General features: G+C 51.4%; 1 long non-coding RNA gene across 1 annotated transcript; it reads right to left on the reverse strand.

Annotated features, from left to right (window-relative positions):
- On the reverse strand, nt 12,126–48,165 carry LOC102172600. The gene is made up of 3 exons (XR_311179.3): nt 47,895–48,165; nt 26,366–26,495; nt 12,126–14,122 (listed from the first exon to the last, which is right to left on the reverse strand). It is a non-coding gene; the product is annotated as an uncharacterized LOC102172600 (long non-coding RNA).

Raw genomic sequence — 71,633 nt, forward strand, 5'->3', positions numbered from 1 at the left:
TTGTATGTATGTACCACAGCTTCTTTATCCATTCATCTGGCAGTGGACAGCTAGGTTGATTCCATGGCCAGCTATTGTAAATAGCGCTGCAGTGGGTCCTCTTGCACTGTGGTGGGAATGCAAACTGCTATGGGCACTATGGAGAGCAGTATGGAGATTCCTTAAACACTAGAAATAAAACCACCATATGACCCAGAAATCCCACTACTGGGCATACATCCTGAGAAAACCAAAACTGAAAAAGACACACGTACCTTCTTATCTCTCTAAATGTCACTTTCTCCAGGAGACCTTCTCCGTTACCCACAAGCTGTTAGGTGCTCTGGTCCGGGTCCCCCACCCTCTGTCTTGGCACCGTCCTGCTCCATTATAGTTTTCTGTTTGCACCTGTCATCCCAGCCTGTGTGCACCCCAGAGACAGATGTTTTTCCTGTCCTCATTGCTGTTGCATCTCCAGGGCCCCAGCATGTGCTCAGTACACAGTAGGCATTCAGTAAATGCTGCAGGAAGGGACAGAGGAGCAAAATATCCTTTGCTTTGTCCTCCCCTCCATGGTCTTACAGAGAGTGAAGCTGGAGGCAATCTGATCTTCCCTTCCTATGATGCAACCCCTCCTGGGTAAGGGTCCACCTTGAGCCCACGTGTCTCGTTCCTTCTCTGCAACCTTCATTCCCTCCCCAGATATCCCCTGCCCCCAGCACTTTCTGTGATGTCTGAGTGTCCCCAGCTTGGTTATCTGTGCTGTAGGTTACATTTCCCAGAAGCTATGCCCAGGGGTAGGGAGGACAGACCAACCCCAGGCCTGGGAGACCCCTAACCTGGGAAAGCAGGCTCCAGCTAATTCTGTGATTCCTGAGTCGCTGCCACCCAGTGACAGTGCTGCAGTTGCTTACTTTGATAACCTGGACTCTTGGCAGAGACAGCTGGAGCCTCTTTAAGAACTATGCAGGGAAAGGAAGGCAGAGTCTCTGGGTACTGGGGACCGGGAGGCTGGAGAAGACAGCTTGCACCCCCTCCTGGATCTACAGACCTGCCAAAGGGGATGATGAGAACTGGGGAGGTAAGAGGCCACTGTGTTCTGATGGCACACTGGGGCACATGATTTGGCCCAGGGTCAGAGTCGTGGCTTGGAATCTCCCTCAAGGTGTGATCAGGACTGAGTCACATAACTGCATCTCTTTGGTATGTACTTCAAGGGCCTCAACCCTCTGGCCAGAAATTCTCTTTCCACAACTATTATTACTTTCTTAGGCAATCTCAGACAACCAAATTCCCCAATGTGCTTTGCAGTTAATTACTTGCCTTTGGGACTTCGCCCATTGCAGCGTCCTCTGTTGAAATATCTCCCCCGCCTTCCCGATTCAAAAGGTGAAAATTCTCTCTGTTGTTTGAGCCTAAGGGCAAACACCACTTCCTCCAGGGAGCCATCTCTGATTGTCCTGATTGCTGTAATCTCCTCCTCCACTGAGCTCTCAGAAGCTCCTCCCTGTGGCTTATGTAGGGCTCTGCCCGTACTCTGGTCTTACAAAGAGGCACGCATGGCTGGGAAGATTGTAGCTGGACTCTAGGCGGTCCCTTTCACATTGCAGCTTATGTAGGCGGCATTCCCAGGAGCTGTGCAGTGTCTAATCTGTGACTGTACATGGCAGGCCTCCTGGGTCCAGCCTCTAAGAACCGTGCCAAGAATCCCATGGGATTCTGAGCCCAGGCTCAGAAGGACAGATGAAGGCGCTCCTTTTCTTCTGCTCAACCTGTTTTCCTTCTCCAGCTACTCGCTCACCCAGGCGTTCGCTCAGGCCCATGTCTTAAAATACCATTTCTAAGCTGGCTCTCAAATTGATGTCTGCAGCCCTTACCTCAGCCCCAAGCCCCGGATCATAGCTTCACGCGTCTGTGCGGCCTACACTTAGACGTGTCACAGGCATTGCAAATTTAATCCAGTGGAGCTGACCGCTTAACTCCTGCCACATACCTGTCCTCTCGTTCTCCTCAATTTCAGCAAACCATCAGTCCTCAAGCTGAAATTCTGAGACTCATCCTTGATTCCGCCATTTCTTTCACCCTCTACAGATAGTCCGTCAGTTTGTTCTGTCACCCAGCTTACAAAATACGTCCTGGATCCGTCTCCAAATCTCTATCACCTCTGCCATCACCTACTCCAAGCCACCATCCTGTCTCCCCGGTCTTACATGGCGTTCCCTCAAGAGCAGAGAAGGATTTGAGTATAAGCAGGCCATACATTTAGGAGCTGAGACAGGAAAGAGGAAAAGCCAATCCAGGGTGTCTTGATACTGCTGCTGCAAAGCCCTGTGGCCAGCCCTACCCTTGGAAAAGTCCCTCCTAAGGACAGCAGCCTGAAATATTTGATCATTGACTTTTGTCCCGTTGATAGACAGTTGCCTCCCGAGTCCTGAATTCCCTGCTCCCTCCTCTCAGGCTGTCTTGTGCAGGTCGCGTGAGCTCTTCACAGGCAAAAAGCAGAGAGGAGCTGCAGGCATTTGGAGGGTTTGTCCTCAGTTCATCAGCTGCAGCTGGAATCACCAGTGGGCAGCGGGGGTGGTGAGGGGCAACAGAATCATCTGTTACAGCTTCCATAGCCACTGCCACACTTGCCCATCTGTATAGGACCACCAGAGCAATCTTGTAAAAGTACAAGTGGATTCTACCTCTTCATTGCCTAAGACCTTTCAAAGGTCTCCATTGTCTTGAGAATAAAACCTTGGCTGTGACTGATCAGGTCACCCTCAGCCTCCCTGCTTCCCTGCCCTCATCCCCAATCTTTCACTAAACTCCAAGCGTTCTGGTCTTTTAGGGCCTTAAGCCCTCGTCCCAAGCTTATTCCAGCCTTAGGGCCTGTGCACTCACCTGCCCTCTCTGTGGACCCCCTTTCCCCACAGTATGCACACAGCTGGCTCCAGGTCCTTCCAGTCCACACTCACAGGTCACCTCCTTAGGGAGAGCTCTTCCCCAGCTCCATAGTACCCCACCCCCAAGATCTCTAGAACATCACTCTTTTCCTTTCCTCAGATCACTCACATCTAATTCAGTTACTTATTTATCTACCTGTTTCTTCTTTCTCCCACTGGAAGCTAATCAGTCATGGTCACGTATTTATCTCCAGGTCCTAGCCCAGTGCCCGGCATGTAGGAGATGTTCAGTAAATGAATGAATGAACTGAATGGGTCAGCTTCTCCCAGAAGCCAGCAGAGCCTGAGTTGGGGATTCTTGTGTATCTGCTGGAATAGAGTGTTCTCTAGTGAGCCCTGTCACAGAGTTAGGGAAGCAGATTTGGGCAGGAAGAAAATCGAGGCAACGGTGTGGGTGCAGTTGGAGTCTAGCCTCAGACGTCCCCCACCAGGGCTCTGGCACCACCTTTAGGCAGACAAGGGTGACTCTTTTGTACCCTGTGTCAGTCTTGGCTGAGCGCTGCCCCAGGAGGAAACGTGGGGTCAGGAGGACGCTATTAGCAGCTGACTCTTGCAGCACCTGAGGGAGGGCTGCACGGACCTGATGAGGAGTCAGGGTGGGGCACCAACAACATTCGTGTTCTGGAAGGGACTGCTCTCCTGCCGCTCACAGATCCCATGGCTAAAGGGGCCGCTCATCTCAGGCTAGGGTGTGATAGCAGGGGAATGGACCAGATGACCTCTGTAAGCCTCTTTTAGCGCAAGAAGACTATGATTCCTACAGTGTCAGGAGAATAGATGCCTACTGGTCTAAGTGGAGGCACCTCAGCCAGGACGTCTCAGAGAGAAGAAATCCCCCATGAGTACCAAATAAGGCTCCTATTGGCCCACCCCCTCTCCAGTTGCCTCCTTGTAACTAACCTACATCCCGCTTGCTGCCTCCTGAGCCAATTTTCTCTTTGTGCTTTCTCACTGGCTGTGAGAACAGGGGAGCTTCCCAGGTGGCTTCCTGAACACTCCTGCCAATGCAGGAGACATAAGAGACATGGGATCAGTCCCTATGTTGGGAAGATCCCCTGGAGGAGGGCGTGGCAACCTGTTCCAGCATTCTTGCCTGGAGAATCCCATGGACAGAGGAGCCTGATGGGCTACTCATGGGGTCAGAAAGAGTTGGACACGAGAGAAGCGACTTAGCACACACACACGCATGAGAACAGTGGGTCGGGATTTTCCCTGAAGCAACCCCCAGAGTTCTCCCCACGGGCAGGTCTCGGAACTGTTTGATCATAACAGTGGGTGGCCATCCCACTGACCCATCACCAACTATAGTTAGTTTCTCACTGCAGCACCAGTTCAATCCTGCTTATTTCCTAAAAAATTAAGGCCCAGGAGACGGCGTTCCCACAGCCAAAAAGTCTTAAGGATGCTTAGGGAAGATGCACGGCCTCCTGGTCCCTTTCCTGGGTGTGTCTAGGTGATGCAGAGAGCAGGCCAGGCGGGCACAACTTAGCATTGACAAATGTCCCAGCCTCCCCCCAGCCCTGCAATTTCCCTTGCCCTGATAGCTATTGACAGCTGGGGCACTTGAGTTTTTCTCTTTTCTCTGTTGGCTCTTTTAATTGAAAAATATAAAGAAAACGCCTATTGATTCCATGTAACTGATAAGCTGTTCACTCTCTGGCCTTTTTAATCAGGAGCCAAACCTGGCTTAGAGCCCAGGGGAAGAGAAGGGCTGGGAAAGGAGGAGCATGATTCACACTTTGAAGGGCTCTCCACCCCTCCCAAAAATCTCATGCAGAGCCCCCTGTACTGGGGATAAAGGAACAATTTAGGAACCTTTTCCTTCCTAAGGATGTTTGCTGCTTCTAATTTTTGAAGCATATAATTATCCCTAACATTTACACAACACTTTGCATTTACAAAGCAATTTCCATTTGTAAAGCCCTTCCAGTCTATTGTCTTCTTTGATCAGTCTGTTGACTGCAGGGGACAACTGGTCCAGGAGTACCCCCTCCACTTGCCAAGCTGTGCATCCGAGCCGTGGAAGCCCCACTCCCCACAGTCCCGGGAAGCAGTCTGAGCAAAGCTTCCCGTTCCATTTTTCAGATGAGGTCATTGCAGTTCAGAGATATTGTGATTGCCCAAGGTCGCACAGCAAGTAAGCAGTCAGAAATGGGTCAGGGTGAGAACATTGAGCCCCTCCAGGTGCTCTGCTCCTTAGATTAGAAATGAGCAGTTACCTGGTCAAGATATGGGAGTCATCTGTCAGACTCTTGCTCACTGTGGATCTCAGTTAGACTTGAAGAACTTCCTTAAAAAAAGGGTGGTTAATCATTATAATATGCTAACCAGAAGATTTCTTCTTCCTCAGAGAATGCTCATCTCAGGTTAGGGCCCAACAAAAGAGGAATGGACCAGATGACCTCTGTAAGCCCCTTTTTAGCACAAGGAGGCTATGACTCCCAGAGTGCCGGGAGGATGGATGCCCATCAGCCTAAATGGAGGCACCTCAGCCTCCTTGTCTTCTTTTTGGCACACATCAAGACATGAGTCATAGAAGGTGCAGGGAAAATTTATTGCATTATCAATATTTAATATCTCCGGGGAGGTGACATCAGCAAAATTGCCTGGCCTGGCAGAGCCATGTAGGTGGACAGTGGGACAGGCCCTTCATCTCCTGGACACCCCATCCTTCCCACATGGGGAACAGGTGAAATTTATGAGGTCCTGGAAGAGGCATGTATACGGCCAAGGGTAACGCAGTCCTCTAGCACCTGTGTGCTGACCTGGGGGACCTTCCTCCCTGTGATTCTTCACTTGGTCCAGGGTCTGGCAGGGCTGGGAGCCAGTGATTATTCCTTGGGCCTGGGACTCAGGGTCGTCAGCTGTCCTGAAATGCCAGATTGAGTGTGGTCTGATTGACAATGCTGTGTGACAGGCTGGGGTCCCAGACCTACATGGCAGTTTGTCACTTGCCAGGCAGATAATCTCAAGACTCAGGTGCCACCAAAGTTAGCCTGAGCCCAAGAGAAACCTGACAGGTGGTGGGAAGACATAAACTAGTCAGGGGATTGATGTTCTGTGTCCACCCTGCCTGGCCACATTGCTTCCTTCTCTTTATTAGCCATGTGCATGAGCTTCTCTGGGCCTCAGTTTCCTTCTCTGAAAAATGACGGCTATGTCTCTACCTCACAGATTTGTTGTAAAGATTGCAAAGGAATTCCATTTGATGTGTGCCTGGCCCCCAGCTGGCCCAGGAGGGCCTCAGTCCACCTTGGGTTCCAGCCTCTCCCCTCTGCCCTGGGTGGAGGGGACCCAAGACCTGCTGGGAGCAGATGGGAGTGCAGGGCTACTGTACAAGAAAGGGATGTGGGTTGACCTGGAGGTTTCTGGTTCTCTGGGTGCCTCATTTAATCCCCATCATTGATAGCTGGTTCCGCATATGGCTTGGCAGTAATGGCTGGGACTGAGGATCGGATCTTTGCTAAGCCTGTGGGGCCCACTTGTAGCAGGTAGATTGCCTGTCTGTGTGGCTTCTGATGAGTGTAGCAGAATCTGAGCAATGGGCCAAGTGTGCCAGAGAAGTATGAAATTCTACATGCAGAACAGGGTGGTGAGAGGCAAAAACAGCATCCAGGCGCTCTTGTTCTAATCCTGCCCTCATCTGCTTCCCTGTATGACCCTGGGGAAGTGGCTTTCCCTCTCAGAGACCGATGAGACCCAAGGGCTGGGCCTGGCTGACCTCTGCAGATTCTTACAAGTGAGGAAATTTGTATTCTAAATCTGATGCTCCCCAGGATAAAGGAGTCAACCCCAGGGATGCTGGGGAAGCCCCTGAGGCCAACCCTAGGAGATGGGTTCCACTCACTTTAGACAAAGCTGGCCACTTAGCCCCTGACATGGGTAGAAATTCCTCCTGCCCCCACCCCACTGCATGACACCCAGCCAAGGTCGTTGTTTCATATTTAGAGAGAAATCAGGGTGTCCGCTGGGGCTGTGATGCAGATGTGAGAGGAGGGGGTGGGCATGAAAGGCAGTCACCGGGATGGAAATTGCGCTTCTCTTAGCAACCTGGCTCTGCAGCTCCTGGGCTGGGGCATCCCCAGTCAGCACAACTTTATACCTGACTCGGCTTGCATACACCGAAGGCAGAGCAAGGAGCCACAGGACAGTTCAGGCACTCTGTGACACCCAGCATTCATGTCCACCCGGGAGGCTAGTCCAGTCTCCACCTTGAGGCACGCCCTACTGTGCTGCTGGCCACCACTGGGGTCTGTGGGTAGCCAGCAGGGCAGGGCCAATTGGTCAGACTACCAAAGCCAGAAGCCCCTTGATTCTATCAGTATTAATATATAGACACGCATGCATGCATGCACACACGCGCATGCCTGAGTACAGGGTCACGTGCAACACCACATGTTTACAATGTACAGATACGCCCCCATCTACCCACATTCTCAGGTGTCTACTCTAATATGTGGATATGCACCAAGTCCCAGGCCCGTTCCCAGATCAATGCAGGCACAGCTGAATATGACCCCAAGTACATGCCCAGGAGATGAGGCTCTCACTGCTCTATATTCTGCTAGGACATGGAGCTTGGCTGTGATCCCTCTGTGCTCAGGAAAGGTATGCAGATTGTTTCTTGGCCCTTCCCTGCTTCTCACCCTGCATAAGGCACACCACTTGGACCCAACATGCCCTCATTACCACTGTGGTACTCAAACAAGCAACCCTGAGATAAGAATTTGAGGACAGGTTGTTTATTTGGAAAGTGATCCCAGGAAAATTGGCGAGGAAGTGAGGGGTGAGGCAGGGAGGGAGGAAAGGGTATGAGGGACATGTTCATGATGGGTTTGTGCTGAGAGCTCGATCCCACCCAGATTCTTCTGGAAGACCGAATAGTACACACTGTGTAACTGCTCCGCTCCTCAAGGAGCAAGGGTGTCCAGGCATTTATCCATTAGTTCCCGCCCCTCTTTGCCTGAGGATGGTCAACTCCACCACTGTCTGTCCTGCTTCCCTCAAGGGCCAAGCATGCTCCTTAACCAAGGAGCCTCTCCTGGAAGAGACGCTGCGCATGTGCAACCCTGCCAGGGCGGGAGTGGCCACTGGGGAGGACTGAGGGGCATCCCGCAGCCACCTGCCCCATCCCGCCCTGGCATATGTGATTATCCACGTGTAAGCTATGCCCACACACACACACTCACTCTCCCACACACTCATGCACACACCCTAGCCAGTCTCCCTCCTCTCCCCACTGCGGTCCTCTCTGCTCCAGGCTGCTTGGAGAAGTAGGGAACCCATCACCTAGGCTGCCCCCATCCTCCTGACTCTGGGAACCCCCATCCCCCTGACTCTGGGAACCCCCATCCCCAAAGCCCCTCTCCACTACTGTTCCTCCACCAGGCTCTCGGGTTTCAGCACCTGGCATCAGCCCAATCTATCTGCTGCAATCTGGGCTTTGAAGTGGGAGACTCCCCAGACAGACAAAGGGGTGACTGCAAGGGGTGAGGGGAACTGGGGTGCCATCCCAGGTGTGTGGCGATTATCTTGGGGGCCCAATCAAGGTGCCTTGTCCTCAGCTCAGCTGGTGAATGACGGCTGCCTGAGCCCCTCCCACCACTCCCCTCTCTGGCTGCCAGGACATCGGCAGACACCTGCTAGGCCCCAGACCCCTCCCCTCCCCGGCCCAGCTTCCTTTTGTATCAGCACAAAGTGGGACAAAGCCAGGCCCCACCTGGAGAGGGGGAGACCCCAGGGCTCCCACTTCTCAGCTGTGGCCATCTCTGCCTGTGAATGCCAGAATTTTGCATTGAGCAGGGGGGCGTCCACAGGGAGATTGACAGGCAGATGGCAGCCCAGGATGAGAAGCAGGCCAGGAGAAGAGCCATCCTGGACAGCTACCCAGATGAGGTACCCCCAGCGGCGCAGGTGTGCAAGACAAAGATGCAGAGCTGGGTGCAGCTCCACCCTCCCCAGGGACCCTGTTAAGATCTCCTTTGTCCCCAGAGCCCATTTGGGGAGCAGAACCAGCTCCATTTTTTACAGGAGTTGAAGAGAAAGAAAGCTCAGAGAAGTTGAGGGAGTAATCACACTGCATCAGCCCAGTACCTGGCTGGGAAACTACCCTCCCAACCCCCACCCCCACCCCCGTCCTTGGACACCTGTCTTGGTGTTTAAGCAGGCTGCCCTCTGCGGGGCATGTACATGGATGTGATGGGGAGTAGGCATGTTTAGCAGGAACCAGAGCAGACCAGCCCAAGCAGACCTCAAACTGCCTCCTGTCTCCTGGCCAGTCTCCTTCCCTCAAGGGTCCGGGCAGTCAGTCCATCACCTCGCTTCCCTTTCTTCTTCCCTCTTCCTAACTGTTTCTGAACCCGCTACATGGCAGGACTGTGGCGCCCACATATAATGTGTACACTTCAAAGCCCACATGGTGGCCCTCAGTTTCTCCTTGGAGGCTGAAGTGTAAAGCAGGTGCAGAGAGAGATAGAGATCGTCGTGGCCCCAGAGCCCTTCTGGAGAAGAGTTAGAGGAACATGAGTGGGACTGAAACAGAGAGAAACCCAAGGAGAAAGTGACAAATCCTGGAGAGAGACTAGCCTGCTAGGCTTCTCAGCATCCAGGCCATTAAGATGAGCCATAGGCTTCCCTGGGACCATCCTTCAGAGTTGAGGGCTGGGGGGCTACGATGGGAGGGAATACATTATTCACAGCTAAAGAAAGACTCATTACTTTGCACCAACCTTTGGCTGATATTGAATATACCATCGCTCCCCTCTTAACAAATGGCTTCTTGAGGGTTTAATTAACTTAGTACCCTCAGGCAGGCAGCCTGGCCGCCACCATTGGGTGAAGCCTGAGTCAGCCACATCGAGAGCCAGTGAAGCCTTCAGGAGAGGCAGCTCCTGCCAAAGTGGAGGGGATGGTGGGGGGGGTGGGGGGGGCAGGGGGGGCGGCGGGGGCAGTTCCCTGCTTGACCCGCAAGCCTGTCCATGTTCCAGATGGGAAGACTGAGGCCTTAAGGGGAGAAGGCAACTGCTCAAGTTTACATAGTAAAATGTAGGCATAACCAGGCCTAGCATTCATGCCTTGAGCAAATAGGAGGATACTTACCTCTAGAAACTTAACCATGCCTCCTCCTCACAGGGTGATTAGCTTCAGTGAATACACAGCACAGGGGCTTCCCAGGAGGCTCAGTGGTAAAGAATCTGCCTGCCAAAGCAGGAGACACGGGTTCTTTCCCTGGGTCAGTATGATCTCCTGGAGAAGGAAATGGCATCCTTGTATTCTTGCCTGGGAAATCCCATGGACAGAGGAGGCTGGAGGGCTATAGTCCATGGGGTTGCAAAAGAGTCAGACACAACTTAGCGACTGAACAACACCGTACTTAGCACAGAGTGATTCTGTAATTACTGGTTTAACTTGATCAAACCTCAAGACAAGTCGGTCTGAGACTAAGTCCTTTTAACTTATCACTCTCAACTTTGTAAACAATGATCAAGCCCTTGTGATGTGTCAGATACTGTATTAAGCCTTTTCATGTATTATCTCATTTAATTTTTACAATTCCTAAGGAATTTGCAACAATTCCTAAGGAATAAGGAAACTGAGGCTCAGAAAGTTAATACCGAAAAGTCACCTTGTCTGAACCTCTAGGCTATATCGGCTCTCTAGAGAAGAACCCTTGTCACTGGATGCAATCTTTCTATTGAAGGGGAAGCTGAGGACCTGCCCAGGGTCACTCAGGTCAGAAGTGAACGCACGTCTTCTGAGTCTGAGCCCCGCGAAGTTGTCTGCAAGCATGTCATGGGGCCCATCATTTCCGCTTCATTCCACGCTTCCCCTGCACTTAGCCTCCCTTCCCTCTGGAGGGCCTGGGCCCCCAGCTTCATGAGCCACACTAAGAAGCCCCAGTGAGCAAAGGGCGAGCCTGGCTTGGGAGCCAGACCCAAGGCTGAAATCCTGCTCTGCATGTCTGTGCTGTGGTCCTTGAGCAAGTCACTCCCTCTTAGCAGAGCCTCGGTTTCTTCACCTGGCAAATTAAATTGTATGTCGCATGACATTTGTAAGAATTAAATATGTGCTTAAGGCAGTTACACCAGTGTCTGACACATCACAGCATGCACTCACGGCAGAATTATTGCGATAAGAGGATCCCCACCTCCCTCTGGCACTCAGAAACTGCACCCTCACCCCCACAACTGTCACTAGCCAAACCCCTCCATTAGAACTGGGGCAGAGAAGCCCTGGAGGACACTAGATGCCAGAACAGCCCTCCCTGCCCAGGGAGAGCAGGAAGACCGCCTCTTGGGCTATGGGCTAATTAATTGTACTGGGCTGACAGCAGAGAGGGGCCGAGCATTTTGCCGAGGAGTCCAGAGCAATGATGGAATAATGGGCTCTAATGCACTGGTCTTCTCCAGGGACCTGTCTTTCATCCCCAACAAAACTAATTAATGACAGCAATAAATAAACCAATCCAGCCCTCACTGCCCAGAGCAGCCAGGGCTCTTTGAGAAAAGCCTGTTGCTGGCCAGCCCAGGAAGTGCTGAGGCCCGGATTCCTCTGTGTAGGTGGGGTGAGCGCCTTATGATGTCATGCGGGGTAGGGCAAGAGGGATCAGGACCAAGAGATCCATTCCATCCCAGGCTAAAAATCAGGCAGTTGTGAGTTCTAATCTCAGACTAGCTGCCATGTCACCATGTGACCTTGTCAGGCTGTTCTACTTCTCTGAGGCTGGGGCAGTAGCCCCATTTGGGTAAAATGTGTGTAGCCTATAAGCCAGGGTCACATTTCCTTTTATTTAGAAAGTGAAATAAGGCCAGATGTCACAGAAAGGATGTCCCACCCATAGGCCTCAAATTAGTTAACGTTGTAATACAAAAAACACTAATGTCAGTGATTTTAAACTTGCATTGGAATAATCCGCTGCAAGAACACAGAGAACAGACTGTGGACACAGTGGGGGAAGGAAAGGCCGGGATGAATGGAGAAAGCACTGAGACGTAAATATTACCATGTGTAAAGCAGACAGCCAGTGGGAATTTGCTGTATGATGCAGAGAGCTCACCCCAGTGCTCTGTGAGTTCACCCCGTCCCACAGCCTAGAGGGGTTGGACGGGGTGGGAGGTGGGAGGGATGTTCAAGAGTGAGGGGACGTATGTATACCTGTGGCTGATTCATGTTGATGTATGGCAGAAACCATCACAACACTGTAAAGCAATTATCCTCCAATTAAAAATAAACAAGTTAAATGCTAAATCCCCTGTAACGCTTAATGAAACCCAGACTATGGCTCACTCCCAGGGTTCTGGAGTCAGTGAGGCCTAAGAATTTGTCTTTTCAACAAGGGGATGCTGAGGGTGCTGATCAGGGACCCCACAATGTGAACTCATACTCTAGACTGAATGCCAAAGGCTTGGTGTCTCACCCTGCCTCCACTTCTGTCTAGCTTGGGATCCTTCACTTCCCCTCTCAGGGCCTCAGTTTCTCCATCTGTGCACATGAGTGTATGTGTGTAGGGAGACAGACTCCTTACGACCCTGGGGTCTCTGCCCTGCCTTTGGAGACAGCTCAGGACCTTCCACGTGGCCTGTGACATCAGAGCCACCCTCTGTGCACGTCTTAACCCTCTTGGGCTGAACTGACTCAAAGCAGAGAAAGATCATGAAAGAACCTGCATCATTTCAGAAACCCCCATTTATAGTGAACCACATGTCCCAGGAGATGGCAGCACCCCCTAGTCAGTGTAGGGGTCCTTGCTTCTCTGCACATACTCACCTAGTGGTCCCTACCTCTTCTTGCACACCTCCACTAACAGGGAGCTCACTCTCTCCCATGGCAGGGCACTCTATCCTAAGGTCATAAGAAAGTTTTTTGTTTGTTTCTAGTACAAGTTCAAATATGCTTCCCCATGATGGATTCTCTTGACCACCCCCTCCTGGGTCTCAGTTTCCCCAAAGGTCCCTTTCATCTTTGCTATTATAATACCTGCCCTGGAAGTCTCTACCACTCATTGTTGGGGGACCTTAGGAAAGCCAGTGTAAGCTCTGAGCCAGTGTTTCCCCCTCTGTAGAATGAGCAAAAATGAGATAAAGAGGTGAGAATCTAGAGTTCAGCATAATGTAAAATGCTCTAATTACTATCGTTGGCCATGTGGCTCTGCCTGGAGTTTGACTGGGAATCCCATTTCTGGGTGAGTTGACTTTTGCTGAAGCCTTTTTGTCTGCAAGTGAGAATGACCAGCCCCCTTCCTGATTATGGGGCATTTTAAATCAGAAGCACCCTCCTCTCTGTTGGGACTTGCACCTGACTCCCTTGGAGTCTGTGGCCAGTGCTTTGGAGCAGCCCCCCATCAGGTCTTCTTCCAGGAGTGCTAGAGGCCAAGACCTGGGGTGTCCGCTGATGGGAGGTTGCACACAGTGACGTGAGTGGTGGCTCCACTTCCCTGAGCAGCAGGTTAGTACCTTGGGCCTGGCCCAGGACCTTACCAGTGTCTCAGCCCGGCAGCAGGTCCAACAGAAACTCCACCTTCCTCTAGGTACTGTCAGGATCCTACCTACAGGCAGCAGAGATACACACTGACTGAGCAGAAATAGGATCTACTGAATGGACACTGGCATCACAGAATCTCTGGGAAGGACTAGAAAACACAGACTATAGGCCAAGCCACCATGCCACCAAACCCGTCTGGGGAGCGCATTGCCACAGAGCACAAGAGGTCACCCAGCGCTCTGCCCCCAGGCCAGAGAACTGTGTGTCCTTGCCTACTGCCCGCACCACCCTAGACACTCATGTAACTGCCCTGTGGCCCCTGCCCACCACCAGAATGGTGTTCCTGGAGTCTTGCTAATGTGCCTCTGGCCCACCTCAAAGGCAGACCTCAGCTCATGGGTCTGTGTCTGAGCTGCAAGGGAGGATAGGAAAGTGACAAGCTGGGGTTTTTAGCTTCTGTAATAGTGGACAGGCTCTGCCTTCCACCAAGAGTGGGAAGTCTTCCAAATACAGAAAGAGGGTTCAGATCTGGGTCAGGGAAAACATGCTAGTGGCCACTCCCATTCCGTGCAACCCATCTTTGGCAAGCATTCATGGGCAGCAAGGTCACAGGCAGGAGGCAGATAAAAATAACAGCTCATCCTGAGCATGTGCTGTCTGCCAGTTGTTCTTCGGAGGGCTTGTCGTGGAGCATCTCATCAAGGCCTCTCAGTATCCTAAAAGAAAAATACTTATTATTATTATAACATTTCCCCCATGTCACCAGCAGAACAGAACCAGAGAGGTTGCCCAGCTAGTGAAAAGCAGATTCCAAGCATAAGCTCCGATGTTTAGCTCCTGGGCTTGTGGGGCAGGCGTTCAATGCTCTTCCCCTCAGTCTCACACATGGGAGACTCAGCCAGCATCCTCAGGGAACAGGAAAAGCACATCGCTGAATACAGGCAATGGACAGGAACCGCTGAACAGCCAGGGACTTAAGTAGGGAGAGTGTTGGGTTGCTGTGCAGATTTAATACCGCGGGGGATGTACAATGACTAGTGCAGGTCACGGCACACAGAAAGTCTTTTTACAAGCGCCAACTGCTATCATCATCAGCAGCAGCATCTTCCTCATCACTGCCACCATCATAGCCCTCACCATCACCGCCACCACTGATGCCTTTGTTTATTCTGGCCCTTCCTCCTGGATAGCTCTTTGCTTCTTTCTCGTTTACAAAGGGGAGTAAGTGAGCATGAGTCCTGCTTGCCCTCCACGGCCTGGCTCGGATGCAACCTCCTCCACATAGTCTCCCGGGCACCCACGGTCAAGGACTGCAGGAAGCCTCCAGTGCCCCTACCTGGCGTGTATGTGTGTGTCCTCTTCTCTCTTGCACCAAACTACAAAACTCTCCATTTCACCAGCCCTTGCTTCCCTCTCACACTGTCTTTACTCCCCTTCATCTACCCCCAACTCCTGTGAGCCGCTTTCTGGGTAACCTGGCCTATAGCACAAATGATCAAACAGGAAACACTCAGGCTCCTGAAAAAGTGCTGGGGTTACCCTCTCCTGTCTCCCTGGCCCCCTTTCAGCTGCCTCATAACCTGAGTCCCTTCCCAAAGTCACCATCTACTGAGCTTAATGCACACAGCCATTCCTCTCCTATCCTAGACGAAGGCACAGACCAGACACCTCACATCTGATTTCGAGTCTGGGTTCTGTCACTTTGGGGACATGTGTTTCCTGAAGAAGTCATTGTCTCTTTGGGAGCCTGAGTTGTCCCTCCACCCACAGGTTGTGAGGATGCAGGGATGGAAGAGTTCCCTGTCCTCTTCTGAGTCTCAGTGTAGGTAGGAGAGGGGTTTGGGCCTTGCTCGCATAGAAGGCTCACATAGAAGGTTCCTCCCTTCTAAACTATAGGTGTTGTGTGGTGGGAAGAGGGTCCTTTAAGGCGGCTTTGCACAGATCAGGCCTTCTTCTTGCCCACAACACTAGCAACAGTCTCTCCTCTGTTCGGCAGTGGCTGGTGGGGCTGCGGGCTGAGGCAGGCCCCATGCAAGGGGCACTTGGCCCTCTGTTACCTGAAAGGCTCAGAGCAAGGGGCTCCCAGCTCTGCTGCCTTCAGCTGAGAGCCTCAGAACTCTTGGCCCAAGACCCAAGGGGAGGGATATTTACGGTTTAATAACTGGCCTATTGATTCTCATTTATTTGCCGCCAACGGGGCTTTACTGAGGAAGTGAAGGTGAAAGGGCTGTGTTTGTAAATAAGTCTCCAGCTGGCCCCATCACTCAGCCTGCCGGGCTTGCTTCTGGTCATAAAGGTGAGCTGGGTTAATATGGACAATGCTCTCTGCTTAGCCAAGCCCTGACATGTAGCTGCAGGGACACCAGCCCATCCAGGCCAGCCCATGGGGCCCTCCTGAGCCCACACCCCTTCCCTGTACTCTTCACGGTTAGCAGCGTACTTCCACATCTGTCATCTTTTTTTACTATCTCCTTTGAAGGAGGAAGAGAAGGCTTAGTAACCCATTTAACAGATGAGAACACTGAGACTGACAAAGATTATAGACTTTATTTGAGGACCCTGCTAGGAAAGGGTGGGTGAAGCAAGATTGCAACTTGAGCAATGTTGGCTGACTGACTTTGTAGTTAGCTATTTCTGTGTAACAAAGTAGCCCAGTGTTTAGTAGCTTAAAATAAGAACTGTTGTTTTTCATGAGTCCCTGGGTCTCAGGAGTCTCTGAGTTTGGCTGATCTAAACTAGGCTTGACCGACGTGGCTGGGCTCAGACTGTGGTGAGTAGGAGGATGCTCTTGGACTGCTTCTGTAGGACAACCTCAGCCCGGTCACCTGGGCTCCGTGTGTCTCTCACCTCCTTCCTGAAGGCTGGCCTGGGTTTGTTCTCACATGGGTGGCAGGAGTCCAAGAGAGAGGAGGCAGGGCCAAATGAACATTTTAACCAACCTGGGCTTGTATCCAGTTTGCTGCTACCCCACTGGCCAGAGCAGATCACTGCTGGAGAGCACTACTCAAAGCTGTGGACACAGCATGGTGTGACAATCTCAGGCCATTGACACCAGCCGTCTGCCACGCTGGCCCAAGAACGCTGCACTCTCCACAGTTTTCCAGCATTCTGCCTTTCCCTTGCAAAGAGTGGAAGCCCTGAACAAGGAGGGAATTTTGGCTTTCTCCAAATCTGGATAGCAGGGTCAACTCTCGAGAAGCATGAGCTTGGTCTGGGTGACACCAGAGTGCAGAACTGGGACCTAAAGATTTGGACTTAAAACACGGGGTTGGGGGCGGGGGTTGCCAAGGATTGAGGCTGTCCCACAATAGAAAAGGCACCTTAGAGTGGTAGTGAGCTCCCCATCACCCAGAGTATGTAAGCACAGATCAGACGCTGACTGCGTGGTTGCAGGAGGGATTCTGCCTCCAATTAGACTGGATGCAGGCCAGGAAAGCACCAAGCTTCCTTCTATCTTCACAAACCCAAAAGTTTATAAAAGAGTGGGCCAATTGCTACTGACCCAGAGCTGCGGAATGCTGTTCTCCAACCTCTATTCTCTCCCAGTCTGGCCCCAGGCACAGGGGATCCCAAATGCAAGTCCAGGACGGAGCTTCTAACAGAGAGCGAAAAAATCACAAGAAACTGAGAAATCTCCCTTCCAGCTCCATGGAAAAGACGGGAGAGGGGAGCCTGGAACAGAAAGTCCCCAGCCAGCCCCAAGGAGGTGATCTAGCAAAGGAAGAATGTGGATTCTGGCACCAGACACACCTGGTCAGAATCGACCTCAGGTCAATGCTTATTTCTTCCAGCCTCACACGCGCATCTATAAAGGGATAATGCTGCCGTGCAGGGTGGTTTTGAGGTTTACATGAGACAATGCACGTGAAACTTCCATGAAAGTGAAACAGAGATTCAGAGACGATATTTTTTTCTTTCCTTTTTGGGTCACAGCAGATAACAGCAAAAGCTGACATGAAATCTGCGGTCCCTCAGGCCTGCTGTAACCCCTTGCCCCTGCTCCTCCCTGCTCATCCAGAGGGGCAGCTCTGACTTCCGGGTCTGGGTGGGAGGATGTGGAATCCCCAGGGGAAGGGCAGGGCCAGGTCAAGGGAAGAGGGCCACTGGTTTAGGACACCCCCTCACACCTTCCACCCGCATCGGGTGGCCATAACAGGAATGACTGAGCAGCAGACCCAGGGCTGACTGGAACAGCTCGCCAACCGCCTACCCCTCCTCCAATTCCGGCCTCCGGGAAGCGCCCCTTCTCTGCGGCAGGAACCTCATTAATGGAGAGAGAGGAGGGGAGGCGAAGGAGAGGGTAGGCAGTTGACGGCCTTTTCCACTTTCCGGAGCCTTGGGAGGTTTCTCAGATAATAATAGTAACAGAACCTCGCCTTTGGGCAGAGCTTCCGAGTTCTTCCCAAGCCTGGGTGGCTTTCAGTGCAGCCAGCTCGAGGCAGAGGGGAGCCGCTGTCCTGCAGTGGCCTTGCTGGCCTGCCACCTGTCCACAGTCACCCCACCCGCCCACCAACAGGCAGTGACCTTGCTGGCCTGCCACCTGTCCACAGTCACCCCACCCGCCCAGCAACAGGTAGTGATGGACAGACACGGTGAGCATCCAGCCGGCAGACTCGAGGGGCTGCCTGTCCACAGTCACCCCACCCGCCCACCAACAGGCAGTGATGGACAGACACAGTGAGTGTCTGGCCGGCAGACTCGAGGGGCCGCTTGTCCACAGTCACCCCACCCCCCACCAACAGGCAGTGACCTTGCTGGCCTGCCACCTGTCCACAGTCACCCCACCCGCCCAGCAACAGGCAGTGATGGACAGACACGGTGAGCGTCCGGCCGGCAGACTCGAGGGGCTGCCTGTCCACAGTCACCCCACCCGCCCACCAACAGGCAGTGACCTTGCTGGCCTGCCACCTGTCCACAGTCACCCCACCCGCCCAGCAACAGGCAGTGATGGACAGACACGGTGAGCGTCCGGCCGGCAGACTCAAGGGGCCGCCTGTCCACAGTCACCCCACCCGCCCACCAACAGGCAGTGATGGACAGACACGGTAGTGTCCGGCCAGCAGACTTGAGGGTTAGCTGACAGTGAATGAAGGGCGCACACACCGACTGACTGATGGAAGCCTGTCTCGGGGACTCACGGACTGGGTGGCTGAGCAGTTAATTGACTGATAGACTCATGGGTTGCCTGGCTGACTCTCTGCGCTGACAAGCTGAGCACCTGACTAGTCTGCCTGACAGGGATCCCTGACTGAACACTGTCTCCCCAGCTAACTGGGGACAGAGAGTTCCTGTCTGACAGACCGCTTGCCGGGCTGACCGTCTTACCACTGACTAACTCTCACTCACTGATGTTACGACTGGCCAACTAAACTGAGTTAACAATCGACATGCTGATGCCTGGCCACTCCACGCCCCTACGGGCCTTTCACACTAACCTTCATAGCAACAGGCAACAGATAACAGACGGCTGGACAGTCAGGCTGACCAAGTCACGACTAACTGACCGCCTGACGGAGTGACGGCGACTAATCTCGATTCGCTGGCTGACTCTAAAGCAGGCAGACGCACTCGGTGCAAGCCAGCCTGACTCGCTGGCTTGATGGACTGACCCACAGCTTGACAGCTGTGCTGCTGCCTAGCAGACCCCAGCTCTGACAGCAAGCTGGCTGGTTGATCATCAACACAGTCCTGGCCCGCTGTGCTAACGGACAGGCTGACAGGCTTCCTGGCTATTGGGGGAGGGCATTTTTAGGAATCCTTTTGGGTTCCTTGCTCTTTCTCCTCTCTGGCCCCTCATCTCCCAGCTCAGCTTTTTCACTCCCCATTCTTTTTAAATTTTATTTTGTAGGCTATTTTTTATGCTATTTTATTCCATACAAAGGAATGAAAAGAAAATGAGTATCTGTGTGTCACAGGGTTGGCATAGCGGCCCTCCACCTGCTGCAAAAACACAGCTATTGGGGAGCTTTTGACAAATGCCCATGCCTGGGCTGCTCCCCCAGAGGTGCTCAGCTAACTGGCCTAGCATCCTGCTTTTTTTCCCCCTCAGCTTTATTGAGGGGATAGAATTATATTGAGATATAATTGACAAATAAGAATTGTAACTATTTAAGGTGTGTATTTTAAGCTACCCATTAGAGATGTGAATCACCCCTACTTTTCTCCTCCATGGAACTTATCAATAACAAAGCCTTGACGGTGTACATTGTTCAGACTTACAGTTGAAATACATTTCTCATAGGTTCCTAATTGGTAGGTTTTGTGTAGAAGCTAATGCGGGAGACCTGGGTTTGATTCCTGGGTGGGGAAGATCCCCCTGGAGAAGTAAATGGCAGCCCTCTCCAGTCTTCTTGCCTGGAGAATACCGTGGACAGAGGAGCCTGGCAGGCTACAGTCCTGGGGGGTCACCCAGAGTCGGACACAACTGAGCGACTGAGCACACAGCCCGGGGTGTACACGATGCACATATGCATTGTGAAATAATTATCATAATCAATCCAATTAACATCTCTACCACCTAGCGTAGTTTCCACTGTGTGTGTGGTGAGCACACGTAAGATTCACTTTCTAAGCAAATTTCAAGTATACAATGCGGTAATACTAACCACCGTCACCACGCAATACATCAGACCTTCAGAACTTGTCCATCCTGCATGACTGAATTTTGTACCCCTTGACAAATGTCTCCCTGTTCCCCTCTCCTCCTAGCCTTTGGTAACATCCTTCTACTCTGTTTATATGAGTTGAACTTTTTTAGATCCCACCTGTAAACAAGATCATACATTATTCTGTTTTTCTGTGTTTGGCTTATTTTACTTAGTATCAGTTCAGTTCAGTTCAGTCGCTCAGACCTCATGAATCGCAGCACGCCAGGCCTCCCTGTCCATCACCAACTCCCACAGTTCACTCAGACTCACATCCATCTAGTCAGTGATGCCATCCAGCCATCTCATCCTCTGTCATCCCCTTCTCCTCCTGCCCCCAATCCCTCCCAGCATCAGAGTCTTTTCCAATGAGTCAACTCTTCGCATGAGGTGGCCAAAGTACTGGAGTTTCAGCTTTAGCATCATTCCTTCCAAAGAAATCCCAGGGCTGATCTCCTTCAGAATGGACTGGTTGGATCTCCTTGCAGTCCAAGGGACTCTCAAGAGTCTTCTCCAGCACCACAGTTCAAAAGCATCAATTCTTCGGTGCTCAGCCTTCTTCACAGTCCAACTCTCACATCCATATATGACCACTGGAAAAACCATAGCCTTGACTAGACAGACTTTTGTTGGCAAAGTAATGTCTCTGCTTTTCAGTATGCTATCTAGGTTGGTCATAACTTTTCTTCCAAGGAGTAAGCGTCTTTTAATTTCATGGCTGCAGTCACCATCTGCAGTGATTACTTAATATAATGTTCTTCAAGTTCATCCCTGTTGTCTCAAATGGCAAGATTTCCTTTTCTTAAAAGAGCTGAATGACATTCCGCCATATGGATATACTGTAGATTGCACTTTCTTTACCCATTTACCTGTCGATAGACGCTTCACCTGCTCGCATGCGTGGGCTACTGTGGCCGGTGCTGGAATGAACCGGTGCAGTTATCTCTTGGAGACCCTGCTGGTATTTTCTCTGAACACCTAATCAGAAGCAGGATTGCTGGATCGCATGGTAGCTCTGTCTTTACTGTTCTGAGGTGGCTCCATGCCACTTTCCATAATGGCTGTGCCAATTTACATGAGTGCTTTGGAGAAGCACCCTCCCCCTATCCCCAGAGTGAGTCTGGTACTGTGGCAGGGTCACGAGTGCCTGGGTTAGGCCATCATGGTTACTTGGCTTAGCTTCCCTACCTGCAGCGTTAGCCTCCCCTGGGAGCCTGTAGGAAATGCAGACCCTCAGCCCCCACAAGAAACGCGCTGAATGAGAATCCGCTTGTTAGTAAGACTTCTGAGTGACCCTGTGTGCACATCAACATGAGAATCCCTGCCTTAGATGGGCCCTGCCTCCTCTTCCCCAGCTGTTCTCCCCTCCCCCCACCGGAGGTAACCACTGTCTCCAGTCTGCTTCATTACCCGCGGCACTTCTTGAGGTTTCACCTGAACCATCATGTTTAATTCGCCTGCTTCAGTCCTTTGTATCAGAAAGGTCTCTCTGGGTACATTCTTCTGCAATGCCTTTTTTGCCTCACCTTCCATGCTTTAGATCTGTCCATGTGTGTAGCTCTGGGCACCTTTATTGTGCGCAGCTGTACGCTACTCCAGTGTGTGCATACACCACGGTACGCTGTACACATACTGAAAAGGGACACTCAGATCGTTTCCTGTTGCTGTTATTTGGAGTCGTTGTTGGATGGCTTGTGGCTTGCTCCTGCACTCATACTTAGCCATTTCTTCCAGTGCACTTGTGCCAGATTTTCTCTGTGGGGTTGGTAGCTAGTGGGAATGCTGGGTCTCCAGTTGGATGTGCAGCTGCCTGGCTTGTTCAGGAATGTCGGATGCCCTGCTTACCGTCTCCCTCCGCCCACAGCCTTCTCCTCCTCTACGCCCACCTCCTTCTTCCCCAGGGAGCAGAACAGCAGAACCTCTTCCGTAGCTGCTGCTTCCTACACTGGGGGCACCGTGTTTCCCTGAGGTCAGGCATTTGGGATGTCTTTTACCCCCTGCCTCTTCTCTTCCCTTCTCTTCTGTCTTGGCAGCCGAGGTAGCTCGGGACAAGGCAAGTCTGGATTTTCCTGACTCCAGCCTGGCCTCAGGCAGAAGGACTGCCAGGAGTTTGAGAGACCTGGGGGCTGAAGAGAGGAAAAATCAGGCTTTCCTGATGGCTCAGCGTTAAAGAATCCACCTACAATGCAGGAGCTGAAGGAGACTTGGATTGATCCCCGGGTCGGGGAGATCCCCTGGAGGAGGAAACGGCAACACACTCCAGTATTCTTGCCTGGGGAATCCCATGGGAAGAAGAGCCTGGTGGGCTACAGTCCAAAGGGTCACAAAGAGTCAGAAATGAATGAGCAACTGAGCATGCACGCAAGAGAGAAAGTCAGGTCAGGGTTCTCCAGAGAAACTGAACCTATAGGATACATAGATATAGTCACAAAAAGAGAGGAAGTGGCTCATGTGGTTATGGAGACCGAGAAGTCCCACGGTCTGCTGCCTGAAAATTAGGAAACCAGGAGAGCTGGTGGTGTGATCCTGAGGTCTGAGAAGGGGGAATGCTAGTGTAAGTCCCAAAGTCTGAAGGCCTGGGAACCAGGAACTCTTGATATCCAAGGGCAGGAATGATGGACATCCTAGCTCAAGGAAAGAGAGACAAAATCAGTAATTTCTCCACGTTTTTTGTTGTTGTTGTTCTGTGTGTGCCCTCAACAGTTTGGATGATGTCTGCTCATATTAGAAAGGGTGATCTTCTTTACACAGTCTCCTGATTCAAATGCTAATCTCCTTTGCAAACACACTGAGGGATGCCCCAGAAACACTGTTTCACCAGCTATCTGAGCATCTCTTAGCCAGGAGGTTGACATAAAATTAAGTATCACAAGTGCATAACCCCGAAGGGCAGTAACGCAAGTCTATTGAAGGTACTTGAACAGGGCTGCTGGAGAAGGGAAGCCCTTCACAGCCTGAGACCATCAAAACTTTGTGGCAAGGGGACTGTCACTCAGAGCAGGAGAGAACAAGGAACTCCAGGGAAGAAAGGGAGACGAGAATGGGGCCTATGTGTCGGGATGTGTCGCTCTGTGGCATACCAGAGTGTCTCTGGGTCAGAGCGCTCTATTCCGCCAACAATCAACAGCTGCGGGGTGAGGTTTTGTGAGGACAAAGCTAGTTAGACAGAGCCTCAGTAGTTAAATCTCTGATCATTTGGGCTATTTTTTAAACTATTGGATGTGTAATAATTTGAGATCAGGGCTGGAAGGCTTTTGAGTTAACAGGTCTCAGCCTGCAGTGAAGAGATAGATAACCTAGGGGCCAATCCACAGAGGTCATCTTTGGCTCACTTATATATATATGTATAACAGGGACACCAGGAGACAGAGGCAGATGAAGGGCTCTTTTAGTCTAGAACCACAGGCCCGACCAGGCTCAGGGTGAGTCGGAGATGAGTCACACGGCCTGACCAGCCTCTATTTGCATTGCTGTAAAAATAGTTGATAAGAAGCAGCATGTACAGTATTCCCTCCGTTTGCTGCAAACACCTCCTAGGCACCAGGCCCTGAGCTGGTTCCCGTGTCTGCCTCCTGAGGCCCTGGAAGCACTGGGCACTATCCACGGTTGCAGCCAGAGCCTGGAAGGGCTTTACCAGCCTCAGCCTATCCACAGACCCTCAAAACCTCTCCTGGCCTCTTCTCACTTACAAACCACAATCTTCTCAAGTGTTGTCCATGCAAATACCCTTTCCAGAGAGGCATCCAGGCAGAAAGGAAAGGAAATATTGGGGTCAGTTGTCCAATGTTAGCAACAGCACACATGAGTGAAGCATTTCCCACATAACAGACACCCCATCAAGCATTTCCTCCAAACACTGTCTCCCTGTCTCCACAACAAACTTCAGTTGAATTGGGCCCTATTCTATGCATGTACAGGGACAGGTGTGTGTTCATATACAGAAGGTAGCATGCTATGTGCGCAGTTGTGTGCCTTGATTTTTTTTCTCAACAATATACCGTGTAGATTATTCCATTTCATTACATATAGAGCATTCCAGTGTAGGGCTGTACCATAATTTCACAAACAAACCTCTCTTGATGGAGATTTAGACTTCTTCCAACATTCATTTTGCTCAGTTCATTTTTTTGCAGAAATCTCTGGAAGTTGAACCTCAGCATCACTTTACGTAACTCAAGGAATGGAAGCCACTGGGGTGGGATCCAGGTGGGAGGGAAATTCAGATTGTGATTCTTGGAGGAGGAAGGGATGAGAAAGAGAGGGGGCTGGGAGGGGAGAGAGGAGGGAGAGCTGGTGGAGCAGTCCCATTTCTGGAGGCACCAGGGAGGAGCCAGGGCTGGGCAGAGCTGTGGGCTGCATCCCCAGGGATGTTCTTGGGCTGTGCAGGTAGCGGCATCGAGGAAGCAGTGGTGGAAGGCATTTGTCCTGCGTGTTCCCATCTTCCCAATGTCTGCTCCAAATCGCCCGGCTTTACCTCTCACTGTACCGTCTCCCTCTGCCCCTGCTGCCCTCAGCCTGGGAAAATCCAGTCAGAATTAATAAAACCAGCAGATTGCTTAGAGACAAAGGGTGAGGGATGGAGAAGGTTTGGGGGCCTGATATTTCCCTCATGTGCAATAATCTGGTGGCAAGATCTTTTCCTCCTTTCTGGAGGCTTTATTAGTATTAGCTCCTAATGCATAATTACCTGGCAAGCCCAGGGGTCTAATACTCGGGCTCTCGCCCCCTCTCCTCTCCCCTGGGCCAGACTACCTGCTCCCAGGGTCCTAGGAGGGCAGAGATGCAGGTGGAGGAGGCAGGGTTGGCTCTGCTCACAAAAGTGGGGCCATTCTGGTTGTCTGCGCTCCTGAGCTTCTAGCCTCCCACTGACCTTGAGCATTTCACTACTGTCCACAACCCCAGAGGGCCGGAGTCTGCTGGGATCCATGGGGTCCAGGCCCAGCTGGGATGCTGCGGGAGAAGTCAGCGTCAGACTCAGCTGGGCTGCCCATCCCTTTCAGTCCTCTTGGCTGCATAAGTGGTCATCATGTGATCATGGGGTTGAGACCAGCCCAGCTTGCGGGTGGCTGTGAGCTCTGGCTGGCCCACCTCCCTGCAGGGAAACTGCTACCACATCCTCCTGACTCTGACCACTAGAAGCCTCTCAGACCTGGGAAAGGGCTGGGGAACAGGTGGGTACTGTCCTCTCCTCTGGTGAGAGAAAGCTTGTCCCTCTAGACCAGAGCTTCAGCTCTGCTGAGGAGTTGTTGTGAGGTGATGGGCTTGGTTGATTTTGGCAACTGACTTGCCAACTCTGGCCTCAGTTTCCCCAGGAGGACAATAAGGATGCCACCTGGGGCTCCTCACCTGCTGCTTTATATTCTGAGTCTGGTGCAGGTGCCAGGAGTGCCAGAGTTGGGGGAAACAAAGTCTGAGTACATGAAAGACCAGGGACAGGAGGGTTTTGAGAACCCCACTCCCCTGGATCCCAACATTACTTGCCAGGAGCTACGCTGGCTGAGTTCTGGCTTGAAGCAGGGTAAATAGAAAGTTTGCACCTCATTATTCCCTCCCTCCCAACAAGTTCCCTCCTGACACAGGGCTTTTGCACATGCCGATCTCCCCACCAGGACTGATCTTCTCTTCACCCTTTTTTCCTACTCCTTTAGAACTCAACCCAAGAATCATTTCCTCCAGGAAGCCTTCCCTGACTTCCCCATTGAAGTCAGATTCATGGTGGCCCGTATGTCTCTTTTCACAGTGATTCTGAGTCAGTAAAATCAAGGGCACAAAAAGATAGCTGTGTTTTTCTGTAGCAAAGCCTAATTTCCACACAAGTCCCCATCCTACCAGGAGTCTGAAATGTAACATGGACGTTCAGGATGATTTGTTTGCCCTTCTGTTCTGTCAAAATCCAGCAAGGGCCTTGGTATGGGGGAATGGAGGGTGGGTCCCCCAATGCTCCAAGAGAAGGATTTTCATCTGTCCACCTGTCACATCCTCATTCCAGTGCCATCTCAGCCTCTGTCATCCCAACCATGGTTATTACATCACAGCAGCCAGACCCCATGACCCTTGTAAGGCCCCGGCCACTCCCCGCACTGCCCTGGAGACTCCATACAGGCATTTATTCTGCTCCCATGCAATGCCAGGCAGAGGAAGACTCAGGGGTCCCACCAGGAGGCTGGGGGCGGGGAGGGCAGGCATAGGTCCTCTCTGCCCTGTGAGTTCCCACACGGGGTGCGGGTAGGAGAGACAGGAAAGCAGAAGCAGGACCTGTCTCAGGGACCCACCAGTTCCTGTCTTGCCCCTTCACTCTCCTCCCTTCCTCCTTACCAGGCATGGAGACTCTTGGTGGAATCCAGGGAGAGGGTGGGGCGCCGTCTAGCAAAGGTCTCAGCTACACCTATAATTTGCTGCTTCTGCCCCAAGTTTTTCAGGAACTGACTTTGTTCTGATGCATCATCTTGGTGGTCAAAATGGGAGGGAAGGGGAAACCAGAAACACAAGAGAGAGATCAGCCATATTAAGCACACGAGAGGCAGAACAAATAACTTAGTGATTATGATAAGTGGGGGTTCTAGAGTCAGATGGCCTGGGTGCAAATCCTGCTCTGCTGCCTGCCAGCTGTGCAACCTCAGGAAAATATTTCACCTCTCTGGTCTTCTGTTTCCTCTTCCATAGACAGAGACATGGACAGTGATTGCCATAGGCATGATTAAACAAGGCAATACATACAAAGAGATTGGCACAGTGTCTGGCATGTAGGAAACCCTCCGAAATCATTGTTATTCCCTTAGAAACTGTCCCCGGACCCCCTAGATAAAACTCCAGTGTTTGATGAGTGTTTGATTAATGTCTGTCTCTCCCGTGTCTTGTCACAATGCAGGCTCCAACAGGGTAGGGACAGGGTTGCTTGTTGGATCGCTTGCTGGTCCAGGGGTCATAACTGTGTAGCTTCAGTGCCAACAGTCTGTGGATCCTGCTGTTCCTATTTGCATCCCTGCCAGCTCTGCGCATGCCTGACCATGACCTTGCCCATCTGTCCTGCTCATGCCTCTTACAGGAAGCTTTCCCTGATGCTCTCATTTAGATAAATCTTCCCTCACTAACACCCACCCCAGGTCCCCATAGCCCCCATTTGAGAGTATGGCTCCACCTTCCACGCCCAGAAAGAGTCCCTTGAGATCAGGAACCCTGTCCGGATCACCACTGTCTCCCAGACTGAGCGCAGCTGCGGGGCTCCAGGTAAAGCTGACCTCATGTCTCTTTAGTTTATTTGAGCCCCACAGCAGCTCAGAGAAGAAGACAAAGCAGATCCTGTCTCCATGTTGTTGGTGGAACTTATGCTCAGGGAGATTAAGTGACTTTCTCAGCATCACACAGGTGGGGAGGGGTGGTGAGGGGGATTGGGTCTGGGGGTTGGGCTGACTTCCTGGGGGTCTACCTTGTGCACATCCCCCTCACCTCTCACCTTCCTCAGCCTTCACCATCATGGCAGTCAGACACTGAAGGCCCAGGGGGGAGAAGGGACTCATCAAGGCCATACAGCAAGCCTGGGCCAGAGCCCTGGGCTTGGGGCCACCAGGAGTCAGGAGTCCCTAAGGCTCTTGTCTCTGAGACCAGGATCTCAGGGTCCTGTCTGGACCTTCCCTCTTTGGGCAACCAGGAGCCAGGATGCAAAGTTTCAAGCCAGAACCTCAGTCCCACGAGGGTCCAGGCCACCGGCTCTTTGCCACTGGACTAAAAGATAGTTCATGCTGCCCCCTGGCTGGGCTGACCTAGATCAGCAGACCATAACTCGCTCCAATAAAAATTATCTAAACTCACCAGCCACTGCCTGCCCAGTCCCCTAAGCACAGCCACTGAGCCCCACTTGGGCCCAGGCCCTCAACTCAGCAGGAGCTGGGGACACAAAGAGAACGCAGCGCCTTGGGCGGGGACCATGGCCTGAAATGGGAGGCACGCCTTTCCTGTCCCTCCTGGAGCCAGGAAGCTGTCATCTAGTCTCATTTCATCCTCCCAGTAACCAGAATGTGTACATTATTGATCTTAGTTTTCTGAGAACAAACTTGATGCTCAGAGAGGTAATGATTCGCCTCAGCTCACATAGCAAGCAAAGGGCAAGAACGACGCTTGTGGGTCTGACCCCACAGTGGGCGCTGCTTTCACGGTCTGCCCTGTGCCTCTGAATGTTCTGGAAGTCCTGCTTAGGCCCCTTCCGCAGGTCTGTTAAGGGAGCTCCCGCGTGTGCTGGCTATTTGTTGAGTAAGGAATGCGCAAATGAACGAGCAGATGGTGGGAACTCTGGGCCCAGTGGTGGGTGGGGTGATTCTAGGAAATAGACTGTAGTCAGCTGGGCTGCTTCCCAGTGAAGGTCACCCAATAAACTCTCTGGACAAGCCGTCTACAGATGTCAAGGCAGAGGCTATGCCCAACACTTCCAGCAGATGGCTGGCAAATACTTACTTGCATACCTCCCGTGATGGGGAATTCCTTCCCAACTCCCTCACAAGCAGCCCACTTTATCCTGGACACACAGACAGTATGGGAGGTCTTATTTAGCTCAAGCTGAAACCAGCCTCCTTGTCAATTCCATCCCATGCCCTTAGCTTTGCCCTCGAGCCACCCTGAACATAGCTGTCCCTTCTCCCACACACCATCCTTCAGCTGGGTGAAGAGCTTGTGATCTGGGCCCGAGCACACGAGTATGGTTTCTGTATCAAACACTTCCTAGAAAAGTGGCCTTAAGTCAGTTGTCTTTCCTCGATAAGCCTCAGTTTCATCTCCCACAAAATGCATATTTTTACGAAAGACTCTTCAAAGAGTGTTCCAGGCCCAGGAGCTCCTCAATACCAGATTTCTAGACTTCCCTAGTGGCACAGCAGATAGGAACCCGCCTGCCAGTGCAGGGCACATGGGTTTCATCCCTAGGCCAGGAAGACTCTGCATGCTGCAGAATAATTCGGCCTGTGTGCCGCAACTCCTGAAGCCCGTGCTCCCAGAGCCTATGCTCCGCCGCAAGGGAAGCCACCACGATGAGAAGCCCGTGCACCGCAATGAAGAGTAGCCGCCTCTAGTGGCAACTAGAGAAAGCCTGCACCAAGCAACGAAGATCCGGCACAGCCAAAAGTAAAAAGCGTAACTTAAAAAAAAAAAACAGATTTCCTTCCCTATATGTAAGAGGGAGTGGCAGAAGCTGGCCTCAACCTACCAGCATCCTGCCACTCCTTTTTCAGAGGGCAATGGGGAGCCACAGAAGGCTTTAGAGCAGGGGCTTGGGCTGACTCGATCTCCATCTGTTATTTCACTAGACTCTCACTCAAGGATAGAGGGGCTCAGATGGGGCAAAAGCCCTGTGATCAAGGACCAGAAGAAACTTCCTTGGAAGTCTGAGGGGACCCAGAGATCACTGACGTTGGCATGGCTCCTGAATGGTTGCCCTGGCAATGCCTCATGCTCCAAGGCAGCTCTGTCTTAAGTATCAGATTCTGTCTGCATTTGCTTCCTGGTGAAAGACCGAGTCATCTCCAATTCTAGCCGCACCAGTATGTCCAGAATGTGTCCAGCCAGCAGCCCATGAGCCACCTCCTCCCAAGAGACTGGAGCTGACAGGCCAAGAGCCCAGCAGTGGGCAGGGCAGGGCAGGGCAGGGCAGGGCAGGGCAAGGCAGGGCAGAAACCCCTTTCTAGCCGCCCAGAGAGATGCAAGACTCAGCTCCCAAGGGGATCTAGCCCAGTCAATCAGAGAGAGACCCCTTTTGTTCACAGGGGATCAGAAAGAAAGAGAGAGGGACAGAGGTATTCATCTGGCTGAAGCCAGAGTCTGGATAGCTTGGTCTCAGTCCTAGCTTTCAGTAGCTTTCAGCAGGTTGCTTAATTTCTGTGCGCTTCAGTTTCTGTATCTATGTTATTTCTATATCTATCATCTATATCTATCTATCTGTCTATCTATCTATCTATCTATCTGATTAAAAGCCCTTATTGATCTCAAGGGATTGTCATTATCATCAAATAGGAGAATAGATTGAAACTGTCAAGTCCTTTACCTGAAAACGGTGTTATAATCACTGTGCATTTGTATTTGGAGAGAATCCCAGAGAGCGTTTCAGGGACATGTGGGGTCTTGGAGAATGCCCTCCCCTGCCTGAGCCTCAGTTTCCCTGCCTCCACAGATGCTCTCTGAGGCTCCTCCAGCTCCGATACGCCAGGCAGTGGGCTCCTCTGTGGGAAAATGAGCGTGCTGACAGGCCCTCTGAGTCTGCAACATGATCTCCTGTCTCGGGGGCTGCAGGCTCCCTGCTGGTGCAGCCGGTGATTAATACACCCTGAGTGGGGCTCCTGACCCGCTGTCAGGGACATCAAGGTAAGTGCCCATCCACAGGCTGAGGGCTCCGCCAATGAATAAATAATAACAGCAGTGAAGTAATGGGATCCGGGGGGGCCTCTTAGGATAATGGAGCGACAGACGACGTGGCGTCGAGCCCCTGGGACCAGGGCTGCCAGATGAGCTGGCAGGACGGGTGGCAGGAACACGGCTGTGTGCACGTCCTAGCAATTGTCTGCTGACCGTGAGGGTGACAACCCCTGGCCAGTCCCAAGTGACTCTGCAGCACAGTGGTTCACGTCACAGCCGTGAGTGCAGGCTTTGGGAGCACGCAGACCTGGTTTCCCTCTGCCTGGCTGAGCCTCGGCTGTTTCCACATTTGCACAATGGGGTAAGGAGGGGTGGGACTGAGGAGGACTGTGAAGAGTTCACACGCACCAGTGCATCGTGAGCTCCGACTAGCGCTGGAGCCGCTGTCCCAGGAGTGATCACGCTCCGTTCAGCTCACTGAATCCTTAACTCCAAACTACCCTGCGGACCAGGCAGGGCAGGGAAGGGGTGCGTCCTGCTTTGGGCTCAGCTGCCTGCTGGGCTCTTCAGTGACACTGAGGAGTTAGTCTATGTCCCAGAGGATCTCACAATCAAGAGGGAGGTGAGGCCAAGAGTGGGCCTAAGTGAGACATCACTATACACTGCAACGTGGCCTTCCCAGATGGTGCTAGTGGTAAAGAACCAGCCTGCCAACGCAAGAGACGTAAGAGACGCGGGTTCGATCCCTGGGTTGGGAAGATCCCGTGGAGGAGGACATGGCCACCCACTCCAGTATTCTTGCCTGGAGAATCCCATGGACAGAGGAGCCTGGCAGGCTACAGTCCACGGGGTCGCAAAGAGTTGAACACAACTGAAGCGACTTCGCATGCGCGCATACGCTACAACAACCCAATGGAAAAGGCTGACAAAACCTTTTGTGTTGGTTAAGGATGTGGGTCACCTGGAAATCACACACTGCTAGTGAAAATATAAGATGGTGCAATCACTGCAGAAAAGGTGTGACAATTTCTCCTAAGGACAAACATATAAACTGTCCTTGACCCAGCAATTCCACGCCTAAGCGTTAGCCAAGAAAAAAGAAAACACGTGTCTACACAGAGACTTGTACACAAACACTTATCATAACTTTCCCTAAAATGGCCAAAGCCTACAAACAGTGCAAATGCTTATTGACAGGTGAAGGGATCAACACATGGAAGTACATCTATGCATGGAATGCTACAAAGCTACCGACATACGGAACAACTCTGATTAACCTCAGAGATGTTATGCCAAGTGAAAGGATTCTGATACAAAAGAATATATATGCATGACCTTACTTACATGGAATCCTAAAAAAGGGAAATCTAGTCACTAGTGACAGAAAGTAGATCAGAGGTTGCTATCGGGGCCAGGTTAGGGTGAGAAGACTGCAAAGGGCAAGAGAGGACTCTCTGGGGAAACAGAAATATTCTCTGCCTGGACGGTAGTATGGTTACATGAGTATATACATTTGTCAAAACTCATAGAATGCCACCTTTTTCTGGGTGTATTTTATTATATATAAATTTCACTTCCAAAAAATACTGATCAAAAACCAAATCAAAACAAAACACAAGCACCAAAACACAAAATTACCAACCAGAGTAATTCAAACACCTGGCAGTCCCCAAAGAAAACATGACCTCGAAGAGTGGCCAACTAGAAACCCCCATGTAAGCAAACCATTTGGCATGAGGTTGGAGGCTGGCTTAGAGGCAGGGAGGGGCCGTGCCCTCTCTGAGCGGGCTAAGCCATGGTGCCATGGGGTACAGGCCCCTCCCTGAGCTCTGGTGGAGAGAAAGCCCTCCTCATGGGCCAGCCTGCCGTCCCCTCCTCTCCAGGAGTGCTCCTCCAGACACAGACCAGTAAGCTGGGGGCTGACAATAGTCCATACAACTTGTTTATGAAAATTCAAAAAGGCTCCTCAGCCGAGGTCTGAGCTTGGCAAGATGATGGTGCCTTTGTGCAAAGAAAAAGACTCCCCTTCCTCCAGGTAGACACGGCTCCTTCCCATTTAGCGCTCAGAGTGTGGACTGGATTTCAGCCCTCACTTGCCCCTTGGTCCAGGCCTTTGTACACAGCTCTTCCTGGAGACTTTGGACTGAGCTGCCATCCTGGAAACTACTCTGTTCTGTCTGCCCTTGAGCAAGCCGCTGCCTCTCTTTGGCCTCAGCTTCCTGGGACTAAACAGTTGTGAAGACTTAGTGAAATGGGAGAAAGGAAGTTGCTTTGAAAAGTATGGTATGCATGAAGAATGCCAGTGCCGCCCTAGCTCATTGGATGGATGGATGGAGGGACTGAACAGATGGATGGATTGCTGAATAGGTGGGTGGATGGATAGACGGATAGACAGATGAGAGTTCAGTTCAGCTCAGTCGCTCAGTTGTGTCCGATTCTTTGTGTCCCCATGGATGGCAGCACACCAGGCTTCCCTGTCCTCCACCAACTTCCAAAGTTTGTTCAAACCCACCCATTGGAAAAGACCCTGATGCTGGGAAAGATTGAAGGCAGGAGGAGAAGAGCAACAGAGGATGAAATGGTTGGGTGACATCACCGACTTGATGGACATAAGCTTGGACATGGACGTGAGACAGATGACAAGATAATCTCTAAATTCTATTTCCAGGTCTCTATACTGTCTGGGGCAATGAAAGGCAGAGAGAGAGATCTGGGGCCCACACACCAGTGTCTTCTGACCTCTCTTTCGGCACCCATACCCCACCTCACCTCACTGAGACCATTCCCAAATGTGTCAATCCCTGGCTTATGGCCATTTGGACTCCAAATGGCCGTGGGCAGTCCTCCTATTCAGGCAGGTGGAGTTTGGCATGTGAATTGTAGGAACTGAAGAAATAAGCCTGCTTCTCCCCTGGCTGGGGCCCCTCTTCCATGGGTAGAGGGTCCTGGCTAAGGAGTTTCCTTTTCTAGGCCCTGATCTATAATGAGATACTGATTATTCTTGCCTCTTAGTCTCTTTCTTGGATGGACAGAGATGAGACAATTAAAAGTCATGTTCCCAGCCGCCCTGGAGAGATTCAATGAATAATAACAGACTTCCAGCTGCAGTCTGGCTCAAACCTTGGGAACAGCCAGCTCCAAAAAGGCTTACAAGGGCCCAGTGGAATGACTTAATTTTCTGGAGAACAATGGCCAGGAAGGAGCAGAGGGCTGGCCCTCCCCTTAATAGGCAGGGTGCTGAGTACCTCCTAAGGAGGGGGTGGCTACTGTTCTCTGGCTCTCCCAGCCTGCGTCTGGTGCCGGGCTGGAAGAGTATGAGCAGGGGATGCAGACAGCAGGGACTCTATAGTCAGGCAGAGCAGGGCCACATCCCAGCTCCGGCGCTGCCTGAGCTGTGCAGCCTGAGGATGAGTCTGAGCCTCTCTGACCTGCTTTGCTGTGTGTGTGAGTTGGGGTGAAGATGAAGGGACCCTCATGGGCCTGCTCCACCTGAGCGTAGGTGAGATGCCCTGATCTACCTGGAAGAAGCCCATCTCTTGCTTCTAGGTGTCACAGGAGGGAAACCAGAGGGGAGAAGTAGCTCACTCAAGGTCCCTGGGCCCTGGCACTCGGGTCTCAGGACTCCCCAGCTGGAATCTTGGCCTGGTAGAGCTCTGTTGCCCTTGTAGGCTCCACCCATGTGCCTGTCCTTGGGGAGCTTTCTTGAGACCCTAGACTAGATGAAGTGCCTCTGCCCCATCCTCCACGGATGCTGGGACACATCTCACATGAACTAAATCTTCCCTTGAACATCTGTGCTCCAGGAAACAGGACGTCCCCCAAGGGTATTTTGGAGGTACCCCAGGGCCTGTGCCTAATAAATACTAACCGAACTAACCTGAACTGCTCTTTACAACGCCCCCACCCCCAGCCTTTCAGCTCCCAAGGGTGTGGGGGAGCTCCTGCCCTGGAGAGTGGAGCAGAGGAGTGGTCAGAAGGGCCTGCAGGCAGGCTATGGAAGGACCGCCTTCCAGGTGGAGGCGATCACAGCCCAGCCCTAACTCTAGCTCTGTCCAGGCAGCACTGGTCCCCACTGACCAGCCAGCTGGTGTGCTTACTGGGAAGTCCAAAAATAACTGCGTGCTAGAGCCCATGGCAGCAAGGTGAAGACGGATGGAGAGCTGGGAGAGTGATGAGCTAATTAGGGGAGGTGAGTAATGAGCTGACTCCAGGTGTTTACTTAGTGAGCTGGAGTCTGGGGGCTGAAGACAGGCCTGCGCATCAGTCTCACTGTGGCACGTGGCTGAGGCACCAGGCTCCCCTGCCCCTGTCTCTACCCTGAGCTACGGGACCACCTTCCTGAGACCCCTCTGGCTCAGGAATCAGGTCAGGGAACCGTGCCACCTCCTGTGGAGGCCAAGTGTCCGGGGCTCATCTCCCATCAACTCCTATCTCCTCCTTCCTTACCCCGTTCCTCATCCCCTGGACCCGGGCCTCCAGGGTAAAGGAGAATTTTCTGAGCATCCAGAGTCCTTGATTTCAGACCCTCTGTCAGAATTCAGTCAGCAGAGCACTTGAAGGCTTGTCAAGACATACAAGCAAAACCACATCGGACCCCAGACACCCCTCATGTCAGGCAGATCAGAGACAGTGATATCCACTTCAGAGACAGGAGAAGCTGAAGCTCAGACAGCACGTGAAGAGACTGGGACACAGACCTGGATCTCCTGACTCCCAGGCCCACGATTTTTCCTCCTCTGAGCTCTGCTGCCACATTACCTGCCCATTTAGGGGCAGCAGTTTCCCCACTTGCACAATAGAGGGTCTCCTGAAGGAACATCAGTTTCCCTCACCCTTCCTGTCACCCACTCCTCAGTGATGTGGCCTAGGAGAGGACTGTCAAGAGGGACAGGGTCACACTCATTACATAGGTCAATCCAGAGCCCCTTCCCCAGACTTCCTGGCACCCAGTCATCTTGCACCTTCCACGACCTTGATCAACCAGCTAAGCTATTTGCTGCTGCCCAAGAATCCACGTTTATGTGTATCACAGCCTGTCTCCCTCCCACAAGTAGATGGGCACCTGCGCCCCACACAGATCAGCCCACAAAACACTGTCCCTCAGGCCCATCCAGTGGGCTATAGTGCAGGGCTAGCACTGGCTTATGGCATTGATCCGGATTTCTTCCTATCAATCAACTGGTCTTAGAAATCACCATTTGCAAACAGAAGTCTGAGCTGAGGGAAACACAGTTTTAGTGCAATGGAAGTGTGGGCCAGCTTGTCGTGTAATTTCTCGGGCATCTTAGTACGTGTGATGTTCCCGCGAGCCAGAGGATTCACCACCCCGCTGACTGGCCATGAGCTCCTGGGGCTGACTGACTGACGAGTGCTTAGCTTTGTTTAGCTTTCTAAGGCCAGTCTGGCATTTTGGGTTCTTCTGGAAACAGAACCCAGGGAAAGTCTTTCTTAGAGGTGGTTTGGGGGAAGGTGGTCCCAGGGAGCAGGTGGAAGGAACAGAATGAGCAAATCAGGAAAGGAAGGAGCTGATAAATTGTATGTGATCAAATTGGCAACTGCTACACATAACTGGGGCTGCTCTGAGAAGCCTTATGAAATGGTTCACAGTTGTTCCAGAATGCAATAAACACAAGGAATATGTATCCAACAGCTCACAACTCCCACTGGTTATAGGTATCCCTACATGTGTTAACTTCCCCTTAAACACACACACACACACACACACACACACTCAGTTGCACATGCAGGAGGGCCACATGGGTTTCTGCAGGCGTCCTATGCATGGTGAGTGGCGTGGCTCATACCTGGAGTAAGGGGATCATTTTGCAGGTTGCAGCTGAGGGAAGCTGGCCAAACCTCTGCAAAACAGATCACCCCAGCAGTGACTGGAGTGAGAAATGTGGCTGAGTGAATTGAGGTGTGTACATAGATGCCTGTTTCAAGGTATGGAGGCAGAACTCAAACTAGACATTTTCAATGTAAACAAAGGCAGTCAAACCCCAGGCCTTCCTTGGGCCATCCACCCACTGTGACCATGCCACCTCCATCCAAAGAAGCCCCAAGAGTTACTCAAGATTAGGGGAGGATAACCATCTCACATGCTAGTAAAGTAATGCTCAAAATTCTCCAAGCCAGGCTTCAGCAATACGTGAACCGTGAACTTCCTGATGTTCAAGCTGGTTTTCGAAAAGGCAGAGGAACCAGAGATCAAATTGCCAACATCCACTGGATCATGGAAAAAGCAAGAGAGTTCCAGAAAAACATCTATTTCTGCTTTATTGACTATGCCAAAGCTTTTGACTGTGTGGATCACAATAAACTGTGGAAAATTCTGAAAGAGATGGGAATACCAGACCACCTGACCTGCCTCTTGAGAAATCTGTATGCAGGCCAGGAAGGAACAGTTAGAACTGGACATGGAACAACAGACTGGTTCCAAATAGGAAAAGGAGTATGTCAAGGAGGTATATTGTCACCCTGCTTATTTAGCTTATATGCAGAGTACATCATGAGAAATGCTGGACTAGAAGAAACACAAGCTGGAATCAAGATTGCTGGGAGAAATATCAATAACCTCAGATATGCAGATGACACCACCCTTATGGCAGAAAGTGAAGAGGAACTAAAAAGCCTCTTGATGAAAGTCAAAAGGGAGAGTGAAAAAGTTGGCTTAAAGCTCAACATTCAGAAAACGAAGATCATGGCATCCAGTCCCCTCACATCATGGGAAATAGATGGGGAAACAGTGTCAGACTTCATTTTGGGGGGCTCCAAAATCACTGCAGATGGTGACTGCAGCCATGAAATTAAAAGACGCTTACTCCTTGGAAGAAAAGTTATGACCAACCTAGATAGCATATTCAAAAGCAGAGACATTACTTTGCCAACTAAGGTCCGTCTAGTCAAGGATATGGTTTTTCCAGTAGTCATATATGGATGTGAGAGCTGGACTGTAAAGAAGGCTGAGTGCCAAAGAATTGATGCATTTGAACTGTGGTGTTGGAGAAGACTCTTGAGAGTCCCTTGGACTGCAAGGAGATCCAACCAGTCCATTCTGAAGGAGATCAGCCCTGGGATTTCTTTGGAAGGAATGATGCTAAAGCTGAAGCTCCAGTACTTTGGCTACCTCATGCGAAGAGTTGACTCATTGGAAAAGACTCTGATGCTGGGAGGGATTGGGGGCAGGAAGAGAAGGGGACAACAGAGGATGAGATGGCTGGATGACATCACTGACTCGATGGATGTGAGTCTGAGTGAACTCCAGGAGTTGGTGATAGACAGGGAGGCCTGGCGTGCTGCGATTCATGGGGTCGCAAAGAGTCAGACATGACTGAGCGGCTGAACTGAACTGAACTGAACCAGAGGCTGACCAGAGGGTCTGCACTCCCCCTGGGGTAGGCATAGGGGATAATAGTGAAGCCCATGGGGAGGGACCCCTGTCTGCCTTTGAAAAATGGTCCTCTTGTACTTGTCTCACAATAATGAATGGAACCTGGTCAGGAGCCGCTAGTGAGGCCTGCACACATCAGCTATGACTCCAGGAGACGCCCAGAAAGGCTTTTCCATCTGCCAGAGTAGGCTTGTTCTCTTGGCATAATTAACCTGCTCTAATGGAGCGAGCCCACGGTTCACTGTGAGGAGGGATCCCAGGGCTGCTGGGGCCCAGAGAGGATGCCTGGACTGCATCTTGCTCTCCCCACACCAGCATCCCCTGACTCATGGCCTCTGTCCAGCCTGGGCCACACTAGGAGTTCCCGGTGCGGAGGGGAGGAGTGAGCATTCTAGGGCATCTTGGGCATGGCCCAGAAATCCCACAGCACCCCTTTCCTCAACTCTGATGAACACTGGATGGGAAATTCTTTCTCATTCTAGCCTAAATGTGCCCATGACATCTCTGGCTCAAACTCAGATAATTTGACATTTTCTGGGGTATTAGGGTGGAATGAATCTTAGCCCCACATCCTTCCCTCCTGACCCTCCTGGAAATGAAGGAACTGGGGGCACAGCATGGCTCTTGGAGTTCACGATAAAAGCCAGCTCTCCCAGACATCCAGAACTGACCACACACTCTGCTACTCAGGCTTCTTGGAGCATAGACCCGGAAGCAACAGATCAGGGTACAAATCTGGGTTCTAAGTGGCCCTGATCATGTTCCTGCACCTCCCTGAGTCTCCGTCTCCTTAGCTGTGATGGGAGATGAACACGATTATCTCTCAGGGTTGTCACCAAAAGGAGAGCTTAGATATGAAAAGTGCTGGGAACTCAGTGAATGGTGACTATTACCATGATAACAGGATGGAGACAGCCGATGGGGCTATCCTGCTGGCCAGAGAATGGTACCCAAGGCCCACAGCTGAGAAGAGAGATCAGAAAGGGCCCACATTCTGAGGCCAGAACGTGCAGCAGGGAACCACCTCCCAAAGGGCCCTTCACAACATGGCTGGACAGTAGACCCTCCACCGCTAAACCACCACCCATGTCAGAGGAGATGGGGATCTAAAAAGAAGGGGTGTGTTTTCCCTCCCAGATGCCAAAGATGAGGTAGTGAAGTGAAGTGAACTCTCTCAGTCGTGTCCGACTCTTTGCGACCCCAAGGACTGTAGCCTACCAGGCTCCTCCCTCCAAGGGATTCTCCCTCCATGTGATTTTCCAGGAGAGAGTACTGGAGTGGGTTGCCATTTTCTTCTCCAGGGGATCTTCCTGACCCAGGGATTGAACCTGGATCTCTCGCATTTCAGGCAAACGCTTAACCTCTGAGCCAGGCAGACAAGACTAATACTGAATTAAATGGGAGCTACAGGTTTCAAATGAACAGAACTGGCTTTTAAATAACAGGAGTAAGACTATTTAATAATCAAGTCAGGAAGGCGCGGTTAATGGAGCTCACTACTCTGGGCTGGGGTGTAAGAGAGCACAGTCAGTTATTGCAGAAAAAGATTAAACCATTTCATGTTCCTATCCCCATGAGCTGAGACTCCTCAATTAACATCATTATCATTTATCAATTAATGAATCTGTATATTCATCGAGTCCCTGCTAGGGATCATCGCTTTATCAGGTGAGCTGAGGATTCATAGTCAGAGACCTTTGCCCTAACACCTCCCAGCTCCCATATACCTGGACAGGGATCTAGCCCTGTGCCGCCTGATAGAGGCCCGGCAGGCTGGGTGCCTGAGTGCCCCAAAGAGTGACAGGCCAAGGACCTTCGCCAGAGCGGCTTCCTATGATACAAAAGGCCAGAGATCCATCTGAAGAGTGAAGCGGGGAGAGAAGGGTCAGGACTGCAGCCACTTGCAGCTTGGTGGTAAGAGGTGCAGCTGAGCTTGGGGGAAGCTGGTCACAGCAGGCTTAGTCCTCCCCTTCCCTCTCTCAGCTTCCAGAAGCAGGATGGTGGGCTGGCATTTCTCCACGGAAGCCAGGGCCTACCTCTATCCTTCTCCTTCATTCCTGCCTCACAGCCCCTCCAGAACAGGGGCATTCCCTCATCTCCAGCCACTGCCAGCTGACCATCTATCACTCCCTGCCAAGGTCAGTGGGTGTCAGGTGGTTTAATTCATAGCAATGCTTTTACCTTCCTATAGGAGAATGATGCCTGGGAGCTACTCTTGGCCTAAATTGACCTCAGCGCCAGTTCTTTCTGTACTACTGACTGGCTCTGTGACCTTAGAAAGTCAGTTTGTCACTGGGCCTCAGTTTTCCCATCTGGCTCATGAGACTGATCTAAGTAACTTCTAAATTCCTTTCCAGAGTTGAGCCGTCGTCACCCAGGGCCCCTCAAACACCAGCAGCAGGCACACTCCTCTCCCTTCTCTACAGTGTCAGCTCCACCAGAGGACAGAGACTTGTTTCTGTCTTGTATTCCCAGGTCCTAAGGACCTAGAACAATGCTTGGCACATACCTGTCACTCAAGAAATATTTGTTCTGTGAATGAACGACTAAACAGCTATTGTTTACTAAGTGCATGTTATGAGCCAGGGGCTAAATGTTCTACACATACAATCTAAAGACAAGCCATTGCTGGCAGTGAAAACTGCAGGTGAGGGTGCCTGGGAGGCCTGACCTTACTTCCCCCTGCCTCTCACCATCCCTATCTTAATGAATCCAGAGAGAGAACATGAATGGCCCAGGGTCACTCCCTTTAGAGTTTGGAAAGTCCTGTAATTGACAAGTCTGTCCTAAGTCAGCATTAAATCTTCTTTGTCTCCCTTCAGTTTCATTTTCCTTGTTTAATCCTCAGCAAAAGGAAAAAGTATCACTTTATATCCAATATTATATACCCAGAAATCCTATTATATTCTCCCAAGAACATTATAACAAAGTCATAAGGGGGATGACAAACTGGGAAAAACATTTGCAGCAAATATGAGAAACAAAGAGTTAATAGTCTTACTTACAAACAGCTCTTCAAATCAAAGGGGAAAAAGCAAACCAAGAATTCAAAGATTGATGGCCAATAGACTAACAGGAAATTTAAAGAAATCATCAGCTTCACTAATAATCCAAGAAATGCAAATTAAAAAAATAATAAGGTGTAATTTATCACCTAGCAAACTGGCAAAGGGTCTCTAAACCCGGTGATGGTTGCATGACAGGAAAAGGGCACCGTGATGGGATGTTGCGGGTATGAGTGAAACCTGGCACATCCTTCTGGAAGACAATTGAGCAGGAAGATCTGAAAATCTTTAAAATGTGCACAATTTGTAACCCAGTGATCTTATTTCTAAGTATTTATCCAAAGAGATGCCTTAAGGATGCTTACGTAAATGCTGTCAAAGAGTTATTAATAAATGCCTGGTTGTGCGACAATAAAGGATTAGTCAAATGAATCATGGTACCTCCCTACTCTGGAATACGATGACCCATGAAGAATGATGTATAGACGTGTTCCCATCTTTAGGCCATCTTTAACAAGACTCAAGAAATTGGTAACAATGGGGGGCCCCTTTGAAGGAGAATGAGGGCTGGGGGGGGCAGGAAATTTATTTTTCATTCAATCTTCTTTTGTTTTGCTTGAATTATTTATCATGTGCATGTATTAACCATAAAAAATAAAATCAATTAAGATTTAAGAGACAAAATCATGTAGAAATGTATTTTTTTTTTTTTGGTCAGGAAAATAATTAAAATAGACTGTGAACAGCTATCCACAGTAATAACCATGGCCATTGCTGGGAAGAGAACTCCCACCCTTTTCCAAGCTTTGGCCCTTCCTCCCACTGTCTTCCCTCTCTTACGTCCCATAAGGGAAGAGGAGTTTCTGCTAGGAATGGTCCAAGCCCAGGATTTAAAGTGCCATCCGCAGTAGAGGGCAAGTTCATTGCATTGAAAAGCCACAAGTGTGGGAATCCTCCTTTGTTCTGCTTCCTCCACCCCTGCCCTGGCACAGAAGGAGGGCTGGTCCTGACCTGTAGTGGCAGCTATCTCAGAAATCTGGAAGGAAGGAGCAGAAAGCCCCTCTAAGTCTTCTAGGCCTGAGTTTTTCATTCTAACCCTTACCAGAGTCTCAGATCTAGTAATAAATTTATGAATGGAGTAGCAGTTGGAGTCCCATCCAGCTGTTGTTTCTCAGACATGACTTTCTTGCTCGGGAACTCTGCATGGAGCATGGGTGAGGGGATCATGACCTCAGAATTTCTGCATGCCTGGCTCTATCCAGTATCGTAATAGACCAGAAACTTCACTTGGAACTCAGAATAATTCTCTCTGGGTGGTGGGACTATAGAATGTTTTAATTTTCATGTTTATGCTAATCTGAATTTCCTAATCTCTCCATTATTTAGTAATTTTAAAATGCTTTTCCAAAAAGAAAGAAGGGGATAAAAAAAATCCCTCTTGGACAGCCTTACTGAAGACAGGACCTTGGGAATGTTTTTTACAAGATAGACGCCTGCCCCCACAACTTCCTTTTTAATCAGGTCATCGAATTCTCCTAAGAAGTCTTTTGTGGACATCAAATTGCCTCTGTGCTTGCAGGGGATTAGGAAATGCCAGTTTTGATCCCAGGGGATTGGTTTTTGGAAGAACCATGGTTCTGAAGTGCAGAGGGACTGTGAGAGAGGGCGTTCGAGTCAACACATATTAATGCCTGACATTTGTACAGCATCCTGTGATTTACAGAGAGCATCCACATCCATTATCCCCTTTGATCCTCCCAGAAACCCTGGGAGAGGCAGGACTTCCTCTGGGAATGGGAAAGGAATTATTAGTAGTCCCATTTGACTTACAGGGAAACTGAGGCACGGGGAGGTTAATTGCCCAAGACAGTCAAGCCAGACTGTAAATGCAGGTCATCTGGCTCTACATCCCACACCCTTATACTAGATTTTCCTCCCAAGTTTGAACCTCAGCTTCCCAATCTGACAAATAGCAGAAAAATAGTACCCACTGCCCGCGGCACTTAGGGTCACCGTACTCTGACAAACCTCGTGTGTACATGCTCAATCGTGTCTGACTCTTTGAGACCCCATGGACTGTAGCTCTCCAGGCTTCCTCTGTCCATGGAATTCTTCAGGCAAAAATACTGGAGTGGGTTACCATTTTCTTCTCCAGGGGATCTTCCAAACTCAGGGACTGAACCTTTGTCTTGCATCTCCTACATTGGCAGGTGGGTTCTTTACCAGCTGAACCACCAGGGAAGCCAAACCTAGGGTCATAGTGAGGGTTAATTGAATTAATACATGGCGTGTCTGAGGGCCACTGGGCTTCCCTGGTAGCTCAGACGGTAAAGAGTCTGCCTGTAATGCAGGAGACTGGGGTTCCATCCCTGGGTCAGGAAGATCCCCTGGAGAAGAAAATGGCAACCCACTCCAGTATTCTTGCCTGGAAAATCCCACGGACAGAGGAGCCTGGCCAACTACAGTTCATGGGTCACAAAGAGTCGGACACGACTGAGTGACTTCACTTTCTTTCTTTCATGTCTGAGGGCCATGTCTGGCATATAGTAAGCGTTGAATAGATTAACTGTTATGAAAAGTGGCAGATAACAGGTCTGTGTCACACCGAGTCTAGGCTCCTCTCCCAATCTGACTCCTGCACACTCACCGAAAGCCTCCTCTGCACAGGGCTCTTGGAAGAAGGAGCATTAAGTGAGATAGACAGGCTGCCTGCATAGGGGTTTGCCCTCTAGCAGAACACAGAGGCAATGTCACACTCCAGCCCAGTAACAAGGTGCAACCATGGCTTTGAGATCTCAGGGCTTTACTCTTCCTCCAGGGGAGGCGCTGGGCTCCTGGCTAATGAGTTCCTGCAAGATGAGGGCTGGGTTCCAACTGGGATGGGCAGAGTGACCTGACAGAGATGGTCTATTCCTTCCTGTGCTTGATAAGGACACCCCACCCTCCCCACCCCACACAAAGCAGGAGGCAAATACGGCTTGGTAGAGACTGCCTTCTGGGGCAGCTTCCCCCGTTGCAAACCAGGCGGCCGGCTGGGTGTAGTGACAGAGCGTCCATGGGGCTGGAATAGAGAGAACAGGAAAGGCACAAGCAACCTCTCCCTGCCCCCTCCCACCCCAACCTCTGCCTCCCAGCAAGCTTTCCAAAGTCGGGGCTTGCATTTGGGGGCCAGACTTTGTGGGTGAAACTGCTCAGTGCAGAGAAAGTACAATGAGCTGGTAGAGTTCTAAAGGAGTCTCCTTCCTAAGCCCTCCATACCCCGATGCTACCAGCCTCATCACAGGCTCTCTGTGCCACAGCCCCTCAGGACTGGCTCTCAGGAGAGGCTCCAAAGATCAGAGTGCCCACACCCCTTGTGAGTGTCTGCTGAGGAGTCTTAGATCTGGGGAGACACCCAAGCTTGTGAAGCCTTTGTGAGGCCCAAGAGTGGCACCCCATCCTTCCTGCTGGGTGACCTTGAGAAAGTCAGCCCAACTCACCTGCAGGATGAGGGGAAGGATCCACTTCACTCCTGCTGTCCTGGCATAATGAGTACCCCCTGCCTGTCTCAACACTCTCCTGGTTTGGATGGTAAAGAACATGGTCTTCCTATGTTACCTGGGAAGTGAAACTAGTCAGGCCACAGTGCTTTGCTGGGGTTCCAACAAGATTATTCATGTGAAAGTGCTTTGTCGACTGTGATATATTCTGTCATATAAGGGATGAAAGACCTTTTTAAAAACAAACAAACCAAAAAATCACTGTCTTAATACCTGAAAAGACATGCTTATGATAGGATGAGCACTAAGGTTCCTTTGGCTTTCTAATTCTGCTGGCATTTTTTCTTAACAAGCATATTCCACGCTCTCAGTTCAGTCCTACCAGCAACTCCTTCGTACTTCAGGCAAAACTAGCAAAAATGCCCTGGAAGCAAAGGGGCCGCCAACTGCCCCAGGACCTAAGAGGCTGTCATCCTGCCGCCACCGCGTGTTTTCTGAAGTCCCAGACCTATTAGTGCGTGAAGTGTTAAAGGCCCAGTTCCCCTCACCAGGACTTCCTGCAGGAGCCAGGTCTCATAATTGTTAAATTTTCAGAAAATTTGGGAGCCAGTTGACCTTAGGTTGATAGTGAAAAATGGACCATGGTGAAAAATTTACACCATGGAAATCGGCAAATACTGCAAAGCAGGGCTTTTTCTTCTTATTCTTTTTTCTTTTCTTTCCCCCAGAGAGTCAGTTAAACATTTAGCAGCACACCACTGCTGAAGGCTCACAGAATTTAGCAATCAGTAATGAGAGGTGAAGAAGAAGGTCCCATGTTAATCCCAAGGCTAATACGTGTACTGCCTAATTTCATTTCCTCTGCTGATCTCTTTCCAGCCCTGGACTAGTGAGGCCCCAAGAGACCCCCATTTGCTGTAGGATGAGGAGGAGGAAGGAGAGGCTGGGGTTTGACGTAAACATGATGTCTGCTGGCAGTTTGGGAACTTTCTAGGGCTTAGAAGTCTGAATTACTGGGCCAGGCATCCGGGGTGCCCCACGTCTGGCTCGCTGTCCTTTCCTCAGTGCTCCTCTCCGCCCATATGTCCACACTATCTGAGATCTGCAGTGTATATGTCTGCAGATACAGCCCCTCAAACAAATGGGCCCGGCTGAGGGCACTGGGGCATTTCCTCCCTGTATGCAAAGCCTGGGCAGCCACAGCTGCCGCCCACACCCCACTATTGCCCCACCCAGGATCCCGGTCCTGGAGAGAAGGAGCACTGGGTGGAGGGTGAGATGACCCTGGCTCCAGCCCCATTTCTATTGGCACAGAGGCCTCAGCTTCTCGGGGCCTGTGTCTGCCCTTCTGTAAAACAAGAGGAATGAGGAGACACTTTTACTGTCTTGGAAGTCACCCTGGGAATTCCTCTTGAAGACTGCACTGTATTCAGTATGAAAAAAAATATGTTGGTCTGTGCCTTAGGGTGAGGAATGAGACTCCGAGGAACAGGTTAATGGCAGAAGGTGTCACAGAACTGCCTTCTGAGCAACCTGTGTCCTGTCTGTGAGCTCCCCATCCATGAGTACCCCCCTGGTGTCTTGCACTTGTTGGTGGAGCTGAGTTGGGTAGGGATGCTTGGGTGAAGCTAAAAGTTATCCACAATTAGGGCAGGAAATGCCAGGGACTGGGGGAAATGCCAGGGACAAGGCAGGTTTGTGGGGAAGAAGTTTAGGGGGCTGACTATGTGGAGAAAAGAGGAGGGGAAAACTAACTGTGGGACCCAGGGGTGCCGAGATAGAGGAGGGGCTCTGGGGAGAGACAATTTAGCTAATGTGACTTTTCTTTCAAATTTCTATTGAACTGTAACATGTGAAGAGAAAGCTCACAAATCACATGGTTATAGGTCGATGGATCTTTACATGGTTCAGACACTATAGAGCTAATTCCAAACCAAGATACAGACCATGTCAAGGACCCAGAAGGCACCCCCAACCCCCACCCAGCCCGTTCCAGTTAACTTCCGCTCACTGAGGAACCACAGTCCTGATGTCTAGAACCAGGTTGGTTTTGCCTGTTTTCAACATCACATGCGATGTGCTCTTACGTCTAGCTTCTTTCACCCCAGGCTTTCCTCAGGTGGTAAAAAAATCTGCCTGCAATGCAGGAGACCTGGGTTCGATCCCTGGGTTGGGAAGATCCCTTGGAGAAGGGAAAGGCCACCCACTCCAGTATTCCAGCCTGGAGAATTCCATGGACTATGCAGTTCATGGGGTCACAAAGAGTCAGACACGACTGAGCGACTCTCACTTTCACTTTCTTTCACCCCACATTTTGTCTGAGAGATTCAGCCTGGGTGTGCATAGCTGTGGCTTTTTCATCACATTGAGTGAGAATATCCCATGGAGTGGGAAGTCCACAGTTCACTTACCCATTCTACATGGAAGGACATTTGGGTAGTTTCTGGTTTTGATCGCCAAGCACAGTGCTGCTCTGAAGAATCTTCACATGAACACACGCACACATTTCTGTGGGTTCTACACCCAGGAGTGGAATTCCTGGATTCACGCGTGCCCATGTTCAGCTCCAGTAGGTACTGCAGAACAGTTTTCTAATGTAGCTGTTCAAGTTCACAGCCTACCAGCTGAGAGGGAGAGACCCAGTTACTCCACGTTCCAACCCACACTGGCGTTGCCTGTCTCTTTGGTTAGTCACACTGCTGGGCCCCAAGGGAGTGAGCACAGCTTCCCCTCTGCACCTTCTCCAGGGAAGTCCATGTTGCTCGCTAGTGCAACACTTGGACAAGCGATCTGGGGTGGGAGGCGAGTCAAAGGGATGCCAGGCTCAGCCCTAAGTGGTCCATTGAGGGAAGACAGAGACTGTTCTCAAGAGCAGAGGCATAGGAGAGAGCTGACTTCTGCAGTCCAGAAGGGAGCTAGTTCCCTGCACCCCTCTCCCACTCTCAAAGGGCCCAGAACCTCCTGTGCAGCATGAAGGCTGACTCTCAGGAAACTGTCCTTAACTCCCACCCAGTGTGTGAGCTGACCTCCCCTCTGTATCTCTTGCCCCCTCCTTATTATCCCTCAATCCCCTCAGGGGTTCCCAGCCCACTTCCCACCCACTGGACTGCACTCACCCTCTCTCCACTATCAATCTCCCACATAATTTATGGGAGCCATCAAAGTTAATTAATGCTATAGTTACAGAGCCATCCCAATGTAATTATTGTGTAATTGGATTATAACTTAGGTAATTTCCCACAAAGCATCTATGCTTATGCACGAAAGCCAGGGATTTCTCCCCAGTGATGGATGTGGGTGTCAGGGCCAGATGGGGAGATGCTGAGACTAGGTGAGGATGGGGGATTCCACCCTAGGGAGGGCCGTCTGTGGGCCTCGGGACCCCAACCAAGCCTGGGGGTGAGAAAGGCAGGTCCCCAAGGTCCAAGCCTGCCCTCTGGGTCTCGAGCTTCCAGCTGCACGATGGGCTGGGGCCGCGTCACAGCCTCATCCCCACTCCTAGGTGCTCTGCCTGCCCCTCACATCTAATTTCCAGCTAGTCCCACCCAGCGCCATTGTGAGCTCTCGGTTCACTCAGTGTGAACTGCCCAAGTCTCCCCACCCCAGCCCCATGAGCAGGGGGTCGTATTTCTTACCACAGACTTCTGCTCCCTAGCCACTGGGTCACCATGAGTTGAACAGCTAGTTAGCGACGGGAAGAAAAGCAGTCAGCCAGCCACGGAGAGAAGCAGTGTGGTGCAACCAGGTCACCCCCTCAATCCTACTGAGGGAGTGATGAGACAACGCAGGCTCTCCACTGCCTGGGACCCCTGTCGCCTTCCGGATCGGGGAGAGGCCAGCTCCACTGTGCTGCAGGGCTCAGAACTTTAAGCACAGCTGGGCCAGCATTCACAGCTTGATTCATCGGCCACTTCTGCCTGTGTGGTGTGACCACAAGCCAAAACTCTTTGGAGCCTCAGCTTACTCATCTGTTGAAAGGGAATTGTGATGGCATTGTGTCTTTGAGCTTGTGAGCAGCAGAACCAACTCTAGAAAACTTGAGCCAGACAGGATTTGCTAGAAGGTTATTTGGGGACACAGAGCACCAACAGGAGACCAGAGGCCAAGCTTGGGGACAGATTTCCAAGGCATACAAGAAACAAGCTGGTAAACAGCGACGGCTTCCGCTCACCCCTGGGAAGGTCAGAAAAAGTGGGAGAGAGGTGAGAGTGTGTGCCCCCCAGGTGGCCCCCTACTGAGGTCATAACTCCTGGGGCTGCTGCATCCACAGCTTCTCTCTACAGGTGTGTGACCTCCTCCCTCTGCCCCTCAGGCTGCCGTTTCAACCCCTGTGCACTTCCCCTGGCCCAAACTGTTTGCGCTAAACTCCTCTCAAAAAGCTCCCAGGCATGCGCCATCTGTATCCTGCAGGAACCCCAGTTCATGGGGGCTCCCCACGACTGCCCTGAGAACATCATCCCTTCCCACTCCTCCAACCCAGCTTCACCCACTGAGGATCTCAAGTTGGGAGGGTGTCTCATTGATGGCCTGGATCTCAGCTCCCCCCCTGACTGCCCCTACCTAAGGCAGGAAGAAGAAAGATGTACCCGCTCAGTGCCTGACAGTGAGTGCCTGGAATCACCCTTCTTCCAAGACTTGAAAAAGGGGCCACGGGGAAGCGGGGCAGACGTGAGCACTAACCACGCTTCCTCTTATTCTCTACAAGTGTAGTAGCAGTAGTGTTAGTTGTATAGTCATGTCCAACTCTTTGCGACCCCATGGACTGTAGCCCACCAGGCTCCTCTGCCCATGGGATTCTCCAGGCAAGGATACTGGAGTGGGCTGCCATTCCCTTCTCCACTACAAATGTAAGAGTGCAGATAAAACGCTCAGCCTGGTGCCAGGTACATGGTAAGTGACAGCTAGTGCTATTGGGCTTATTCAGGTGGAATCCTGGACTCTGTCATGGCCACAGATAGCCTCAAACATCCCTCAGTACTTGGGGCAGCCTAAGTGAGCCTCTGCCGCTAGTCCCTGGGATCCTGACTATGCTAGGGGCAGGCTCACTTTGGCGGCCCCTTCTCGCTGCGTGCTGTTAGCCCTGCACATTTGCAAGGAAGGCGCAAGACCTGTTTGCATGGAGCATCCACCCTCGAACTCAGCTTGGCTGCTTCTCCAGAGACTCTTCCTCTCCACAGGCATTTATGGAGCAACTTCTTTGTGCCAAGCTGTGTCCCGAGCACTTGGACAGAGCAGAGAACAAGACTGACCGAGTTCCAGCCTTCAAAGCGACAGAGGCTGCAAATGTGGAGGTTGCAGGGTGGTGGCTGATATGTGGTGGCATCCAGACTGTGGCCTGGAGGGTGAATAGGAGTTGGGAGAGCTATCCTAGCCTGCCCACCCTGAAGGTATTTACCTCTCCAGGATCTTCTGTCTTCTGTGTGCCCATCCTGTGTACTCAGGTGGATTCAAAAATTGTCCTCTCCTCCAGGCTGTCACCAGCCTCTCATAACTGAGCCAGCTGAAACCTGCTGACAGGGCTAGAGATGCTTAGAGAAGGGGGCACTCCCCGTGGACTTCCTGGAGGAGGCTGAGGTTTGAAAGGCGATGGAGAGTGACCAGGCCAAAAGGATTCCTTTTCGCACTCCCTGATCCACCAGAGGGATTCCCGGTGAGTCTATGAGCACAGTCTGGGAGGACCCTCTAGGATGCTGGCTGGGCAAGGGGCCACCAGAAGCTGGACACAGGCTTGGCCAGCAATCCCTGTTTCATAGTCCAGTAGGGGCTGTGTGGACCCTCCATGCCAGAGTTTGGTTGGTGTTCTCCGTACATGCACTACATACGCCGTCAGAACTAGCCCTCCTAACGTGGGCATCTGCTGTGAAGGTGTTCTATCCAGTCAGGAGTGTTCAACCAGTGAATTTCTAGGTTCTGCTTCCAATCCAGGCTGTCTGGTACATTCAAGTTATTTTCTCTTTTCAAAAACAACATGCCTGGAGATTGTTCTATGGAGTGCAGAGCCTCCACCAGTAGTGTTTACAAGGTTATATTTGGATATATTTAGAGACACTGTGTCCCATTTCCCATCTGTCTCATGTCAGCTTCCCACCAAGCAGAGCCTGAGGCAGGGATTCAGGGGCACAAGATTAGAGACAGTGCTTCTTCAGGAAAACCCACACGAGGGAGTGGAGCAGGATAGGCGGGGGGAGGCGTCGCAGGGAAAGTCTGATCTGGCCTAACGTGGAGGCTCTGGAGAGTAAATCATCTCTCAGCAAAGTTTCCTGCCTGAGGCAAAGGCCAGGCTCCTGTCCTCCCATCAGGAAAGCCCTGGAAAGAGGCTGCAGAAGGAAGAGGGGCTACTGCCTCCCCGGCTCAGTTGTCAGCAGCTCTGACTGGCTCTCGGAAGTCTCTGGAGTTGTAAGCACTGGGCACCAAACAGCAGCTGGGAAAGGAGGTGGGTCTTCAGACAAGGGGGCCCTGGGTGGGCCCAGCCACACTTCCCACCGCATCTTCTCACCACACCGGCCCCCTTAATCATTTTCTTCCCATAAGCCTGCTAGACTATAACTGTCCCTCCCTCTACCGAAAAAAAAAACAAAACAAAATAATCAAATCCAATCTCCCGTCTGAAGCCTGCACAAGGTAGAAACATGTCAACTCTGTGTAGAAAGAGAATGAATCCAGAAAGAAAATATGAATACACCATCTCTGTCTTCTGAGTGCCCCAAAGAACCCCTGGTTTCTGATAGAACTGCCTGAAAGTCCCTCCTCTGCTGCGGGGCTAGGGGCCAGGGGGAAGAGCCAGGCCTGGGGTCTGTTGTTCAATCAGCAACTGCGTGATTCAGGGCAGGTCACAGCCCCTCTCTGGAACAAAACTCCGAGGAGAGATATGGTTGCCCCACCATGCACTGCAAGGGTCAGGATGGGGCAGGCCAATCTGGGCCTGACCCAAGACCCCCACAGGTGGCAGGCAGGGGCTCCTATAGCCCAGCAACACCCACAGCGCTCACAGCCCAGGGAGACAGGTCAAGGCGCTGAAGTGCTTGGGGGTACTGAGAGCCATGGTCTCCTGGCTGGACCCTAGCTTCTGAGCCACTCATGTTATGCACTCTGTGCCAGACAGTGGCAACCCCCTCATCCTGCAAGGGCTGGGGGAGAAACGGCCCCCAGCACTCAGACCGACAGCTGCATTCTTGCTCCCCATAGGTGATGCCAGCCCCGGTCCTGGGGCTCACAGGGATGTCCAGAGGGTGTGGAAGGGTGAGCTTGGCGTTTCAGTGGGTGCTTCCACCCGCATTCCCATGCACACCGTGTGTGAGGCTCTGTGGTGGCTGCCGAGTGACAGGGAAGAATGCTACCTCGTGTGGCCTTCGTGGAGTGCTCAGTTTAATTAGGGAATGTGTGTTCAGTTACTCAGTCATGTCCGACTCTTTGTGACCCCATGAACTGTAGCCTGCCAGGCTCCTCTGTCCATGGGATTTTCCATGCATGAATACTGGAGAGGGTTGCTGTTTCCTTCTCCAGGGTAATTAGGGAATAATGTACCATTATTCTCAATATCAATCCAGCTCTGTACGGTTTACCAAGGCCTTTCACACACACACACACACACACACACACACACACACAATCTTTGAAATACTTTCCACATCATTCCAATGGAGGACTCTTATCCCCATTTTATAGATGAGGAAAAATGAGGCCTACGGCTCCAAGGTCACCCTGTGAAGAAATAGCATACACTAGATTCAACATCAGACCTCCAGACATTAAATGCTCATGCTTTCCACTGAGCCCACACTGAAATAGGAATTAATGAGGCTGGTGTCTTGGAGGCAGCGAAACAATATCATAAATAACCTCAGGGGCCCTGGGCTTTCTTTTTTTAATAATTGTTTTAGCAAAGTCAGAGGCATATGGAGCTTGCTGTTTTGCAACCTGCTTTTTTTTTTTTTTTCGTCCTTAACAGTATCTTGTGAACATTTCCCGATGTCGTTAAATATTCTTTTACTGGGCCATCATTTTTAATGGCTGTATGGTATTCCATCACATGAATGCACCATAATTTATTTAACCAATCTCTCTGTCGGACCTTTAAGCTATTTTCACTTTCTCGCCCTCATAAACAAGGCTGTGATGAGCATCCTTGTACATAAATCTTTGCACCCATTTCAAATTGCATCCTTAGGCCTGAAAGGATACATTCTTTTTAAAAAGGTTTTTGATGTCTATGACCACATTTCCTGAGGTTGTTCATTTTCCCTCATCCTCAAAGACAGAAAAAAACTAACAGAATGAAATTTTAATAACCACGAAATTTTAAAATTTGCCTTATTGTCCCAAATCAGCAGTTTTGTGACTTTGGCAGTTTACCTCTCCTGTCTGGTCACCCAAAAATCCATACATGAAACAAGGGGCTACACTTTCTTCTGATTCTTTCATTCTCATAAGGCATAGGGAGAACCCCAACTTGCTCAGTGTCGTGGTCCATGCCTGGGTTGGAAAAGAATTTCCAGACATGAGGCAGAATGAGAGGAGAATAGAGTTTATTAGAGCAAGAGACGCTGTTAGAACAGAGTTCTGGCTCAAGGGAGAGCTGATCCCTTTCGTGAACTAGTAGCCAATTTTTATAGTCTTACAACAAAGAAAATTCCTACTGGAAGGGTGGCATTGGGTGATTGGTTAGGATGTTACAGGGTGGATATTTTACCATATTAATATGAGAGTCAGAAAATGGCCAGTTTAAGTCAGAGGGTGGGGGCTCATGGCAACAGTTGCTATGGGGCTCGAACAGTTCTGGAGGCTTTTGTCCTGTGGCCTCGGTATGAGGCTCTGTACATATGACCTTGTGTAGAGCTCCACACTCAGGTCACAGGAGAGAGCAGGCCCCGTGGGCTTCCTGGAAGAAGCAAGGCCTGAACCAGCCCTGAAAGATGCATAGAGATTAAGAAGAGGGCACGGAGGGAAGTCGGACACGACTAAAGCGACTTAGCAGCAGCAGCAGCATGGAGCGAAGAGCGAGTCCAGGTGGGGTCCCGGCATCCTCTGTTCTGTTGAGCTTGGAGATGGACTCATGGAATCTTGTGTCCATCTCAGGCCCAGCCAGGGTGCGAGCTGCACAGTCTTCTTGGACAGCAGGTCCCAGTTGTCCAACCTAAAAGACAGGAGAGACTTTAGGGATTTTTGGACCTCGCGGACTAATGCAGTAACCATGCAGGACCTCTACCACCTTCCTCTGTTCCCCTTCAAGGGAGTGAAACTCCTGTCTTAGGAAGTAAGTAAGAAGAGATTGACACCTGTGAGCAGGGATCCTGCCCCCAGGGAGGGAGTGGAACCAGGTGGCACCAAACACTGTGACTTTCTGGTTCTAATAAGTGAGATTTTGGCACCAATAACACCTCATTATGCTCTGATTTGGAAGCTGAAGAGATTCATTCATTGAATCACACACCAGTTGACCAGATGGATCCCTGCTTGGTGCTGGGCACTGTGCTGGATGCCAGACATTCAACAGTGAGCAGACAGTAAGGTCTCCTGGAGCTGACACTCTAGGGGGAGACAGGAACTAGAGAAATGATCACTAAATAAATAAACAGATATGTACAAATTTGGACAAGGGCTCTAAAGAAGTATAAGAGCTCTAAGAACATGAAATGTTTCAACCTGTGGATGTGGTTGGGGAGAAAGTTTGCCAGAAGAAGTGACATTTGTGATGAGATATAAAAAATCAAGGGCTTCCCTGGTGGCTTGTTAGTAAAGAATCCACCTGCCAATGCCAGAGACGCAAGTCTGATCCCCAAGTCAGGAAGATCCTCTGGAGAAGGAAATGGCAACCCGCTCAAGTGTTCTTGCCTGGGAAATCCCGTGGGCAAAGGAGCCTGGTGGGGTTGCAAAGTTCGTGGGGTTGCAAAGACTCAGATACAACTTAGTGACTAAACAAAAACAAAGAATCAGAGGTGAGCAGATGAAATTGGGCAAGAAAGGAAAGGCATTCCAGGCAGAAAGTGAAAGTCGCTCAGTCATGTGTGACTCTTCGCAACCCAATGGACTGTCCATAGAATTCTCTAGGCCAGAATACTGGATTGGGTAGCCTTTCACTTCTCCAGGGAATTTTCCCAACTCAGGGATCAAACTGAGGTCTCTGGCATTGCAGGCGGATTCTTTACCAGCTGAGCCACACGGGAAGCCTGAGAATATTGGAGTGGGTAGCCTATCCCTTCTCCAGGGGGTCTTCCCAACCCAGGAGTCAAACCAGGGTCTCCAGCATTGCAGGTGGATTCTTTACCAACTGAGCTATCGGGGAAGCCCCCATTCCAGGCAGAGGGAACAACATATGAAAGGCCCCACGGCAGAAAGGATCATGGAACCACTGAGGCCCTCCCAAGCCAGCGGCTGGTGCACAGAGCACAAAGGCAGACAGGAAGCGGGTGTCCTGAGAGGCTGCCAGGGTCTACGGGGAGGTTGTCATGAGACGGCTGTGAGCAGGGACAGGCACCCTAACCAGCCAAGCTCAGGGCAGAAAAAGGATGGGAGGACAGGAGATCGGGCAGCAGAGGCTGGGAGCATATCTGTGGTTCTCCCTGGCTCAGCTGGGCAGCCAGGGGCTTGAGTCTGAGCAGGTACCACAGTGGGGCTTTGCCTCCTACTCCTTCCTGGAGACCCAAGCAGACCCTGGTGCCTCCAACATGCAGGCTGGGGACTGAGGGTGTGTGGAGGAGAGAGTCAGCCTTTGCTTTCCTCATCACAGCTTGTGACAGGGAGTCAGGGGCAGGCCAGGGCCCCCAACATGGGCCAACTGTCATACTGTTGTCACTTGGGGACCTTTCACATAGAATAACATTTCTACTGACCTCAGCCAGACAGTGCACACACACACACACACACACACACACCACACACACACACACACATACACTTGCTTGCTACTCTTGTTTGCAAAGGGAGCTTTCAGAAAATTGTCACTGGAGGCCATGGCTGACTTTTCATCCCAGTTCAAGTGAAAAAACAATCTCCACCACTACATGCTGAGTTCTGACCTGAGGGAGAGAGGCATGGGTAGAGATCAGGAGCCTAGAAAATGTCCAGCCCTCCGAGCTGGTACTTCCACCAAAGTTCTTAACCCTCACTATGACTCCGCCAGGATTAGGTGTCCTGGTGTGGCAGATGGGAAATCTGAGGCCTGTGGATGGGGGGACGCAACTTGCCCAAGGCCACTCTTCCAGAAGAGGGAGAAGATGGCTTTAACCCATGCCTGTCAACTGTGCCGTCCAGGGCTCACTTAGATTAAGCCCAGCCACTGACGGGGACTCACAGGAAAGGAAAACAGGACTGGAATCTCATGAGACAGAGAGAGAGAGCAGATAGCCGGTTTGGGAGTGAAAACGCTGGGCAGAGAATGGACAGAGCTGGGCTCCCTCCCTGACTGACACCCTGGCCTTGGCTAATCAGTCACACAGCAGCTCTCTGCCTCGGTTTACCCATTTGTACATCAGGACACACAAGGAGGGATGAGGATCACGGAGGGAGTGCATTTCCAATGAAAACAAAGGCCTGGTACAAAGCGGTAGATGGTACTGTCAGCGTCATTATTACGGTCATTAATAATAATGCCTGTAATAAATCGCCAGGCTGCCGGATCACGTGCTAAATAAAATGGTGACTACTAATTTCCCCTCACACTTGTCTGGTGCTCTGGGCTCCTCCAGGCTTCTCCCATCCATCATCCCTCTTTAATCATCCCACAGCCCGCCCTCTGAGGGAGGCCCGGGGTAGGGGCTCCAGGAGCCCAGGCCTCAGGGATCAGCCAGTGCCACCCTCGGTAATAGATGGAGACCGGAGGCCAGGGAGGGAGGGACTCACCCAGGATCACCCCAAAAGGGGGAGGAGGAGCTGGGACTTGGGCCAGCTTCCTGATTCTAAACGCAAGCTGCCCACCTCCTACCCCCACCCACCCCCCACCTTCACCCTACCCCCACCCCAGTTCATCCAAAAGAATCAGCTCACTGTTCAGGCCTCCCTCCAATCTCTCTTATTTCTCCTCTCCCCACTTCCTCCATTCCCATTCAACTCTGTTAGCACTCATCCCCAAATTCCGCATTCCCCACACAGACATAACAACCCCCTACATGGTCCCTCCCCCACAGGCTGCCCTGTGGGAGGCTTTCAGTGGTTTCCCAAAGCCCAAACTCTTAAGCCTTCGTGATCAGTAATCAGACCCTAACTGGCAACCACTCTGCTCCACCCAGACCCAGCTCCCCAGCCAGAGGAGAACAATCAATTCTCTCCAAGTTCGCTCTGTTTACCTGCCTCCACATCTTTCCCTTGAAGTCCCCGCCTGGAAGCCATCCCCCTGCCTTGAAGTCCCCTGCCTGGAAGCCAGCCCCCCATCTCTGTGAGGTAAATCTTTCCCAAGCCCTCCAACTCCCCGTCCTCCAGACTTGCCCGCTTCCTGACACAGATCCCCACATAGACGGTGGCCCTTGCATTGGGAACCCCCAGAGTTCTTGTTTTTTTCCTCTCTGCTGGCTTTTGCTGAATGTGTCTACTCTCCAATCCCTCTACATACTCCCCCTCCACCAGACTGGGAACCTTCTGAGAGAGGAGTTTCATCTAGTCCAAGGAGTCTCATTCAGGAACTCACACACCAAAGGGACTCAACAACCATCTGTTGCATCAAAACTTCATCCAGCAATCCCCATGCCCAGCAGTGTCATTCCTAGGCACACACCTAGCAGAAATGCATGCATACAGTCTCCAAAATCTGTGTCCTTGTATGTTCCAAGTAATCGTAGGCAATAGCCTAAAACTGGAAACAAGTCATATATCCATGAACAGAGAGTGGGTACTCTGTGGAATAGGATATGGTAGGGAAGATGAATTACATACTGCCATGGACATCAGGCGCACGCGAGTCTCACAGACATAATGCTGGGAAAGAGGAGATACCTAGACGAGAACACATTGTACGATTCCAGTTACATAAAGTTCTGTACCACACTAAACTAAGACGACAGAAGCCGGAGGGGTGGCACACTTTGTGGGGAGGGAAATGTCAAGGAAGAGGCAGAAGGGGAAATTTTGGGGCGGTGGAAACGAACACTTTCTTCAACTGTGCGGTGGCTTTTAAAAACTGTTTGAATGATGTCAAGCAAATTACCTGACCTCTGAGGCTTTTGATTTTCCAAATGTTAGAGAGACATAGAGCCGACCGCAGCTTCCTCCAGCTAGCCCAAGGCTGTGTGAGAATGCCTTGGGACTAGGAATGGGGAGTCTCCCTAAACCTGAGAAAGGTCCTGGAAAACCTCTATCATTCCATGGACCTGAGACCCTCAGAGAGCTCCCAACACAAACCAGTCAAACTTGAAATTGTTTGTTCCTTGCAGGCACCGGCTATATTTCCATCCGGGCCCAGATGGGCAGATGTTTGCCTGGCAAATGACCTGGTGGCGGAAATAAGGCACAGCTCCTCCCACTCTCTGGTTCAGGGGTACGCTGATGTTTTAACATCCTGAAGTCAGAGGGAGGGGATGGAAATGCCCTGATTTGTAGAGTCTGCCGACTTCCGTGGTGTAAATACGCCCACCATGGCTGATTTCAAGCTGCCAACATGGCATCGCCGGACAGGCATGGTAAAGACATAGGCAGGGCTGGTTCTGTGCTGGGCACCATGCAAGGCATCGTACACATGTGATTCCATCTAAGACTCACCACAGTGCCACGACATAGTTACTATTAGCCCCAGGATACAGACACAGAAAGTGCAGTGCCGAGCGGTGAGTGCTTGCCTGAGGCCCCACCACTAAGAAGTGCAAGTCTACTTTCTAAGAAGAGCGGGGATTCTTACTGCTGCCCCCACCACCCTCCAGAGCCTGGGCTCGCCCCTGCATCAGGCTGGCTCACTCGGTTGCCTCCTTGCCAAGGCTGCTCTACCAGGGGTCTGGGGCCCGATTCCTCTAGGGCCACTTTCCCTCAAGCTTACTCTCTGCCTCCCAGCTCCAGGACTTTGCTCTCCTGGAAAGAGGTTTAGAGACCAGGAGGGGCCATCCCTGAGAGTCTCTGATTGTGACCCCTCTCAATCAGTCCTGCCCCCTAGTAGTACCCCTGAGGAGCCCCCGCCCATCCTTAATCCCCTGGTGACCAACCTGGTTAGTTCCGGCCCCTGCACTCACACCTCGGGTGGACCACAGGTCACAGGCCTGTTCTGCCCCCTTCCCCTCTCACCCTAGACTCCCCAGGGAGGGAAGCTGTGAGAGCCTGAGAACTATCAGGGCTCAGTGCTGAGAGCTGAATGCATCTGCTGGGGAAATTCCCAGGCTCTCCAGAATTCCTAGAGAGCCACTGCCCCCAGAAACTGAAACTTGGTTCCAGCTGCAAGCAACAAAGAAAATACTCACCGACAAGGTAGTGAACTTGCTCAGCTACCTGCCTAGTCCTGGATCCGAGGCCGGTCGCCCCAGAAAACTATTCTCAGGGTGCAGAAGGAAACATGAAGCCAAGGGCCGACTACAGTCTCCCCTCCTGCCTTGCCTCCATGCCTCACCCCCTGAATCCCAGCCCCTCCCCACCAAGCCGAGGCCAGGGAGGCGGGACGTGATAAGGGTGCTTAAGGGGCAAAGCCAGGTTTAGATCCCCAGGACTTTGTGCTTCTAAACCAGGGCACCAAGCAATCAGTGGGTGCACACAGCTGATTGTAAAATAAAAATGGCATCCCTCTTTTGGGTGGTGTTTTAACCTTATCAGTGTGAAAAGCAACATCAGCCATAGCCACACTTTCCAAGTCCTACTGTGAGCCAGGCACTTCCCAGCCTTCTAATCATTGCTACTAATCCTCACAGCCTGCAGGGTGACTATTCAGTGCCATTCGGCCAAAGAGGAGCCTGAGGTGCAGAGGGTCAGGTCCCAGCATCGGGAAACGGTACCTGCTTATGTTCCTCGTTGGTCTCGGCCGTGCCCACAGGCAACCCTGGCCTTTGCCCAGCTACTCACAGGAACCTTGAGAGAGGCAGAGGGGAGACCAAGGCACCAGCCCAGGGTCTCCCAGCAGTCCAGGAGCAGAGCTAAGACCACCACCTCAGCTTCCTGAACCTCAAGAATGACCTCTTTGCCCACACGCAGGAATGGGTGGAGTTTAGTTGTTCATATGGAGACTTGACCTTCATTACAGAATCCCAGCATTTAAAAGGAAACTAGCATAATCTCAGGGCTGGCTTCACAAGGCAATTGCTTTGGGAATCACTCAGTGGGACCCCATCTCACAGGAGCACGGGGCTCTTGAGCACTCACAGCCCCTTTTCATGCATTGTTAAATCTGATCCAACAACTAGCAAGCCAGTGATTATTTACCCATTTAACCCTTCAGGAGCCTGAGGCTCTGAATGGTGGTATGTGGTCCTCTGGACATGAAGCATCTCACATGCAGCCCTAAGAAAAAGCATATTTGCAGGCAGCCAGAGGACGACTGCCACAGGGCTGCGTGCATCTGAATGCCCTTAGTCCAAAAGGCACCAATGAGCTGGAGGGAAGGGCAGGGACTTGGACACAACTGGGCCCTCCAGGTCAGGGCTGATGCCGGGACCTGAATGGACTGTGGTGTGCAGGGAGCCCCAGGAAGCTGTGGCTGGGAGGCCACCACCAGGCCTCTCGCCCAGTGCACTAATTGGAGCTGAGCTGGGTCAGAGGGGCCACGGGGCCCCACCAGAGCTGGTGTTTGGAGCCAGGCAGGGGGCAAACAGCCTTTGTCTCGCCTTTAGGCCCTTTGTCTCTGACCTCAGAGTAGAAGCCTGCACAAGGTTGCCCCTGGGGGCCTGGAATCTGAGCTAATGAGGCAACTTCTGGGCCCACCAGCCCACTGTTAACAGTGTGCCGAGGTGACAGGTGCAAACCAAGACTGTCCCAACAAAACAAGAGGCACAGTCACCCGCCTGTACAGTCAGCTCTGTCCCCATTTAAAAGACCAGCCAAGGGTCAGAGAGATTGCCACTTGCCCAGAGACACAGGGGCTCAGCCAGAAGTGGGGCATGGACCCAAATCAGATCTGATTCCAATTTTGTTCCTGCCCCTGGCAGACCTTCAGCCCCCGCTTGCATAGTAATATCTCTCATTGATCACCACTCACCCCAGGCCACTATGTGAGCACTTTACATTCATCATCTCATTAAATTCTCATAATCAGCTTAAGAAATGGGACAACGAGCATCCCTTTAAAGATGGGGAAATGGGGCAGAGAAGGGCCAAGTAATTTGCCTAGAGTCACACAGCTTGGAATGTGAGAGAGGGGAGGACAAACCCAGACAGTGCTGGAGGTGCGTGAAGGAGGCTGATGTGGGAGCCCCAGAGCCAGGCTACCTGGCAAACATGCTACTGTGAAGTACAGTGGGGGCAGGGGAAGAGCGGGTGACACGTGGAAAAGAGGTAAGCTTGGAGGACTTTCTAAAGAAGGCAGCCACCATCTAAATTAGGAGGGGCCAGTTTGGAAGACCGCACAACATCCAAGCTCAGCCACCTCTCTCCTCCCAGCACTCCCAGGCCCCCAGAAGCTCACAGAAAAATGCATGTTCCAGGTTTGGCTTCCAAACCTGGAGGGTTGAGAGCTTGTGTTTCCACAGCAACCATGTCCTTAACAGGATCCGATAAAGACATTATTTGGCTGCAGTAAGCACACATGATCTTCCGATTACCACTGAAGTTATCAAGAGGCAGCCCTCTCCAAGGGGCCCCACCCCTCCTTAAGAAAACGGACGCTGCTCCCCCCGACAAGTGGGGGGATGATAAGGGAGGAAGAGTCCTCACACAAGAGAGGGAGACATAGGGTGGGGGAAGATCAGTGTTTGCCTTAATGGAGTTGCCTGTTCAGCCTTTCTCCTCTTTTATAGATTGAGATAACATGCTCATCAGGGATATCTTCATTTCCCAGAGCAAAGAAATTAATTACACACTAATGGTGCGATTCAGAAATTAATTTGTACTACCATCTAAAATATGTCATTATTAATCAATTGCCAGTGTGGAGCTGGCAGGGAGAGGTGTCCGTTAGGGTCTGGGGTGCTCCGGCTGACCTGGAGCTAGACTCACAGGCTGGGGTTGGCGGTTGCAGATCAGAAAGGCAGGCCTGGGTATGGCGTAGGAAGAGCACTCGACCAGGACAGAGGGTGGCTGTGGGCAAGTCCTCGGGGTTTCAGGTCTCCAGTCTGCATACCTGGAGGGTAGGACTCAAGCAGTACTTCTCAAACCTCTCATAGCTGCAGAGCTTCTTCAGTATGACAGTAAGCAGAACCCAGCACCCAAGATACACAGGCTGGGGCCCAAGCCCCTCAGCCCCTGGTTATGGTCCCCAGGCTCTGCGGAGCGCAGTTTGAAAGCCTTGAGGGGAGGGGAGGGCAGAGCTGAGGAGCTCTGGGCCTCCCATGCCTGCCTCAGCCCATGCGTCTTGGATGGCTGGTTCTCTGGGATGGGGGCCTCAGGGACTGCATCCCTCAGGGAGGCCTCCCTGGATCTGTCATGCTCGCTACTGTACCTTCAATGTCTGGGACAGGGCCCAGCACACAGCAGGTGCTCAATACATGTTTGTTATATGAATAATGGTTTGGCTAAAGTACCCGGCTGGGAGAGGAGCGCCACCTTGGAACGCAGACATAGTGGCTCCAGCACCCATAATCTTACCCACCACCGACCCCTCTCCCAACGGTATTGGTTAATATCCACTGTTCATTTCTCACACTTGTGCTGTGCTTAGTCCCTAAGTCGTGTCCAATTCTTTGCAACCCCATGGACTGTAGCCCGCCAGGCTCCTCTGTCCATGGGAATTCTCCAGGCAAGAATCCTGGAGTGGGTTGTCATACCCTCCTCAAGGGGATCTTCCCAACCCAGGGATCGAACCCAGGTCTCCTGCATTGCAGGCAGATTCTTTACTGTCTGAGCCACCAGGGAAGCCCTCTCTCATGCATGCCAGTCACCAACAGGATTTACTCCCCTGCTGTCTTGATCTACTAAGGTGGGCAGTGTGCACATCATTATTGCCATTTAGGAGATAAGGAAGTGAGGCTCCAAGAGGCCAAACTAGCACAAGGGAGGCCAGCTGGGGTGGAGGCGAGGGAGCACTTGCATGACAGGGCGGGAGTCCCACTCAGCCCACCTCCCACTGACGGGAAAAGCCAGAGAATTCAACCTGCATACAGAACAATTCGTTAGTCTGGGGGTGCTCCAGAAGAACCGCAGGGACATGTGGGGCCTGAGAGTTAAAAGGAGCAACCACATCATTTTTCAGAGGGGGAAATTGAGTCCCGAAGAGAGGAAGAATTGAAAAAGACCTCCCAGCAAAGGAACGCAGGGAATCCCCCGTGATTGACCTGCTGAGGATGGTGCCTCCCTGTCCTTGGTGACCCAGGTGTTGGTCTCACTAGAACCCGGAGGCTGGACAGGGTGACCCTCAGCCCTGTAAGGCCGGAAGATGCTGTGAGTCAGAAGTGAACAGTAAGTGAACTGGCCGGGAAGTAGAATCAAAGATGCTTTCCCAGGTGATTTGTGGCTTTGTGAGAAGCAGTGAAAAGAGCTTTGTGATGGAGGAGCTACTTCCCCTACCCTAGCCTCAACCCTGCAGGTGGAAAGGAGCCTTCTTGCGCTCTTTTAAGAACCAGCATTTATTGAGAACCTACTGAGTGCCAGCCATCTCCCACTTGACATTTCGCTTAGTCTTCAGCACTATCCCATTCACGGGGGAAGAAACTGAAGCCCAGAGAGCGAAGGGACTCCTCAGAGTCACCCAGTCTGGTTCAGGGCCCAGGATGCCCGGGAAGCACGGGAGCTGTGGAGCAGGTGTGAAGAGGGATGGGGAGGAGAAGGAAAATGTTCAACGTGGTTTCCCTGGAGATGCTGACTGCCCATAGCCACTCTCACCCAAGACAAATAACAATTATAATCCACAACATCAACAGACACTCGAAGTGGCTCTCCATTTCCAGGGCAGGGGGAGGGGCCAGGCAGTCTGCTCAGGCTTTGGAGCCAGCAGTGCTGTGTCCTGGCCTTAACTCTGCCCACTGTGGAATATTGGACAAATGATCCCCCTGTCACCTCATCAGTAAACTGAGTTAAGTCCCTCAGGCTTGGCGTTGGGTTGGTTTGGGTAGAGGTGGGTGGGTTTGAGTGTAGAAGATATGTTTGTTGCTCAGTAGTGTCCGACTCTTTGCGACCCCATGGACTGTAGGCAGATTCTTTACCATCTGATCCACCAGGGAAGCCCATGAATACTGGAGTGGGTAGCCTATCCCTTCTCCAGGGGATCTTCCCAACTGAGGAATTGAACCAAGGTCTCCTGTGCTGCAGACAGATTCTGGACCAGCTGAGCTACCAATAAGTGTACGGGTATGGGTACGGGTTAGTTGCTCAGTCGTGCCCAACTCTTTGCAACCCCATGAACTGAAGCCCACTAGGCTCCTCTGTCCATGGGATTTTCCAGGCAAGAGTGTTGGAGTGGGTTGCCATTTCTTTCTCCAGGGGATATTCCCGACCCAGGGATCGAACCCAGGTCTCCTGCATTGCAAGCAGATTATTCACCAGCTGAGCTACAAGGGAAGCCAGCATAGTTAAATGAATGCCACTGGAGGGCAGCAAGCTTGTTGGGTTGGGTTGAGTTTGGACTGAATTGGACAGGAGAGCTGACCCTGAGGGAGAAGTCTTGGGGGCTCAGTTGATGTTCATGGACCCATAGCAGCCTTGGGCACCACATATGCCTGGATCCCTGTTCCTTCCTCGGTGCTTATTACTATAGAACTAAGCTCAACCCCAGAGAAAGTAAGACATGCTTAAATGTGTATTGTTCCAACTACCTTAGGAAACCTCTCAGTAATCCTCCCAGAGAAGCCCCCTTTTAACTGCACAAGGCTTGGCTCCCCTCTGTCCAGTCGTGTTCCCCCTGCTTCCTAAGGTCCCCCTTAGGGACCTTAAGGTTTGCCCTAAGCAATCACACCTGACAGCTAAGGGACCAATGTGTGCATACTAAATCACTTCAGTCATGTGACTCTTTGTGACCCCATGGACTGTAGCCTGCCAGGGTCCTCTGTCCATGGATTCTCCAGGCAAAAACACTGGAGTGGGTTGCCATGCCCTCCTCCAAGGGATCTTCCCAACCCAGGGACTGAACCTGTGTCTCCTGTGGCTCCTGCATTGCAGGCAGAATCTTCACCACTGAGCGACCAGGTAAGCCCTAAGGGACCAGTAGTAGAGAGTTTACCCAAGGGTGGAGGGTACTAGGTATTTCAGGGACTTTGGGGCTGGGTGAGGGCAACAATAAGATAAATGTGTGAAAACCCTTATGGGCTGAGGCATTCTCTCCTCTATGTGTTCCAACACATACCTGTCCTAGGGGCCAAGTATTTAGAACCTTGGGGAAATCTACCAAATCCATTCGTTAGCTCCTTTTGCCTCTGGTCCTACTCATGACAATGCTGCCTTTCCAGAGAAGCCTTCTGAGCATGATGCTCTAATGCCAAAATATGAGCTCTCTAGGGATCTCTGTCTCCTTGGTAGTATAGGGGTGGGGAAAGACATTTTGAAAATTCAAGGACTTTTCGTTCTCATCAAGCCACGAAATGAAGGGAACTATTAACTTCCTTAAGTGAAAGCCAGTCTCAAGTTTGGAGATGTGCCCCCAACGTCATGCCATGGTTATGAGAAGTTACCCCAGGGAAGGGATCTCTCTAGAACCCACTTCCCTCATATGTACCACGTAACATCTCCGCATGGCCAGCATGGGCTTGCTCCCAACATGGTAGTCTTGGCATATTCAAATTGCTTACATGGCAGCTCATGGCTCCAAGAAACCAAGGTAGGTGTTGCCAGTGCTTTTAAAGGCTTAGCCTGGATCTGGCACAGCGTCACTTCTGCTGCTGTTCACAGTCAAAGCAGCCACAGGCCAGTCAAGATTCAAGGAAAGAAGACGCATATCCACGGCTGAGTGGAAAGAGGGTCTAGGACGCTGTGGTCTTATTTACCCCACTGTAGATGTATCAGTTTTCTATTGCTGCTATAACAAATTATCACACATTTAGTGACTTAGAATTCACAGCCATTAATTGGGTCAGAAGCCTAGGCACAGCATGGCTCAGCTGGTTCTTTGTGATTCACAAAATTAAGGTTTGCTCAAGCATCTGGGGATAAAAACCCGCCTTGAAGCTCATTCAGGCTGTGGGCAGAGTTCAATTCTATGGAGTCGTAGGACTGTTTCCTGTTCCTTTGTCGGCTGCTTCCGCCTTCTACGGGCCTCCTGCATCCTTCGGTTCAGTCTCCTTCCTCCATCTTGAAGCCCGCAATGGAGACTCAAATTCTTCTCGAGGTTTATATCTCCCTGGCCTCCCTTTCCGATTCATCTCCCCACTGACTCTTCTGCTTTCAAGGGCTCCTGTGATTATGCAGCGTTCATCCAGATAATCCAGGCTAGCCTCTCTATTTTAAGGTAAGCTCATTAATAACTTTGATTCCAGCCGCAAAGTCCCTTCACACTAGGAAGTGGATCTGTATTTAATTGAATAGCCAGAAGCAGGAAACTTGGGGGAATATCTTCAGAATTCTGCCATCTTAGATCATTATCCTTTCCTAGAAAGGATGAAGAGTACACTGAGCTCTGTACAACAGTAAGATCTGGAGGGACACAGAGAAAGATGTGTCCCTGGCAGGAGGGGCAATAGAGGCAAAGACATCCAGACAAGACGGTCAGCTCATGCTGGGGAAGAGTTCACCAGGTAGGATGTTGTCAGGGGGTCTGAGGAGGCAGTGGAGGGCGGGATATGGTCCCCAAAGGGGTCCACACTGAAAAATCAGAACTGCAGAGGGAACCGCACTTTGGTTTAGAGGTAATTAACTGGGATCTCAAGCACCCCTCTGGAAGCGGTAGAGGGCACACTGCGGTATTCAGAATGCCTTAAAATTTGACAAATACTACCTATACATGGATACATGCATTTTCTTTCTAGATGGAAGCTTCTATCCTATTCTCCAAGGAGTCCAAGACCTACAAAAGGTAAAGACCATTGACCATGGATTTTTTTCATTCTACTCGTTCTTATCAGAAGCCATCCATAAGCTAGGCTCTGTGCTGGGCACTGGAGAAGCAACACAAACAAGAAAGGCTCAGCTCTCACCCTTCATGGATCTACAGTCACGTGGGGTGTGGACAGTGATTGGACTTTGACAATTCCGAATGATGTGGGCCGAGACAGGCAAGTACAGAGCATCCTGGGAACACATGTAAGACATGCAGAACTCCGGCGCAGAGGTTAGCCAGGGCTTTCTGGAGGAAGCGACACCTGAAGAAGTCAACCAAGGGAGCAGGTGGAAGGCATCAGAAGAGGATTCCAGGCAAAGGGGGCTCTAAAGACTAGAGACGCCAAAAATACAGTGTGCATGCATGCTAAGTCACTTCAGTTATGTCTGGCTGTGCGGCCCTGTGGACTGCAGCCCACCAGGCTCCTCTGTCGGTGGGATTCTCCAGGCAAGAATACTGCAGTGGGTTGCCATTTCCTTCTCCAGGGGATCTTCCTGATCCAGAGATTGAAGCCAGGTCTTCTGCATTGCAGGCAGATTCTTTACCATCTGAGCCACTAGGGACGTCCAAAAAAACACAGCAGCTTTGTGGAAATGCAGCCATCCTGCTCTTCTCCTAGGCCGTCTTGAGCCCTTCCTCCCACTCCCCTGGATGCAGCTAGGCCTGGTCTGTGCACACTTCCGTTTTGCCCATCCTCACCTCTAAGGCTGGCAGATTAAGAAATGTGGCTCCTTACACCTGTGCTGTGTGACCTCGGGCAAGTCAGTAACCCCCTCTGGACCTCAGTTCCCACCAGTTGAATAAGGCAGTCGGAAAGTTCTTGAAAACCCTGGAGCTCAGTCTACGACCCTGTCTGCCCTGTTTTGGGAATGTCCTTACTCTATTCAAATCTCACCCAAAGAGCAGAGCAAAGAGAGCTGGACCTGCAGGGGAGAGGGGAGACAGGCTGTGACCTGGTGTGCGGGGGGAGGTGAGAGAGGGAGCCTGCTCCCCGCCTTCCAGCACAAACCCGCCACTAATGAGGCCTGTCTTTGGAGTAATTAGCCTCAATCACAGCGCGGTGCATTAGGCAGGCACAGCCTTGGTGCGGTTGTGACTCCCAGGACACAGGGGCCCAGGGCTTTGAACAGTGCATTACAGCAGGGGATGTGCCCTAATGTTACTTAATTACCCCAGACAGCCTCAGATGTAATCGAGCCTGGATGGGCTGGCAGGAACGGGTGCAGACGTCCAGAGGAGGCTGATGCGTTTATAATGATGCTACTTTGCAAGACAAATCCGGCCTTAGTGGGCTGACAGTGAGGAGGCCGGGGTCAGGGTGGGAGGGAAGAGGCCACAGTGGCATCGAAACAAGGGCCCCTTCGTGCCCCAAACCCTAGGAAATCTTGATCCTAGATTGACTGGATGTCTCCATTCATCTGTCTGAGGCAGCAGGAGTTTGGGGGGATGGGAGGCATCCTTACTTTTCATCCTTCATCCAAGAGGCTGTAGGCATCAACGTTTTCCTCTCTGTTCTTTCATTTCCAGCCAGTGGTCAGTGATGGATAAAGGAAGATGCATTGGCAGGGGGTAGTCAGTGGACACTTCAGAGACAGTGGAAGGCAGGGTAGTACCCTCAAGGATTCAGGAGACAAGTTTGAGAGAAAGCCCCAGGGCAGGCAGATGGGCTCTAAAATACAAACCCAGACACTGAGCTTTGAAGGCACACTCTCAGGACAGTGCTCCTGTCAATATGTGTCTCCCCAGAGGCCAGAGATCTAGTGATGTGGTCCCTGAAAGGTCTTTGAAAGCAGGGGCCATGTCTGCCTTGCTCACCTTCATATTCCCAGCACCTAGCACAGTGCCTGGCCAGAGTAAGTGCTCAATAAGTATATGTCAGTGTGAATAAGGAAATGAATGCCACTCACCCACCTGTCCACTCGGGCTGGTTATTTCCCTCAGTGGACCTTGGTGTCCTCGCTCAGGAAGTGGAGCTAATGATTCCCAGATGCCCTCCTAAGGGCTCCAGTGGCACCTGGGCAGGTGAGCTGATAACCACCATAGCACTTTGAATGTGTGGGAGCCCCTAACAGAGGTGACGGGAGCCAGCACACCTGGGGCCTGCTGCTCTCCCATCTCCTCTGCCAAATTCCACAGGCCCACCTCGGGCCACTCTGACCACCGGGACCAGTGGGAAGAGGACATCTCAGTAGATAAGACTGTGATGAAACTGCCCTAGGCTTGGAGAGGCCAAGGACTCACTTGTGCTTTTCTCCTTCAGTCCCTCTCTCCCTCCTGGGCCAGTCTTGATCCACACACACCCAGGAAATTGGGTTTCTGGCATCTTGAGTAGTCATGCTTCCAATAATTTCAGGAATGCCTCCCATGGAAGAGAAAGTTCTTTGAGGAAGTTCTTCTTGAATATTAGTAGAGAGGTAATACCATTCAGGTGGGGGCTTGTTCAGGGGTTAGTTTCAAATGCCAAGTAGAGATGTTACTATAAAAGGCATCTGGGCTAGTGGTTCCCATCGACTGTTAGACAGGCAGGCAGGAGGGACTTGGAAGACAACCTGCCTGCGTGGGATCTGATCTAAGACTCAGAGTTTGGGTGGGGGGAGTGGAGGTAGACTGCTGACTTGGACTCTAGAGCCAGGAGGAAGAGAAAGGGCAGACAAATCATCAGTGTGCCCAGTGCTGGGCAAGAAGTTGGGAGCATACCCTCAAAGTTGGGACCATATCCTCCCACCCACCCTCAACAGGTGAAGACAGTGATACAGTGAAGCATCATCTTCTCTTCTCCCCCTCTGGACCACCTGGGACATTTTTAAGAATCTCTGCCTCCAGCTTGCTGTGTGAATTTAATTCCTGGGTTTGAGCATCTCCACTTGGACAATGAACAGGCTGGACTATATTGTTGCTCTGTCCCTTCTAACTTTGACATTCATCTGCCGGTCACACAAAGAGGGCTATGGGAGGCACTGGCTCTCCTGGGAATCGGGGTCCCTGTCACTGCACCCCAGAACCCACACATCTCCTCCCTTGGGACCCAGCAGTCACTGTGACCTACAATGACTTTGAGGGATGCTGCTCTGTACCCTGCCCAATGGGCCATGTGCCAACACCTGCCTTCTCCCCATGCACCATCCGTCACTGTCTCTGTGTGTCGCTGGGAAGACAGCTTCATTAGCTCCTCCAGAGCCATCCATCCCCTGGTGCAGAGACAATGAAGCCCTCCCACCCGCATCAGGCTGGGAGGGCCCGGAACCCTAAAAGCAGTTTCTGCAGGGCCATCCTGCTGTCCCTGCTCCCTGTATAGCTGTCCCGCCAGAGGTCATAGGTGTTTTCCACAAGGCAGGAGCCCCCAAGGCCTCAGAATGTGTTCCTGACAACCCCCTCCCCACCTGTTGTCTTGCCTGGAGTCCCACCATTAGAGGGGTCACTGAGGAACTTCCGCCTGCACAAGTCTATCGCAAGACATGCACCTCCCACATGAGAAGGAAGAGCATTGGACTAAGTGGTGAAGGTGCTCCTTCCTCTGCTCTGTGACTTCAGCAACTGGCTTCCCTTTCCCAGGCCTCGGTTTTCCCATCTTCAAATGAGGGAGTTGACCTAGGATCTAGATAATCTCCAAGCCTCTTCATATCCAATATTATGAAATTCCATGGGGGAACTGCGTGTGTGTGTGTGTGTGTGTGTGTGTGTGTGTGTGTGTGTGTGCGCGCGCGCGAACGCGCATGCCCACGTGCGCTCAGTCGCGTCTGACTCTTTGCAACAGCATGGACTGTAGCAAACTGGCTCCTCTGTCCATGGTATTTTCCAGGCAAGAATACTGGAGAGACTTCCCATTTCCTACTCCAGGGGATCTTCCTGACCCAGGGATCAAACCCTCGTCTCTAGCATCTCCTTCATTGGCAGGTGAGTTCTTTTCCACTGGCGCCATCTGAGAAGCCCTATAGGGGAATTCTGGGGTCCTGAAAAGAGGTCATTATATCTGGGGGAAAGGAAGTATTCTAGCCCCTCTGCAGGAACCAAGGCCATGAAGCACATGGCTCAGGTTTGTGAGACAAAATTGAATCAGTTAATGAGCATGGTTCTCCCCTTTAAGTCACTTCTTAACAAGTGATCCCCAAATGGCACTTCCAGTGACCAGACCTGGCCTCAGGGGCTCTACCAAGCAGTGAGCAGTGGGCAGAGTTTCCCACACCAATGCCTTGGTGTCTGGGTTGATAATAGATGCAGGAATGCATGCTTCCAGGCAATCTTGAGTTCTTCGTGGGTTTAATGGAGAAAAGAAAGTCATCTCTTCGCACCTATTTGCTCACCTCAACAGATGGAAACCGCTTGGTTTTCAGAGGACCAAGGGGAGGAGGCAACTCACCTGTATTGCAACAGTGTACAAGGAAACCTCCATCTCCATGAACAAAATCACATTGTATCCTCCAAGGTTGAGCTCCAAAGAAACAGCCTCTCTCCCTGGGGCAGTCTGGGTTGTAGTTGGGTGGGTGGATGGGAAGCTCTCTGAAAGGTCCCTAAAACTGAACCTCATGCAGCCATGATAACTGTGAGGGTGTTACCCCTAACCGATAACAACGAGGATGCTGGGTCAACCCCCAAAGGCTCTGAGCAAACAGAGATGGAGTCCCGTGTGTATGATCTGGCATGTCTTAGCCACCCCACTGGGAGGGTCCTATGTCCACATGAATGCAACCTTACACATTAAAGCCAGCATGGAGTGGGAGCCGCAGAGGGATTCTGTCTCAGAGAAGGGGCCACAAGCCTCAGCTAACTCTTCCTTCACCAATAATCTTGAGAAAGCAATTATGGTTTTAAAAGTGCTTGGTCTGCCAAAATACCACACATACTTACCCAGGCCCCATTCACAGTCATGAGAAACTCCAGTAAGCCACTGATTGCTGACTCAGAGCATAACCCTGCCTGGCCCCACAGAGCCATATAACACATAGGTCTGCTCTCAAGCCTCTGGCACAAAATATTGGAATCACATTAAGTGTAAGGCTATTATTGCTTGATGAAGGGCCCAGACAGTCAACTCTCCCAGAGATTAGGAATGGAGAGAGGCAGAGGAGAGAGTTGAGCAGTGGGGAAGGGATGAAAAAGGAGATTGTGGGAGATTGTGTCTGGGACTGGAAAGAAGGCTCTTCTGGCTGGTATGAGGATAATGTAAAGAAGTAAAAAGGGATCAGAGAGGACCTTCAGGGCCTGGTTAAGAAATTTGCAACTTGATCCTATGTGCATAGGGAATCTATTAAAGGCTTTGGTAGCAGAAAGGGCTAGAACTTGGAGGGCCCTGAAGGGACACCTAATCCAGTTCTTCATGCTATAGTAGGAAGCCTGAGACCCAGAGAGGGGAAGGACGTGCTTC

Source organism: Capra hircus, chromosome 28, assembly GCF_001704415.2.
Source record: "Capra hircus breed San Clemente chromosome 28, ASM170441v1, whole genome shotgun sequence".
In the NCBI taxonomy this organism is placed as follows: Eukaryota; Metazoa; Chordata; class Mammalia; order Artiodactyla; family Bovidae; genus Capra; species Capra hircus.